This window comes from Mytilus trossulus, chromosome 9 (genome assembly GCF_036588685.1).
Source record: "Mytilus trossulus isolate FHL-02 chromosome 9, PNRI_Mtr1.1.1.hap1, whole genome shotgun sequence".
In the NCBI taxonomy this organism is placed as follows: Eukaryota; Metazoa; Mollusca; class Bivalvia; order Mytilida; family Mytilidae; genus Mytilus; species Mytilus trossulus.
This window is the reverse complement of record NC_086381.1, coordinates 7,094,971-7,153,805: the sequence shown is the minus strand read 5'-3', so window position 1 is coordinate 7,153,805 and position 58,835 is coordinate 7,094,971. Positions and strand designations below refer to the sequence as shown.

Sequence of the window (58,835 nt, the reverse complement as noted above, 5' to 3'; positions counted from 1 at the left end):
GGTTTAGTGAAACACTTAGAATTATCTTCAATATACCTTTCCTTAAAATGATTATTGTGTAGCTTAGGTATCCGATATAAGGATGAAATATCCTGGTATTCGTCCTTTGGATTAACACCAAAAGAGATTAGAACCGATTTGGGGTTTTCCAGGATCTCCTGCTTCGTAAACGTACTTCGTGTTAGGTTATAAATGTTTGATACTTCTTTATGTAGTTAAAGTATGTAAAACTATGTGATATACTGATAGTGTATGTAATTTCAAATATACTTTAAATGCACAATTATCTGTACTTGTGAAAATTGTATAAGAAAGAAAATACAATTGTCATGAGACATAAATACATCTTTTTTTTCAACCCACAACTAGAAACTATCCGTGCAAAAGTAATTTATCAATCATACAGAAGCGTGCGATTATCTACATAAAACAAATTAATATGCACGTGAATATACGGCAGGTTGTCTATAAACGTTGAACTAATTCTATTATTTGTTTCTGAAATATTTTACATTGACTTCTTAGTATTAAATTATCCAATGCTTATTCAAGGATGTAACATAGTAAAAAAAATCCTTTGTTGGTAACATGACAGATACTAGTTTCCCTGTTTTGAGGATAAATAGAGAAAGGCAGGTATGTTTAGGCTTGTATTCATTGCTCATTTGCAGTATCATTTACAAAAGCTAGCATAAAAGCACATTGAAACACATATATAAACATGCGTATACTTACATTCATAGTAGTATTCTAAAATGTATAAAAGAAAGAGTGCAGACATAAGTAAATATGCACAAATCTATATCTATGAAAAGTAAAATCACAAAAAAACTGTACTCCATGGAAAATGCAAAACAGGAAGTCCCTCAATAAATGACAAAAAAACAATTGACAAAACGCATAAAACTAGTGGACTACAACTGCTCGTGTCATATTCCTGACTTGGTGCAGGTACCGGTATTTTGTATTGTATAAAATGGTGAATACTATTACATGTATTTTCTTTTTAGGGACTTTCCTTTGTAAATTTTTCTCCGAGTTCCGTATTTTTGTAATTTTACTGTTTGCTGGAATCAACAAAGAAAATATATGAAATACATGCATATAATAGAAGAATCAATAAACTTCATCCAGTATTGACGGAATAACGAATGATCTGCACAAACAGACAACAACGCAATTCCTTGCAAAACAAAAACATATCTTGAACTTGCGCGTTTCGAGGATCTTAGTGATTCCTGAATGCGATTTTGTCAGTTCATTGCCACCTTCCGACCTGCATGAATATAATTATTCTGTCAATCAAAAAGGTAACATTTTTGCAAATTTAGTACGATGTTTTGCGTTTTGATTATTTATTAACATATGCAAAATCAAAGGTACTTTATTCAAATGATTTGCAGAACGTGACTTTGTCCCTTTTGATCAAATTACTTCCCTTAAGCCAGGGACATATATAGACGTCTATTTTAAGTCCTTGCTTAAGCTTAAGATTGAAAAATGATTTATTTTAGATTTGCGGATAGTCTTGTCATTTTCCGTCATGTATCCCAAACTAATGTATCTTTAAAAACTTCTTTTGGCGGAAATTTACAAAAATGATGAGTAATTTTTAGGGAAAATGCTTCTATACTATTAAACGAGAAGACCTCATTTTTGGTGTCGCTTCTCTTCCTTCCACAATAAATCAATCATCATGCCTCTGTGTCATAACGATAACATGTATAGTCGCATTTGTCATCCATTCTTATGACTATTCAGATTGAGTTATTTTGGGAGAAAAACGACAAAAAATGAGTCCGGATATGATTCCGTCAACAGACTGTCTTTTAGTCATAGATCATACTTCCGGTTTGAAACATGCACAACTACAACCAATCGTATGATAAATAACAAAAATGAAAAATAGATAAGCCAATCAGAGGGTTCTCCATATCATGGTGTTTAGATCGCAAGAACCACAACTACTATACCTCCTTAGAGAGGACAATTATTTTTCGCGTTTATCTACATGTAAACTACGATTATACTACTTTAATATATAGAGATTCTCTGTATTCTGTCTACTGTTTTTTTTTTAAATGTTTACTATTTAAGGGGTCATACCAATTGCATATATATTAAAATAAGTAAAACATGTGACACAAGTACAACCAATCGTAGAGCGTTCTCCATATCATGGTGTTTAGATCGCAAGAATCACAACTATTCTACCTCTTTAGAGAGGACAAATATTTTTCGCGTTTATCTACATGTAAACTACGATTATACTACTTTAATATATAGCGACTCTCTGTATTCTTTCAGGGAATTTTTATGTTAGTATAGAACGTCCCTGATTTGTCTACTGTTTTCTTTGAAATGTTTACTATTTAAGGGGTCATACCAGTTGCATATATATATTGAAATATGTAAAACATGCTCAACTTAATCTAAAACTACCTCGACCAAAAACTTTTACCTGAAGTGGGACAGACGGACGAGACGGACGACCTAACAAACGAACGCACGGATGCACAGACTAGAAAATATAATGCCAATAATTGGGGCATAAAAATTTATTGTTAAAAAGTGATTTGGCAAAAATGAAAGTAAGGTAGAGATTAGAGGTTAGCAGGAGTTTTTTGGGGCGTCGGGATCGGGTGTTTTTAAGCTCGGGATTTGGGGATTAATCCTTACGGGATCCGGAATATATTTTTCGATTTCGGGATATGAATTTCTTTAAATTCTGCATCTCGGGATTTCATGGTTCTAAGCCCGGGATTTCCCCTCCGACAACCCCTTAAATTAGCCTTAGTCGTTATTATTCATTTATACATGATTCAAATTCTACCATTGGCATGTTAATAAGGCTCTCAAAAAAAAGCACTGATGGATTGTCATAGAAGCATATTTTTTAGACTAATAATGGTCTATATATAAGCAGTTACATTTACTTCATGTTTGAAACGGTTCAAATTTTTAATTTGATTTGACTTTTACCAAACGAAAAATTGTAGCAAAGGAGAAGAATAATTGTGGTCGTAGGCCAGAAACAATAACAGATGGGAAACAAATATCGGACTTTGGATAAAGAGAGAGGGCTTTTGATACCTTTAATGTAATTCTCCATACATAATTATCTTTTACAAAAAATCATCCTACAACAGTTCACAAGCTGTATATGCCCGCGATTTCGCGGGTGTGTTCTAGTAAAATTAGATTTTTTTAGGAAATGGGAAGGTTGAAATCATCATGTTTTTAACTGAATATGGCCGAAAACTTAAGAAACCAGGTAAGTTTAAAGTTATTTAACTTTAAATTTCAGCCTACAAGGTGTTTCTTTATATGCGAACAAATCATGAACAATATCTTCTTGCAAATGTTTTTATTCTGTTTTGAATCTTGCTATTTTACGATTTTCCGTCATTTTGAATGATCTTAATAGGATTTAAAATCTAAATTTTAAATCAGTTATCGGTAGTGCTCATACCACTGTCCGTCGTTATACTACTTCGTCAAGTAATAGTATTTGGTTTCTAGTTGGATTATCGATCTTTGCAAGTGATTGATTTACCCGTAATCCTCCTTTTGACGTCGATATTTAGGAAAAACAGACGCATTTTTAGCCATGGATTTATGTTATACAAAAGTGTAGATTCCTATCTCCGGCTGAGGGGTTTACTTTTGGCTTAAGGTTATCATATGAAGGTTAAAAAAAAAAAAAGATTAAATTAAACTACCGCAAATAAATTTAATGTCTTAAGGTAGCACAATACAAAGATTTTTTTACTTCCAATCACTATCATTCGAAATGCTGTAACTTTCTTATGAATGCATAGAAAATAATAAAAGAGGTACATATAGATAGATATAAGATTAATCTTTTAAATGAATGTAATATTTTTATTATGCAATCATTATGTAATCAATTATTATGTAATTAGTGGCAAAATCTGGGTAAGGTCACTTGAATGAATTTAGCTCTTTCATCTCTTTAACTATATAGAAAATTTTAACGAAATCTTAATCAACACATCATGGGCTTCAAAAGGGTGTCTCAGATTGTCTCTATGGTATTCTATTATCTCATAAATCTCAAATTAGTTTAACATCCTAACCACATAAAAGAAGATAATGTTCAATTAGGTGTAAAATTTGTTCTATACATTCTATCTGAAATCTGAGACACTCTTTTGTAGATAATGGCCATAGGAACAACATATAATAAAATCAAGCCTCTAGGGATATCTATGCAGAAGCTAATTTCATTTGAAAGTGGAAATTTTATGAAAAATATTTTAGACACCGTTAACATTATAATTGGTTACATAATTGTTGCAAAATGCTAACATTGTATTAATTTGAAAGAGTAATCTGTTAGCTATCCAAAACTACCACTTTTATAAATTTTCAAGCATTATTAAGAAAGTTACAGCATTTTAAAACTTGGTAGTTGGAGTTATAAAATCTTTGTATTGTGCTACCTTACGGAAATTCGTATTATCATGTAAAATCAATCAAGTGCTGGGATTGGATACTTTTAATCTTATTAAATTTTTGTTAAATGTTAATTTGAACCTCTCAATTTAGCAACATTTTTTTTTTATTTATTAAGAATATATTAAAACCCAGCACTATATTTGATAAATAACAAGCAAATATCAAAATCAAATTTAATAATGATGTTGTTTCGTCCTGTAGTATTGACGTTATTAATGAGTAAATATTTTCAGATTCGAGCGTTGTATTTTCCAGGCTCAAGTAATGCAGGTGTGCATTCTCTGTCTCGTTTTCGGGTGATCCGTTCTCGTATATTGGGACCGGAAGCATTTATTATACCAGACATTCCTATGAACTTTCATATGGTCATTTCGAAACTTGAATAGACTTTCAAATAAACAATTCGATAGTTGATAGTACAGACAAGTTTACCCGGGCTTTAAATTCGTTAAACAGTTTCAGGAAAGATTTAGGTTTTGCCAAAGTATGGCTTTCGTCCTTGCTAGACTTTGTTGCTCTTACTGCATATATGTTAAATTAGTACACATCGATCAGGCTTGATCAGGCTTAAGCATTTACAATACGCTAATTGATTATGAAGACTTTACTTAAATTTATAGTAAGCGATGGTTTTGAGTGTTCAAGGTTGCTTCAGATGGACACTAGGCTGACTTTTTAAGAGAAATTGCATCGTATTTTGTCAATATTATCAGGTATATGAAGTTCTGCATACAAAGCTAGGCTATTACAGGCGTTTTTTTCCTAGGCTTGACATGGTCTTTTTATTCATGTTTGGGGAGTTGACAGTTCAAAATATGAGCAATACATGTTTTAAAAATTATGTTTAAATCAAGAATGATGTCAAAATTTACAAGAAATATGTAGAAATTCAATTGGTTTCATCTAAGACCGATCAGTTTGGTAGAGGGTTAACCATACACATTCCTGCGCAATTAGACAAAGGTATTTGTCCAGTGGCTTTTATTGCATTGCTATTTGCCAGATAGACTTGTAGTAGGTGGACCGCTATTTTGTCTTTTGATGGTTAGCTAGTTTGACTAAATACCAATTTTCTACAATACTCAAAATATCTATACATGCTTTAGGTATAAATATGCTCGTTGTTCGTCGAACTCATTCACCATAGGTATGGACCTATAATGGTTTAATTCTATAAATTGTGACTTGGTAGAGATTTGTCTCAATGGCACTCATACCACATCTTCCTATATCTATATATGGAGATAGCTTGTATCGTTACATATACGAATTCCCATTCAATTGTGTGTTTGTTGCTGATTCTCCTATAAGGGTTTGGATTGTTAGGTCTTCAATTATTAAGAATGTGATTATGGAACGACCGGGAGGAGCAAACTTGGCTTTGAAAAGGTCGGGAGTGAAAATTTTGTGGTAGGTTTGTTTTTACCGATGGATTAACTATCTCTAACTATCTCTAAGGTGAAGAATTATAAGATTTGAAGATCCTCCCAGGTATATTATAGTGCACATTGGGAAATGATATATATATATAATATCTAACTAGGTTACTTTCATCATTTAAGCTTGTTCAATTTATGTCAAGGTTATATATTGATTTGCCTGACACAACTTGATTTGGTCTCAAGTTTTATTGCCAAGACTGCAATGACGGTCTTCAAACAATGGGAATTGTAATGTATGGACAAGTGCAGGCATCGGTTAAACAGCTCCATTGTTGTCCGCATGACAAAGCATGGCTGTTACATTCGATATCCTTACATAAAAGCTAAACACGAGTGTCTTGCAGAAGATAGGGTGTATTTAACAAAGAGAAGAACATTTTTTTCTGAACTTAATACAGGGAGCCCTATAAACAATAATTTCTAGTAAGACGGGTAGCATTACTTTTCCAGACGACTATTCCATGCTTTGAATTTTTATAGTTAACTCGTTGTCAGTAACAAATGCCTATATATGATCTTAGTCAACAGTTAAACGAAACAACGGCGTTATTGGGCTGTTTTATGAATAATCCAAATATTTGCTTGTTAATTTACAATTTATACCATATAATGGCATATTCATTATCAGAAAATTATTTTAATCAAATTTTGCATGAAATGGCACAGCTATGCGCAGCTCCCCCCAATTTTATTGGCGGTTGACGGTTCTGTGAAAATTTTAACTGTAGGCTAAAATTGTCGCAGCACCGCCAATTTGGCAGATTTCGCTGCGCTTAGATAACATATTTGCAGTTTACAGACTTATTGTAATCGTATGATAGCATTAGCCTCTGATTTCCAGGGTTAATAGCTTATCTTGAACTTCCCCTTTTCATATATGGTCTGCGACCTCAAACATATTCGGCGATCATCATATAACATTTTCAAAGACACATATGCATTTTCATCAGTTAATTTTAGTTCATAGATCTACATGTATCACACATTGCATTTTATATAATAGTACATATATCATATCACAAATTGCATTACATATATTAGTACATATAGCATATCTGTTAATAAATGCTGTGGCCATTTCCTGCCAATAACAATCTTGTTATTTTTATGAGCATCTAAGATAAATAGCAATTATACTATGGTTTCGCTTCTGAGTTTTAAACTAAAAAAGGCTGAAAGATTTCAGATTCGACAACGTTCATTTTTACACGAACATCATTCTAAAAACATGCACAGTTCACCTATATGCGAACAAATGGTTCATTCGACATAGGTATTGTCATATTGGCATTTTTATTTAAGGAGCTTCTATAATCCTATTGCAATGGCTGTAGTCATGATAAGAAAAGATGGCCGCTATGCAAATTAGCAAATTACCAAAAATTTTGCCATATTACACTTTTTGGTTCTACGAAGATATAACTTTAGCATTCTATTCGCACATTCTAATGCGGTACTTCCAAGAGGTTCAAAAATCTATGGTGGTAGGCATGGTGCCTAGTGTTAAGCTTAGAAAAGAACCAATTGATCCTTCTATATTCAAGAGTCAGTTATTAAAATCCATCAGCCTCAAGGGACAATGCCTATTATAGTTTGTCTATACAAAGTTATAATTAGCAAATAACCCAAATTTTGCCATATGAAATACGTTTTCGTTTTACTTATTACGCTTTTTGGTTCTACGAAGATATAATTTTAGCATTCTATTCGACGTGGCATAATAAGTAAAATATCTGAATTATGACGTACTAATATTGTCATAAAAATACGGCCTAGCTACTAGTGAAAATTTATTTCTGAGCGGCAAGGTTTATGTATGTGACATTTTTTTCTGTGAGACTTTGTCAAGATTTATGAAACAGAACTTTAATGGAACACGTTGTTCCAGTATTTACGAAACATAAAGTTATAACTTGAGACGTTGTCCAAGTTCCAATGGAGTAGGTTCAGTGAGACCCCTTTTTGGCCCCAAAATAAAGCTATATTTAGGAAAGTAAAATGCTTCTGCCACATAAATATGAGCTGTTTTTGACAATACAATGCACACATATCGCGTTCTGGCATCATAAAGTCATGCTAAATTACTGAAATCTTCAAAATTTTAGCATTTTGGTTAATTTTAAGACGGTTTCCATCTAAAATGAAAGTGGCTGCATTCGTGTTCATTCCTAATATTGAAATGTAAGTTGTATTTGATGATAATACTAAAAATATATAAAGGTGGAGAATGAACACGGATGTGGCCACTTTCATTTTTAACAAAAAAAACATCTGAAAAGTGACAGTTTTGGCATTTTTGATATTTTTTTAAGCTTGAATTAGTTTCACATAAACTGATCGATTCAATTGAAATAGACACTCCAGTGTTTAAAAAGTGTCCAAACACGTAAGTTAGATGAACCTAACGAAATTTTAGGCCAAAATAGGCCCTTACCGGACCTACTCCTTTATTAAAATGACCATTTAATTAATATTTATATTAATTGTATAGTTAAATGACATAAACGTTACACTATTTATGTTTTTTTTTTCTCTGCTTACAGGTACAGCATATGAGTAAAATCTTAATTTCGATTTTTTCGATAGTTTGTTTTGTGATAATATACAAAAGGTAAAAACTAGGACATACTCTCAAAATATTATGAAACATAAAACAAAAAGCAGGGTTATCATTGGCAGTGCATTACCAACTAAACGGAAGTTGACTTCCATTTAAGACCCTAAACAAAAAGAAGAAAAAAAGTATGATGTGGTGGATTCAGCTAGGACCCCTTGACAATAATAATTTTCGTTCACACAGAAGAAACGTGTTTGGAAGTTTAGAGTCCAGAAATTCTTCGGCAGGAAGCGAACAGCACGACACACGACGTCAGTTCTATTTCTAAGATAAACAAAAATTTAAGAAACGTTTCGAGAAAACAATTACATCTAACCAATGGATACTGAATGTTGTTGAGGAATATAAGATAAATAAAAGCACAGAAAATAAGCTTGTAAAATTGTATCAACATCTTGTGTCACCTTTTGTCTTGTATCTCTGATGATTAAAAAGAAATCAAGGTTTATAGCTTGGCTTAAAAGAATAAATAAAAAGAAAGGTGAATAATATGGGAAAGGCTACTTTTTGAACGACGTTATCATAAGCATCTACGGAATAGACCAGTTTATAAGGGATAATTGCTACAATAAAGTGATATCACAATTATATTACAATAATACAAGATATAAAATGATTGTTTCTAAAATAAGTAAATGGAAATACCACAGTTTACATTATCACACATAGTTGGGACAATATTTAGATACTTTGTTTACGATTCTCTTTAACTTTGTGGATAATAAAAAAAAACTTGACTAGAAATGTTTTACTAATGTTAAAATTTTGTATGACGTTACAAGAATAAAGCAATACGATCCGTTGTAGTAATTTCAAGCCAACTGATTTTTTTAAGTTGATGTACTTTATAATGTTTGTAGCTCACAAAGTCTATAAACACATAATCATTTTTCATGCATTTTAACTACGCTTACTTTAACGCAATATAGTCAAGATATGTTTTTATTTTTATTTCACAATATATGGTCAAGTATGACAAAGAGAGGATTTGCGATTTCGACAAGGCATCTAGGCAAGTACAGGGCCACGTTAGACATGTACCTGTCTAAAAGTCAAAAGCCTGTAATTCAGTGATTGTCGTTTGTTGATGATTCAATATATTTGTTTTGGGTTATTATCTTGAACACAATCTAGACCTGTCTTTTCTCGTTTGACATAGCCATTTCTTCGTCGTTTATAGTTGACTATTCGAAATGAGCTTTGTATATTGTTGAAACCTATTAGTTTACAAACAGTTGTAAATTTCTGTGTTATTTTGTTTTTTGTGAAAAGTTGTCTCGTTTGCAATCACGCCACATCTTTTATCTTAATATCCGTATTTTTATTTTCTTTTGTTATTATTGCTCATTCTGTTTATCAGAAAAGTAGGTATACTATGCGTGTCCTTTTTTTTTAAGATGAATATATCCACATCATTGGTCTAAGTTGTATAACATGTATATGAACGCGGAGATGACACCAAGAGGAAAAACAAAATACGATTGGACTGAGATAATGACACAAGGGAATAACTTGAAAAAGGCACAATAAACCTCAACACAAACGGCAAAACGACAAACAATAATAAACCTCATAACAAAAATAGGAACAAAAAATGTTTACAAACAGACACTCAGTGATGTGCAGAAGCCACAATGAATAGAATTCAAAAATGTGATGAATGTTGACAGTGTTAACATTACACTTATGTTAAAAGTAACGTTATTCAAACTTAAAAAAAATACGATTCTTCAAAATTTGTTATGAGTGTGTTGAATATCTCAAATTCAGCTTGCATGCATATCATGCATATGTTTTGAAGAATTCTATAAAGTCTGTCAAATTACATCTGATCGACTAGACAGAATTTTGCTTTCGATATCATGCATTTTAATTTCGGTGAAGATTGTTGATCCTTTTCATTTTGACGATATTTACTAAAACAATTATGTAAATATAAGACCCTGTAAGCACGATATTGTTTGGAAAAGAACGATTTTTTATGAAGATTGCGATCGATTTTTCTAAAATTCAAAGCGTTATATGTATATAAATAAATTTGCGCATGATCAGGTTGATATATTCTTCCCGGCCGACACTCGGCTAACTGAGAGATAGTTCGGTTAATCTATATTAAGTATGCGGCTATATCGGCGGTGGGTCTGTTAATAGGGTTGGTTAATGTTAATCAGGTATTATCGAGAAAATCATTACTTTTTGAATATATGTTTATCATAAAAAATATTTTTGTCTAACAAAACAATTCAATGTACTGAATCCAGTGGTGTAATTATTATTTTTCTAGCTATGATGTACGATCAATAAAAATAAAAGAATGTATTACTCGATTTATTTCACTTGACTGGGCGGATTTTAACCGGTTCGCTCATAATAAACCAGTCCATCTATAGATAGGTGTATTAGGATAAACTCATCAATGAAGTGTCCAGTAATTCTTTTGTAAATTCCTTTGATGACACTGATAGGTGATTAGAAATCAGTAATAATTATAACGGCAATCATCCTTATCACACACATCTTCAAATAGACTGTCCTTATGCAAATTAAAACCTAGCTCCGCCCGATCAGTTGAAATAACATTGGTAAAAGAGAAAAGTAACATAAACATTTAAAGAATACAGAAATATTCACACAATCCGGACCTTCATGGTATATACGAGAATCTGGATGGAGACGCAGAATATAGAATAATGGATAAGGACAGTAGAGAGTGATACATTGCTAGAAAAATAATAATTGTTTAAGAATACAGACTTGAAACACCCCTGGGTGTTGAAACACAATGGATTGCGAAGCCCTCATATTGGTGACAAATGCTAGACGTTTACATGCGGACAACTGCAGTTCTCCTCTGCACTTATGCAGAAAGGAACTAATCGGAAAAAATGAATTAAAATTTAAGATAACCAAATGTAGCTGCATTTGCTCCTTTCCATCTACTTCTTTAGAATGATTTGTAAACAACATATGATTAAGTAATAGAAGAAGAACAAAACAATTGGGTGATGCTGACAAATAAGGGTTTAACGTCCAGTGACAAGTATCATGTGCATATGAGAAAGACAACACGTTATATATGTTCCATGTGTTGTATAAGAAAGACACGTTCAGTCGGATTCGAGAAAGTGCTACTTTAAACAGACACAACAATTAAGTCAGATTGAAAGGGTTATAATAGATTCATACCTATTCCAGCGGCCAATATATCACACTATATTGAAGTGACACACCCTTCAATTAAATGCAAAGAAAGTAAAAAAAACCAATGCTCTTACTAACAGGATACTGTTGCACAGTATTGTCATTTTTTTTTACTTAAGAACATCTAATTCTTAACTTTTTCAATGGGAAAATATAAAAGTAGCAACACTATTGTTGTGGCCAAATAACTTAACTGACACAATTTCAATTCTCCAACTCATTAACAGACTTTAGTCCCATAATTTTCACTAAAACATGGTACTATTCACGTTACATTCACAATTATGAAATATTTACTATTGTCAATCTATTTTTTAGAATCAAAGTGTCATTTTGTGTTCTCGAAATGCAATCTAAAATTGTTTGTTTCGCCTTTTATTTAAAACATTCTTATGCTTTTAAGCATAAATACTGCATACTTGCATGACGCCTTTTAGTTATACTGAACACTGCACATAGTAAGAAATGTTTTAACAGGTGAAAAATGTTCTATGATAGACATCATTTTGTCAGACACTTTTTTTATGTGGTTCTCATAATATGCCAAAAATCTGTTTCTGTTGTATAGTTTAACATTAAATTGTGAGTTTTACTCTTAACAGACGTATTATCAACCCGATTAACAGACTCATCGCCAATACAGCCGCATACTCAATATAGATTAACTGACCAGTCTCTCGGTTAGCCGAGTGTCGGCCGTGTTCTTATAAATAAAGGCAACAGTAGTATACCGGTGTTCAAAACTCATAAATCCATGGACAAAAAACAAAATCGGGGTAACAAACTAAAACCGAGAGAAACGCATTAAATATAAGAGAAGAACAACGACATAACACCGAAACGTAACGTAGTTTACTCATTCAATTGTCCTACCGTTATAATGAATCAACTCATATGTTAATTCATATTTTTTGTTCATATGCATTCCTAAATAATTTTTCATTTCGACAACTTTTAAACATAGACACGATTATTTTTTAGAAAAACATCGCACATATAATACCTAAATATATAGATTTTTCATTTCACAAGAGTTCAAACTGGAAAAATCGGAACAAAATGGTTAAATAAAAAAAACCTACACTGTTATACGCGCGTATGTTAATTTCTTAAGATGTACTTTATTCTTACACGAATGAGTCGTTATGTTACTGTACTGAAGTCCATACCGCATAAGCAGCCATAAAAGGCTCCAAATAACAATGTTAAACAATTCAAACGAGAAAACTTACTGCTTATTTATATATAAAAAGAATTAACGAAAAACAAATATGTAACACATGAACAAACGACCACTGAATAACAGGCTTTTGACTAGGGGCAGGCCCATAAATACATAATGCTGCGGGATTAAAGATGTTAGTAGGATCCCAACCTTCCACCTAACTTAATATGCTTATACATGTTAAACATTAAACGATGTTGTTTCGTAATGCAGATGCATGCACTAATTGCCATTGAACAAAGTATGAAGTGGTATTGCATGTATTCTATTTATTATCATATTATAAATATGATATTACCCTAGTCATTTTCGGGGCAGTTGTGGATTGCTGGTAAGTTTGAGCAAAGGCTCCGTCTTGAAATCCGTAATATGACCAATATTTGTTTACTTTTTACAAATTGTGACTCTGACGGAGAGACTTATTATTAGCATACTACCACATCTTCGTATATAATAGTCTTTTCCGCAAAGTAAACTGACGAACCATCTAAGTTTCGTTTGATTATGAGTTGAAGAACGTTGAATAATAGTGAACTCATTGAGTAGATCTTTTTTTTTTATGTTTGTTGGGATCTTATGTTCAGTCTTTACACGCGCATTTCTACTTTCATAAATACTCCATAAAAATTGAGAATGGAAATGGGTAATGTGTCAAAGAGACAACAACCCGACCAAAAAAAAAAAACAACAACAGCAGAAGGTCACCAAGAGGTCTTCATTGTAGCGAGAAATTCACGCACCCGGAGGCGTCCTTCGACTGGCCCCTTAACAAATATATACTAGCTCAGTGATAATCAACGCCATTCTTATTTCCAGTAGATATCATTTTTGTGAAACATCAAACATTATATTTTCTGAAGAAAATGACAAAAATCGCTTTCGAAAATTTAATGTTATATTCATTAACATAGTAGATAAGAGCTATAACAAATGCTTTCATTTACAGCAAAATAACAAAAAAGTACGTTGATGGGATGGATGACTTCTAAAAAGTAGCAAAGTTCTATACAAAAAAAATAACACTATAATTTATTGTTTAACAACTTCAAATTCGTTTGTTTGTCCTTTTTTCTCATTGGTCTATTTGAGTGGGAAATCAATTGTTATTCTGAAAATAAACAGAACAAATTTATGAAATTCAATACATTTAAACTATAATTTTTGCCAGTATTTTTTTATTCAATTTCAAATAATAGACTTAAATATAATTAGGACCAAACTGAGAATAAAGACAGACAAACTACCCGTAACCCCTTTATTTTAAATCATTAAATCCTAACTGTTGGTATTCCGATATTTCAAAGTCGTCATAAAGCGATTGAAGAAAACAAATATGGGTACCAAACCTTATACGAAGGAATCATTTCATATTAAGTGGATAGCAACGAAACAATAGACACTTAATAGCAAACAAAAACTAAAAAAAACCAACACCGCCAACATACGTAAAACGGACTATAGAATAACAACTGCTATATTCCTGACTTAGTACAGGACATTTAAGAAAGAAAATGGTAGGTTGAACCAGGTTTAATGGCTAGTCAAATATCCAACTTATATGATAATGTCATTTAAATACAGGGGAAAAACACAAGATCACTAAGCACAAATAAATGTAATTGTAAATTATCGTCAGCTACAAATGTAACAAGAACACATCACATCACAACACATTAAAGGAACCAAGATGCAAGCATTTTACAATTAGTAGTCCAACTAATTGATATGAGCAAGACGGTCTTCAAATTTCTTTTTTTATGGTACGTACCGACATTATAATTATTTGCACTAGCAATACACAATACTTTTTCTATGGAAAATGGATATCAATTCCATTATACTGACAAAAATACAAACATCTTTTTTTTTCTTCTAATATGTTATAGACCTGCATATGGTGAGCACCCAACGGGATCATCTAAAAATAATCTCCTGATTTTTTGTAAAAACAACCGCTTTCATGTCAATATTTATATTGTAATTGCTTGTGGGTAGTGTTTCAAATCAGAAATATGTGTGCACATATGCAATTATACAGTTTTACCATATAATCTTTATCATATGTTATGATATTTAAAACAAAAACTATTTTAACCTTGCTGACTCAAATATGTGTTTAGATCGCTCAAATATGGAAAACCTTAAAAGGGAATATTTTTACCACATATTTGTCTTGAAATACACATAAGGCTTAATTCAGCATTAGTAAAACTTACTCTACATGTTAATTTTATAAATAACACGATCTGCTTTTTAAACATTGATCTTACGATTTATATCAGAAGAAAACACTTGTTTTAATACAGATTTATATTAATTATTGAGTGTAATATATACCAAAACGAATTGGTCTTGATTTAAAATTTACATTGAACAAATAACTTTTTTTATTTATGTTGCTATTTTTTTTAAATTAATATTTACAGTGAAACTTACTTCTCTTATTGTAGATGCATAATGCAGCAGTTACTACTATCACAAGCCCTACAATTGTTATCAAAACAATTCCAGCAGTCTTCCATTCACCATCACGCATGTTCTCAAGTTCTACAAATTCAGATAGAGGTTATAAATCAAGACTTTTTCGGCTTGATCGATTAATTTCATACACAATATGAAAACCCCAAAAAGGCACTTTCAAATTTTATTTTAATGAAATTGTACACGAGTCATCACTAGTTTCGCAGATAAAATTTACTTCTTATGATATAACATGTATAGATGGTGTAAGTATGCTTTCTTTAACAGTATGATTTTCAAGTTATAGGAGAAACAACCGTCATATGTGAGTGTGCATTCGTATAAGGAATGTGAAACTAAGTTGAAGCTTTTACAGTAAATAAGCAAAAAAGTCCAAGAAAAAGCCACCACATCATTATTGAACTTTATATCATTCAAATTTTGCTATCTAGACTTTTCTGTTGAATTCAAATATTTACCTGTTGTCTGAACAAGCTCTACAGTTACAGATATGTTGCCGTATCTATTATGCACTTCACAGTTATATTTGGAGAAATCAATCACTTCGAGGTTTCTTATAAACAAAGAGATAATGTATCCATCAACATGAATTAACTGTCCATGGAATGAGTCCTCTATAATTGCAGGTGTAATTACTTTTGTGTATTTCTTCGAACTATTTATCAATATATCCCCTACATCATCGATCTTAAACCAAAAAATATGTGTTGGTGCCGGTTTACTAACGAATTTAACAATCAAAATTGTGTCATCTCCTAGTCTACCTTTGTTTGAATGTACATTTTCAGATGCGGCTGCTGGATTGCCTGCGAAGGAAAACATATACAATAAAACACATCTTTCAATGTTATATTCTTGCAGCAATGGTACGATTAAGAGTCAAAGGAATATCCATAAAACCAAACGGTATTGATACACACGTCCTTAAATAAAGCAAATATAAAATAAAAATACAAAGTATAATAATAAAAAAAAAAAAAATGTTCGAATTTAGATTCATGCATAGAAAAAATGAAATCAATTATTAAAATGTGGAGGATCAGAAACCTTTCCTTGATTGGTAAAATCGTAATTCCTAAATCACTTGCAATATCGAAGCTTGTTTATGTCATTTCTACACATGTACCAAGATCTTATGTACTTAAAATACAAAGGGACATTAATAACTTTGTATGGAAAAGTAATACTCCGAAAGGTAAATCGGAAGTTATTCAAAAGTCTCCTAGAGAGGGGGGACTGAAAGCACCAGATTTTGAAGTACAACTGTTAGCCTTTCGTATTATGTGGGTAAAAGATTTTTGTCAGAACATGACTCTAAATTGAAACATGTTTCAAAAACATTCTTCCCCCTTTTGATTTAGAGTATGTACTTATGAGCAGATGTGAATTTGAGTTTTTAAATCTAAAAGCACCTCTTTTTTATATAGAAGTGTTATCTGCTTAGAAACGTTTCAATGGTATGTTAAAAAAAATTATCAACAAAGAAAACTTGCCTTCACTGATAAAAGAAGCAAATCCATTTTGCAGTTTATTACCATATCTGTCTGCGATATCATTTTGTGCTCGACATATATAGATCCCACTGTCCTGATACCGTTCGAACGAATTGGTTACCGGTAGGATAACTTCGCTTGCTCCTGTGTCTGTTTTTCTGCCTTTTAACCGTCGAATGAATTGATTGTGCATAGAGAAATGTTCCCATTCATCATATTCATACACAGCGGGATTTCCATTTGGTTTGCAGGTAAATTTTCGTATCTCTTCATCTTCTGTTGTGTTCATGTATGTTATTTGAATTGACGGGTGATCTGTAAAAAAAAGTTTTGTTTAATGCTGTTACAGTCACGGTATTATTATGCGTTTATTTTTTTACATTGGCCAGCCAGAGGTTTAGGGGGAGGTTTTAGATCTCATAAAAATTGTTTGTTGTTCAAATAAGTTAAACTCCTCGAGGTATTTTGGTTCGTATACATACTTTGCTTTAAAAAATGCTTTGGGCATCCCTGAGGAGGATAAATGTAAAAGATCACTTCGGACGAATGAGATTGTTAACGTGTTGTTTTCAATTTGTTCTGCAAGAGCCTATTTAGTTGCTTTTCTTAGTGCCAAGCCCGACTATAATCATTTAAGATTTAGATAATGCAGATATTTATATTCGTTCGACTTAATTACCATATATATTAATTTTTCTTTCATATTCGTGCATTTTTATTTTCCGTTATTGTGAATTTGTTGCCAATGTTCGCTAATCGATTTGTGTCTATTGAACAGCATTATATTACTATTGCCTATAATGACAAATTTTATATCAATTTCATTTCACATATATAGACAATAACTGTTTAGTGTCTCTAAATATCAGTTGTACTTGTACGAGGCTAGTAAACAAGGTGTATGCGACCTTTAGCGAGCAATTACACATGTTTCGTTCCGGGTACAAATACATCTGATATTTAAAGACACTAAACATATATTGTCTTTATCCTGCAATTAATTCTGTATATAATTTTTGTTTTGAAAGACACATAAACACATGTTTTGCATTTATTTTCGATTTGAAATCCCTTGAAGCCCGTGTAGTAATCATACACAGTAATCACTCATTCAGCTAAACGAGTTCGCAAAAAAAAAAGAATCTTAAATGGTCAACAATAATACATCGCTCAAGGTGAATAACCATCAATTTTAACATAACAACCAATTTCAACAGTAAAAATAAATAATAAAACATTGTCCATATTGAAACAGGAGTGTACGAGTTGTCCTACGCCTCAGACTCGACATTTACTATGCATGCTGAAATTGAAATGGTTGTTTTTGTTACAGAATCATACATATTCATGTTTTAAATCGATAGTTGTCTTCTACACCCTAAAGAAATGTTTGAAAACAAACAGAACGTATAAAAGTAATCGTTAATTCGCAATTAATACGTCATTGGAATGCGACTGCAATACACATTCTGAGTTCAGGCAGGTGTCATACAATACTCCGGAATACTCATAGCTGGAAGTGGGCGGAGCTTTTAAGCGATATTTGTATAGTATACATATACAGCATAGCGATATATGTAGGGCTGTATCTGTATAGTAGAACACCCAATTGTATGATAAATGATAATTTTATTTAAAACCTATCAAAGATTGAACTTCTATGAGGGAAAATAATGACCTCACATAGATTATTACGTTTCGCCCTGAAGCATATTTCATTGAAACATGGTATCGCCCCAATTCTGAAGGAAAATAACTCAATATAGGTATATGAATAGTAATAAATTGTTAATATGTAGCAAGAGTTCAGTTAGACAACTTTTACCTGGAACAACATTTTTTTTATTAGGAGTAGAGAAGTAAAAGAGGATCAAAGAGTACAATAAGTATATCAAACTCATTAATAAAAAAACACATCGACAACACCATGGATAAAAGGGTAAATGACAAACGGACATACAATAGTCAACAAGCCATAACATAGAAAAAGCTTTTGCAACACCAGCCCCACCAAAAACGTGGAGGGATCTCATTTGCCACGGAAGAGTAAACAGATCCAGCTCCAACCGTGGCATTCATCATATTGTTCATTTTAGAACAAACCTGGCAAAAAGTATAATTTGGTAGTTTATATTCGCGAAAAGGTAACGGGATTGTAGTTTTGTCATAAAAGACACAGCCGATATCATCTGTGACACGGATATTCCTTAAAGGTCAACCAACTCGTGATGGTGTGCGTAAAATTTACGAAGGTATGATTTCAGCTTTACAATTTGGTTTGCTGGCGCCGCTGAAATGTTTGCTACAAAGAAATAGAAAGTTCATAATTGAGACGCTTTAATCCTCTCTTTTATCGTATAGTTATGACCCTCATGGTCAATTTCAACATCGAAGTAGAAATAGCAGGCAGACTTAATTGTATCAGTAATATGAGAGAGGGGCGAAAGATACCAATTGGGACAATCAATCGCATAGATACACAATAACACACAATGTCATAGCTAAAACAAAGACAAACAGAAAAAAAATAGTACACAAGACAAAACATAGAAAACTATGTACTAAGCAACACGAACCCCATCCAAAATCTCAGGTGTATTTTTCATCTCTAGTTCGATGGGAGAGATGTGTTCAACATAGTCACCAAATTAAGAATTATTTAGTAGGATAACCTCATTTACTCATATATATATAGCGGAAAAGTAAAGTTAAAAGGGTACTGCTTTCTTCTTTTTTTTCTTCCTACGAAGTTCCTGTGTGATATCAGCCTCATAACATGGAGGATTTAGTTGGCAAGAAGAGGGACTACGTTTGTTACTATGGACATGCAGCAAATAAACTTTTTTAGTTATAAAAAAAAGATACATTTATTGTTTAGACTACGAGTGCAGAAGTGAAAATATCGTCATTCTAGTTACTAAATACAGTATGCACTACATATTGTGTCAACCGGTTAATTGAATACAAAATACGATCGAGAGTACTTGCAGTTCCTGAAAGCTAGTTAAAAGCCAAAAGGAATTAGCAATAAAATCAAGTTAATCACATTACATAACACAATAGACATGATTTGAGCAATGCCAAAGTCAAAATATTGACAGGTAGTTGGATCTTTCAGATGTAACCATAATAAATTAACTCATCATAGATACCAGGACTAAATTTTGTACATACGCCAGACGCGCGTTTCGTCTACAAAAGACTCATCAGTGACGCTCAAATCCAAAAAAAGTAAAAAAGGCCAAACAAAGTACGAAATTGAAGAGCATTAAGGGTCAAAATTCCTAAAGATTTGCCAAATACAGATAAGGTAATATATGCCTGAGGTAGAAAAGCCTGAGTATTTAAAAAAATTCTATATTTGTAAACAGTTAATTTATAAATGTAACCATAAAATACACATGTACCATGTTTTATATAAATCAATCTCTAAAAAATACCTTATGTCGGGTTTGATATCAATAAAATTATCATTTATGACACTTTAACTGCTAGCTACAACATTGGGTTATATCAAACATTATTGTTTTCCTCCATTAAATAATGCTTGTATCATATCACGTATAATTCTCATCCGTTTGATGTGTATAAGTTTGTGATTCTGCCGTTTGAAAACATACTTGCATTTATTCATGGTCCTATTGATTTATATCTATGTAAAAGTTTTTTTAATTTGAAGCAGGCACAGTTTTTTTTTATGTAAACAAAATTACAATCATTGCATGTCATAGCAACATTTTATTGTATCTTGTTCTGACAAATTCAACACTACTTTGATTGCACACAAGAAAGGACTGTTTCCCGGAATTTTGGTTATACCAAACCAGGTAATTCAAATCTCTTTTAAGATTTGATGCAGGTTTTTTTTTAAATTGTTAATCATAAGTCAAAAATATTTCACAATAGTCATCTGTCATTAAGCCTACATTGGACACCAAACACTACCTCAATATTCTATATGTTTTGAAAGTTACACTTATGCGTACAATCATTGGGAGGGAAACAGGAATGGTAAACTATTTTGTGTTACATGTGTACTACTTTCTCGTATGTGATCTGTGACCAGGCCCGAATTAGCTATATCACATCTTTAACAGAACCAATCTTGCTATATTGACTTCATCATTACTTTATTTAATTTCATTTTCCATTTCGAGCAATAAAATAATAATTATTATTGCTCGAAATGGATAATGAAATTAAATAAATTATTTTACCAATTTAAAGCTCAAAGGAGTAGGTTCGGTAAGACCATTTTTTGGCCCCTAAATATAACAGTTTTACAAAATTGTTTAAATTTAAACGTTTAGTCATTTATTGGACAGTAATATGCTCCTGCTACATAAATATGGGCTGTTTTTGACGATATAATGCAAATATATTGGGTACTAGCACCACTAAGTCATGCTACATTACCTAAATTTTCATAATTCTAGCATTATAGTTAAATTTTAGACTGTTTTCGTGTAAAACGAAAGTGGCCGCATTCGTGTTCATCCTTAATATTGAAAAGTAAGCTGTATTTTATGATAATACAAAACATATGCAAAGGTTGAGGATGAACACGGATGCGGCCACTTTCATTTTTGACAAAAAACATCCGAAAAGTGACATTTTTCGGCATATTTGGTAGATTTTTCATATTTCAGCTTGAATCTGTACGTTTTTTATGACTATATAAGTTAAAATATTTCACATAAACTAATTGATTCAAATAAAATAGACACTAAAGTGTTAAAAAGTTGTCAAAATCTTTCGTCAGATGAACCTGAAATTTGAGGCCAAAATCGGCCCTTACCGGACCTACACCTTTGACTAGTAGAAACATGGGTTATTCATAAAAAAAAATGCACATGATTATTTCCGATCGCGAATATTCCTTTTTTTATTTTCAGTTCCATTGTTCTAAAAATTATGTTTGATTTGGAAAGTAATTTGCTGACCAATAGTAATGTTTCAACGAGAGACTGTTCATTTAATAAGAAAAACGTGTTAGTCTAAACTTGAGCTATACTTGCGAAAACCTCCACCCTTTTCCGTTGTTAACCATACTTCAGTGGTACAGCATATATTATTGAAAGCAATTTATATATCTTAAAGGTGGGTAACTTGCTTAACTGGCTTAAAATTGCATGTTTACGTAAGAGTGAAATTTTGAAATTCTTATATGAGTATATACCGATTGCCTAGACTGTAAAAGGTTTCCACGAAAAACCAATAACACCTGAAAAATCAAATCATTGTTTGACTAAGAGCTAATTGTACCCTCTTTTTAAATTTGATGCAATTGTTTTTAATATTCAACATCAAAATCGAAAATGTTCCACAATAATAGCCAGTAAGTCAGTTTACCAATTACTCTCATGCGTAGGAACTATTTTGTGTTAGATGTGGTATCATGTGTACTAATCTCTATGATATGTTTTCTTGCCAGGCCCGAATTATACGCCTTTATTAATTGTGTCATTTGTGTTTAAGGAAATCGTGTTCGTCGAGAATAGCTTTTCTGTATTCTCTAGGATTATTGGTAAAACTTACAATAAATTTCAAGCATTCGAGATTGACTGATTCCCTTTGTATCTGCTAAATTAAAACTTCGACATGACAGTTCCTTTCTATTTTGCAACCTATTGAATTCAACGCTTAATATAGAGGTAATTATGTATGTCTCCGTCGGTTTATTAATCTCACTTTGATCTTCTGAACTATTAGATATTACATTTCCATCTATTGACCATTCAGATGATGCTTGCGGTCTGCTGCCTAGAGATATGCACGAAATATTCACAGGTTTCGCTTCAAACAAAGTTGGCAACTCCATCATTGTAAGTTGAGTTGGTGGAACTAAAAATAACGAAAATATATAAGTTGATATGCAAAACATCACCAATTCATTCATTTATTTATTTTTATTTTGAGGCGTTTGAGATTTCTTTTTATTTTCAAGCGTTTGAAATCATAAATCATACAATTATATTAGAAATATACATTCAATTGATAATTATTCTAAATCAAAGTTATTCGAAAATTTCCCACAGATTTACAATATATAACTGATTTTATAAGCACTTATATTACATGTTATATCAACAGGGAATAATTAAAGAATGGAGCTGAGGTTTTTTTTCGCTCTTTTTTTTTTATATTATCTATTCTTTCGTTTATCTTACTTATATATAATCGCTTATTCATTTTATCTTATTCTATCTTCTGTTGATAAACGTACGACAGAAAAAGGTAACCAGTGGTAAGGATAATTGGTAAATATTCTTTACTTACGATTAAGATAGAACATGGCATGAATCTCTAACGGGTGATTTAATTCTGAATGGTTAGCAGTGCAGGTCACATTTGTGAAGTCATCTGTTCTTGTTAGGTTTATAGCGTATACAAGCGTTCTTGTTTTTGAGTTTGATAACAAAGTTTCATTCAACATTAGCGATAGTTCTGGAGGAGGAAATCCACCATCCGCTTTGCATGTGACATTGAACATTTTGTTTGCGTCAGCTGTAATTACATTTTCATCGGATGAGCTTGGAAATAAAATACTGGATGGCGCAACTGTATTAAAAAAAAAGATTTTTTATGATTAATATTAATATTCAAATACTATTTCTACAGTATGTTATTGTTGAATGAAGATTCAAAATGTAACAAAAAATAAATCTAATCGCGCAATTATAACGCTATTATCTGCCTTTATTTTCAACACTTTCCTTCAAAATAAAACAAGGTCTTCCTAAACAGATTACTATTTGCTGTTTGATATTGCATAGCATATAGTTTTTGCAGATAAATATCGAAGGAAATCGAAGAAAATTTGTTTAGGGTCTTTTAATTTATTCTAATGACAAAAAAAGTTTAGTATAATTTTGGTTTGTTTCAGTTCAACAAGCATTCTTCCAATCTCAACTTTTGTTCAAGGATAATTGTGACCCGCCATGACATTTGCAGGCTTATGGAGGTAGAACGTTATTGTTAGAAAAATTATAAACATGATAAATATCGAGATTCAATGAAATACGTGTGTGTGAAGAAAAGATAAACACTTTCGTTGGCTTCTTTTTTGGGGACGCCGAACTATACATCATATATAAGTTTTGAAGAAGTTTTACTTTATCGTGTGAAGTGAAAAATATTTGAATCTACATTTTAAATTGATACAAAAATAACAAATTTCTGCTTTATAGATTTCCTTTCATAAATGAAGTCTGAAATATATCCATAATAAATGCACCGTATCAAATGCATATAAGAGAACACCTACTTATAAACTGTTACGCGTCGCTTACTATGTATAGAGACATGCATAATAAATCTAAATTAAAAAAAAGGAATTCTTAAAGCTTACTTTGATAAATTTTTAACTAACTTCATTTCAACAAGTTTAAATTAAATGTTCTAAAATAGAGCTACAAACAAACAAATACTGCTCTGCTCTAAAGTGTTTCTTTCATAAATGAAGTCTGAAATATATCCATAATAAATGCACCGTATCAAATTAATATATAAGAACACCTACTTATAAACTGTTACGCGTCGCTCACTATGTATAGAGACATGCATAATAAATCTAAATTAAAAAAAAGGAATTCTTAAAGCTTACTTTGACAAATTTCAAACTAACTTCATTTCAACAAGTTTAAATTACATGTTCTAAAATAGAGCTAAGAATTGTAAGCATTGCAGTAAATTTAAGTCTTTGAAATTTTATTCAAATACGCTATTCAACATCACTAAAAGCCGATAAATACAATAATTTTGTGTTTTATAAATTAGTGGCTTCAATAAATAAAAGTCGTCATAGAACAGTCTCATTTTCATACCGGTATTCGAAATGACTCGTTTCATTGCTATTACAACAAATATGTCATAATAACGTGACAGAGAGTTTTGTTTCGGAATATTTTAGATAAATATACAAAAATCAAATTTTAGACAATGTACCCAACTAAGCCTGGAAATGGCTAGTCACATATAGTTAACGGCGATTTTCTCACAATGACGTTTTACCTCCATAAGCCTGGATATGTCGTGGCTGGTCACATATGTGCATTTTTTTCTGCAATACATTATAGCTTTTACAAATTAGTAACATTAACTGTATGTTTCATTATTTACATCTGTTTTATTAAGATGAAATATGTTCAGTGAATAATTCAAACAGTGAGAACCATAGCGTTTTAACGCAAACATTTGCATTAGTTCATATTTTATTTTTGCGTTGTACAAAGGAAAAGTTTGCACTATGTCGCAAAGGTTTCTGTTATTTAGCAAATGTGCATTATAAGGGAAATGTTTTGCATTTTTTTGCCTTTTAACGGAAATATTGGAAGAGATACTGAAAAACACATTATATGGCATTAATATACGTCCGTAATATCCTCATCTTGTTTGTGATGTTTTATTTGCTGATAAGGTACCAGCTGTAACAGTTATTCCACTTGAAATGTAAATGTACATGATTATGTTAATGTCACAAAATATGTGTATTTCAGTTTGTTATAACTACATTAGATGTATGTTTCATTATAATACTTTATTATGATTGGCTTACTTCACATCACGTGATATTTCCTACGCAATTGCATCACTCCGGCATAATTCGACATGCCACAAATCTAGACCATGTATCTTGGTGTTTATACAGATGTGCGGAAAAAATTGTTTTATGAACTACTATTAATACTTTTTTCTAAAACGTCAATCTCTCTACCTACATGTGGCATGTGGCACCCTTTTGTTTTTCATCAACACATTTCTGAATTAACCATAATATTTTTGTTTCTTTTCTATCTTTTTTTTTATCTAACTAAGTATTTGGAAATAATTGAGGATTGAATAAACAATTGTTGCTCTTTATGTGTCCTGTTAGTATAAATCATTTGTATAAACGCTATAGATAGGAAATAAGTAAACTGTATGAAGAATTAGTATGGCGTTCATTATCACTGAACTAGTATATATTTGTTTAGGGGCCAGCTGAAGGACGCCTCCGGGTGCGGGAATTTCTCGCTACATTGAAGACCTGTTGGTGACCTTCTGTTGTTGTTTTTTATTTGGTCGGGTTGTTGTCTCTTTGACACATTCCCCATTTCCATTCTCAATTTTATGTATCATACTCACCTATAAGATATAGATTATAATTGATAGTCCCATTATCACTAATGCACTTGTAGTTTCCCTCGTCATCTTTATGTATGTCACGTATACCTAAATTGAATCCATTATCGTTTATAATTCGCAGCCTCTGTCTCAGGGAGATAGGCAGACCTTGAAGAATACTTGTTCCAGTACTGTACTGATGGTCACCAATTCCATACCACCTTACAGAACTATCAGCCCATTCACACGGGAGGACTGCTTCAGATCTAATTTTAGCGTAGACATTTATAGCAGCAGCAAGCTCTTCAACAAGTCCTATCAACATATTGAAATTGACTTTAAAGACACAGCAACATTGATAAATTTTGAATAGTGTTGAAATACGCAAGCATAACGTATTAACTGAGTAATGTTAACACAACTGATACTGTCGAGTCCATCACTAAAGTAGTACTAGAAGCTCTCAATAGCCTGTGTCGCTCACCTGTATTTACTGATGCTTTGGAAATCATTTAAAACAAGGTTAAATGCCATGTTTGATTTTATTCCATTCAGTGGTTCTCTAACAGAAGTCATTTGTATGCATTTCCCATAGGGTCCTATGTTAAACTAACTCCCCCGCTGGCGGCCATCTTGGATAATGGATCGGCTACAAAGTAACAACACTTGGTCAGCACCACATTAGGAACATTTATGCCATGTTTGATTTCATTCCATTCAGTGGTTCTCTAAAAGAAATCATTTGTATGCATTTCCCATAGGGTCCTATGTTAAACTAAGTCTCCCGCTGGCGACCATCTTGTATGATGGATCGGCTACAAAGTAACAATACTTGGTCAGCACCTCATAAGTAACATTTATGCCATGTTTGATTTCATTCCATTCAGTGGTTCTCTAAAAGAAGTCATTTGTATGCATTTCCCATATGGTCCTATGTTAAACTAAGTCCCCCGCTGGCGGCCATCTTGGATGATGGATCGGCTATAAAGTAATAACACTTGGTCAACACCTCATAAGGAACATTCATGCCATGTTTGGTTTCATTCCATTCAGTGGTTCTCTAGGAGAAGTTCAAAATGTAAAAAGTTAACGACGACGACGACGGACGACGACGGACGACGACGGACGACGGACGCCAAGTGGTGAGAAAAGCTCACTTGGCCCTTCAGGCCAGGTGAGCTAAAAAGGAAATGACAAAGAGTGACATACTGATAAATTCACGGAAATTGATAGGTCATTAATCAAACCTCTGTGGGTTTATTTGTTGGGACATTACCATTGTCATACTCAAGTTGTTTTTGATAATTTATGCAACATTTATTATATTGATCCAGCGTTTAATGATATAAATATGATACAAAACAGTTTGGAATGATAAGTTAATTAGTCATGTCTGTGGAATGTCGAGCTTGACTTTTCAGAGTAATGGTTAAATTGGCGGATAAAATATTTAATAATATAATGAAATAAAATACACGTCAAGAAATACATTACTTTTCTTACGTCTTTTACGTCTCTTTGAATAAGATTGTTTGAAAGCGTTCGCGTGGTGACCGTGTATATTTCATATTAGGTTAGTTGGGAGGCGGAGTTTGTTTTCATACACGGTTAGTAGTGATGTTACTTCCCTTTATAAAATCAAAAGGGTACTGAAAAAACTCTTAAAGGTTTCAACAGATAGAGAAATTGTTGATTAAGATTTAAATGAATTCATAAAACACATTTAAACCAAACAAATTATTATTGTTGGCAACTGCTTGTGTAGGATCAATGGAAGACGTTTCTTAATGCTAACAGCACTTAAAGAAATGCTCGTTTTGATAGGTCACTAGTCTACATTTTACACGTTAAGATAGTCATAAAGATAAATTTGTTACATACATTTGTAGTGTGCTAGTGATTCAATATTGTATATTAAGGACATTGAAGATATATACTCATGAATAACAAAAATATTATAAAGCGTTTCAAAACATTATTTGCAAACAGACACAGGTATTTGCTGATATAACATAATATCATGAACATGATGAATATATCAAACAGAAAAACAAATATATAAGAACAAACCTGATGATAAAGACACTATAAAAAGAGAACCAATAACAATTTTCATCGTTGATTAAAAGGTGCTGTTTAGCGCTCTCTTTCTACTTATATCCAGATTTTGGTGGAAAACCTGTTCTATATAAATAACTTCGTTTCGGATTAATGTTTTTTTTCAATGATCAGTACACAGGTATTCCCCTTAATTTTACTTTGTGTATGACATTTAAAATCTATATAATAACATTTCAATAGGATGTATTATGACTGTCCACATTTTTATCTTTTGCGTCGTTACTTTGTTCATCTTTACAAAGAACTATTCTAAGTTGAAAATGAATTTAATACCGATAATATGTTTTTCTAGTATCGAGTATATATTTAAAACAATAATTTGCATACCGATTAGGCATCAGATAACGGATCTAAAGTGAGCTCAAATGTTTAATTGGCGTGTTTCTCATCCCTCGAGCGTTTGATTTCATTAGTGATATAACAAAAGGTACATACATTGAAGATTCAAATCGGCATTTAAAAGCTCTGAAAAGCAAGCATGTTAACAGTAATGGCTTCTCCTTTTCATGGTTTAAAATCATATTTAGGAATATGTATTTGCGATACTTGAGATTGTATATCCACAGCAAAAATGTTACTAATATTTCATACAGACTAATATGGTGTTAACAGTCATTTATATAAACTGCTGTAATACTACATAAATCTTAGCGCGTTGACAAACAAAGCCGTATGCTAATTTGAATCAAGTGGCGTTGGTTTTAAAAAAAAAAATATTTGTTGACAAATGATATAAATGTTTGATGTCAGAAAATATAACATCACAATTTGTATTCAATGCTTCTTAACGACTGCTCATTGTAAGGTAAAACATTTGATATGGAACCGGTTTATCAGGTACTTTATGATTATGAGGTGTTTTTTTATTATTTGACATCAATAGCGGAAATGGAGTTATACATCAATGAGACAGTTAGACAAAGCAAATAATAAAACTTTTCGTTCACAGTGCTTTAAGAGGTGCTCATGCATTCTCATACAAATGCCTACCCCGTATTAATAAAGAATAAAGTCAGAAGCAATACAGAACTGAAAAAAAGCTGTCTACCTATTTCAACGATTGGGTTACTTTTACTAGTTCTTTCATATACATTTGAATTTCCAATGCATGCTTTTGGGAATTTCTCGTTACATTGAAGACCTGTTGGTGACCTTCTGTTGTTGTTTTTTCTATGGTCGGGTTGTTTTCGTTTTGATACATTTCCCCTTTCCATTCTCAATTTTATTTTGATCAAATCTGATAATTTTTCACATTGTGTGTGTATATGTTGACTTTAAGTTGAAATCCCTGTGTTCCATAAATCTACCTTAGTTTTCTGAAAAGCATAATTTAAACCCTAAAAAGAAAATATTCAGAATCCCCTTAGAGAAGTAATCAACCAACTTGGCTGATATATTTGCAGACCTTTTTTACAACAAGTTATTTAAGGAATGACTACAATATTTTTTCTGTCTATGAAGAAATAACATAAGGAAAATTAGTGCACACTGGATGACGCGCGTAGCGGTTTTTTTTTATCAGTGTGCACCATATTTCTTACGTTATTTCGAATAGACAGAAAAAATATTACAGTCATTTCTTATAAATTAATTATAAATTCAATTTTAAACCGTAGAAAACCATGCAAAAACGCGGATGACGTCACGGTCACATAACTAAATTAAGTCTATGGGCTTATATCAAAATAACGTCAGCCAATCAGAAGACGCATTACATCCAAATTTAAATTATTGTTAAATGTTATTTTATGACATTAGGATAACTTTTAGAAACTCCTTTTTGATCAGTTTTAGGAAAATAATAATATTAGATACCTGGCACTATCTCATGCCACATAGGACTACTTTTACTAGTTGTACCCCGTAGGTATTAGTTCATAATTTGTTTTCAATCATTGCGGAAAGCTAAAGTTTCGATTTTTGTTTTGTCTGTACAAAAACATTTTGCCTGTTTTTTAAGTATCAGCATTATATATTTATATCTAACAGAAGCAAAATGTGTCGATCATAATAAAATCATGTATATATGGTGAAATCCATGTTGATGTACTGCATTACACCGCTAGACTAAAACTGACTAGGAAAGGCAATACCCGGCCAACGACAGCTTTATAATTATGACGCCAGTCAGTTGGTCTAGCGCGTTGGATATAGTGCAAGACGATTTGGTGCTACGATATCTCAGTAGCAGTAGCAGGAGATCGAATATCGACAAGGGAAGACAAAACAATTGCTTTGTGGATCTTATATTGGTGAGCTGATGTTTGTCAACATATATGAGAGAGAGAAAGAGAGTGGAATTGTGCAGCTAATAATACTTCCTATCAGTAATAAATACAATTTTGAGATTATCATATATGTTTTCATTCAATAAATAAGCAAAATATGTATTCTGAGACTCCGAGACTCTCCATAGTTTTCCAGTAACTCCTCGTATTTTTGTACATTGATCTAAATCTGCAGTTGCCCACACTACGTCTTTGTCTTTGAGTCGATTTTCATAATGTTTATGCTATGTTTACTTATCACAAAACCAGGTTCAACAACCATTTTATTTTACTTAAAAATGTCCTGTACCAAGTCAGGAAAATGGCACTTATATCGTATAGTTTGTTGCTGTGAGTGTTGTATTGTTGTTTTTATTTAGTATTTCTCTGTCCTGTATGTTCTTTCATTTAATGTCATTGTAGTCCTGTACAGTAATTTTGTCATTGTTTTGTAAGATTCAACATTACCATTAAAGCAGGAGGTTTGTCTTACCACACAACCAGGTTCAATCCATGATTCGTTTCTGTGTGTGATCTATTTGAGTGTTGTCTTTCTGTTGTGCCGTGGTTTTTGTCAGTTTTAGTTCTGTTACCCGGATTTGTTTTTATTTGTCAATCGATTTGTGAATTTCGAACAGCGGTATAATACTGTTGACTTTATTTATCTTCATTTTTACTTTTACAATATATGTTAACGTCAGGAAATGTAGTGATCCTAACCTGTTAAACTAAAATATGACAAAACAAATTGTAATCTAATCGTACTCTCTTCAACGTAGTATGTCTAATATTTCAAATTTAAAATGTTCACGACCTAAAAAAAATATAAGGAAGTGGGTTATGGTATTCATTTTTTGATTTCATCTGGAAATTTCATCCTTTTTGAAGCAAAAAAAAGAAAAAAAACTCTACAAAATGTAAAAATAGAACAAATGTAATTTGGTCATTTAAAGTCAAATAACCAAGAATATATATACATCAATGGAAAGCATACAGGCAACCTGTGAGTGAACTTTTTGGAAAATTTTAAATATCTATTTTAAGTGAAAAATGATACAAATGTATCTGTCAAAAATATTGTATCGAATTTGCATTAAATGATTTTACTTGCTAAATGTTAGGTGATCCTTTTTGCTACGGTACTAGTATAACATATATTCTATTACAAATACCCATGAGGTGTTCTTCTTAATTTGGCATGAATAATCGCAGATCAAAAAAGTCATCAAACAGACAGTAACCATGTTAGGCAGGGCAAAGAATATTACTTTCCTTTTAAAAAGCTTTTTTGTTTGGTGATCATGTATTCTCATGAACACTGTAACCGCGTTTACATAAAGAATACAGTCAAAAGCTAATAACTGTTTGAACGCTGTCTTCCGATATCAATGATTGGGTTTATTTTAGTTTCTTAATTATTTGTATATGCATTTCTTTGACAATGCATGAACTTTAAAACAATTGATAATGTGTACATCGTGCGTGTACATGTTAAAACCCCCGTGACATTGAGGTTACTCTTACAATGTTAACCTTTTCGTTTTGTTTTCGGAAAATAATTGCGCATGATACCTAGCACAATCTCATGTTTCGAAGGATCTATTTTCTTTACTCATTGTATCCCGTGCGTATTAGCAAATACATGTATGTTCTTCAATCATCGCAAGAAGCTGTAGTTTTGATCTTTATCTTGTTTTTCGTAGTTATTTATTTCTCTTTGTAGGTATCTGTTTGTCAATTTTAATAATATATTTTATGATGCTATATATGTTAAGGTGACGTAAACTTTGAATGTTTTCTAATAAAGCAGTGATCCGTGCCATTGTCTTTGTTATATCGAAGCAGCAATACTTTTTGAATAGAATTATATGGGATACAACAAATCCGGTCAAATGATTGTTATACAAGAAAGTGGTCACTTTACGAGAAATTTCGCTGTTAAACTTGAAACTAATGTACATATGTACAATGCGTAATAGTAGATATAACTTGTTAAACTACTTTTACATGGCAAAAAAAGTTGAATTGGGCAGCAAGTAAATAGTACATTTTGAAACTGAAAATTAAAATTAAGATTATCTTTTATATTTAACATTGAATCATTTGGCTAACTCTTTATCATGAGAGCCACGGTCACTCTATATATAGACTGATAACAGTATAGTAATTATCTGTATTTGTATGTCGTACTGAATACGTTATAGCCCACACAGCTTTTTGTTTTTTGATTCATTAGTCGGTTTTTCAAGGTTATGTGTATCTCATCAATCATTTAAATAATTACTATGCAAATATATGCTGACGTCAGAAAACTCTACTCGTACTCACTTTATTGTTACAAGTCATTTATTTCAAATTTTTAAATTTCTAAATTTAAAATGTTGATGACTTAAAAATAATATAAGGAAGTGGGTTATGATAATCAAATCTTGTTTTCATCTGGAAATTTTCGCTTGAACTATTTCTATTGCAAAAGTAGAACAAACAAAAAAACTTCAACATGTAAAAATAGAACAAATGTAATTCGGATATTATTTAATAGGTAATGCATATGTTAAGGGTTCTCTTGTCGTGAAACAGACCGAGGGGTATCAGGATTGTATAAATGAAAGGCCGACCATACGGTAGTCTTTCTTTGGACAATCCTGATTCCCCGAGGAGGGTTCTATGACCAGCATAACCTTGAATTATGCATTATCTGACTTATACATTTATATACCGTCAAAAAATATTTTTTTTTATAAAGATGTGCAAAATTTTTCATCCTTTTTTACAGACCAATTAAAGTAGGATACTCCTTTCTAATGCGTTTAGGTTTGATTACCTACAGAAATGTATGGATCATTAAGAATGTGAAATAAAACTCACTAACTAATCTAGATACATGTATAAACCTTATAAATTATTATCCACACACAACAAAAATAGTACTGTAACTGTAACAGGAAGACACATATGAATTGCTACCAACCGATAACAGAGTATAAAAAATACAAGACACTTTGTAGGTAATTAATTGTTTTTACTTAGTTTATGAAAAGGGGAGGGGGTTGGGTACTAAGGTGTTCTTCTTCTTCTATATGTTTTTACAATTATAAATTAACTACACTGTCATTGGCCTTAATGTGATGAAAACTGCCTATGCAATATAAGGTGTGAACTCGGCCAATACAGAATAACTTCCCAATATAGATTTTTTTCTGTATTTGCCGAGTTGACACACATACAGGATTTCGAAACGTCTCTAGTTTAACATTTTTACATCAAAAGTCACGATAAACACAAACAGAAAGTAAACCGGGTTGAGTTCAATATCGTAGCAGCTACGCAGACGTTCCTGCTACATAGCTGCTGTCAATATATATGTAACAACTAGTCTATAGCTACAAGTTCAATAGTCACAATCTGAACTACGTAGCTGCTACGATATTGAACGCAGCCCTGTTGTTTGAAAGACGAAGTTTTCATTTGGTCATCATAAACATGTTTAAAAGTTCAGTATGGCATATATTTCAGGTTAAAGACGGTCAGTTTCATTTCAAAAGCATTTTGAAACCAGACGATGAAATCATTTCAGGTTTAGGGAACGAGTAGATTATTACAAAGTTCATTTCTTGACTACCTCAAAATTTCACGATGGTACAAGTCGTTTAACTGTTTACTTTCGCTTTTTAGTAAATTGTTATTCATTTTTAAACCCGAACCAGGCATATGCATTATGTAATTAAGCAAATCTTCGTTCTTTGGTCATTAGGCTTATGGATAGTTACATCATTTTCAACTCCTACATTTTTTTTTTAAATATATTTGATTTGTTTCTGCATAACACATGCAATGGCAGTACATGCACCTTTCAAATGACTATTTATGTGTTGCGTCTAAATTTAAGTTTTAACACTTTATAGTGACTGGAAAGGTAGAAAAACTCATCAGATGAGAAAATGATGAAGACGCCTAGAAACAGCAAAAGATCATCATATATTGCATCTCTGGGAAACTGAGATTTGGATAGTTCCACTTCAAGGTAAATATATTTAACTCTTGTGAAATGAAATAAAAAAAATATTGTAACACTGTAGTTAATTAATAAAGATACTATTTAGTGTATTTCTATATTGGCCTTGTTGTTGGTTTTCTGTCGGCTGTATTGGACTCCGGCTTCACCTTAGGCCAACACGGCAAGCCTCGGACTAATAACAACACAGCCAATACAAAAATACTAACGCAATGATATCATATTTTATCGCTGAAAAGTGATTATGTTATCAACAATATTTTTGAATCGAATGATATTTTCAGAATAATTATCTTTTGAATAGAAATACAGTTTTTTTCATTGATATTCAAACCATATTCCAGACTAATACCCGACCCCATTGTAAGGTACGTGGATATTATTCAATAGGATATAAGAATATTATATTAGTTGTTCATCAGGAATAGTAAATATTCAAAAAAATATAAGAATATTTTATTAGTTGTTCATTTGAAAGAGTAAAAGGTAAACATCGATGTAAAAAATTAAGAACTGATACGCAAGGAGCGCGACATCTAGATACATGTACATGTAACACGAAAACGAATATCAATTCATGTAGGTCACGGTATGATTTTAAACGAATTGGTTTAATATGTTTTTTACAGTGTTATGAGAAGTTTTACATTTTACATGCATAAACTGTATGAAATCAGACAATCTAAAAAGGATCTCTTCAGTTTACTTATTGTATCTCGCTCGTATTAACCAAGCATGGTTTTGTGTACTTAAATAAATGGAAAGTGATTCCATTAAACTTGATCTTCTTGAATAAGGAGACCTTACTGTTAAAAGGCAAGTAAAATACCACACTATTAAAATTCATTGAAAAAAGTACACATTTTCATTATTGCTATGGTTCGACCAGTCAGCTTAAACAAGGGGATTTAGTTCAGAAAGAAATTAAGAATGAGGTGCTAATTTTGATACCAGTACAAATCCAAATGTGGTAAAAAACTGAAAATACAAATTATGTTCAGTTCAACCATGCATATGTCAAATAATGACTTAAATTAAGAAATAATCAGGTGTGATGTAATGATTTCCGTATTGTAGCAATTGATTACTCCAAATATAAAATTAGTTAGATTTAGATTTATACGTAGACTTTGAAATATCTCAGTCAGTTTGACAGCATCACATATCATTTTCAAATTAACTAACCATTAGCTATATAGACTACCAACAAATTGTAAGCAAGAATGAATTATGCTATTGACCTTTGTCACGTATAGTGATGTGGCATTGGTTTATTTGCAAAAAATAGATGAGTCTCAGAGGCTACGGGTACAAAAAAAAGCTGAACTGCATAATACCAATGACTTAAATCATGGCAACGTAAACTGTCTGTATATATCATTATAACGAACTAAATTTACGGCTCGAAATAACACTCTTCCCGTCTGATATCGATATTATTTAAATAATCCGTAGAACATGGACTATATAAATCCTAACGCTATTTGAATATGTACATGGATTGTTTACATTACTGGTCGTGATCATTGGACTTTTCCCAGTGGTGAGCGGACGTTAGGAACTTTTTTCTCCATCTTTGCTTAACAGCGATTACGATTGAAGATAATCAGACGGAAATTAGTATTCTCGGTTCTTCTCAAAATTAACGCAATGTCACATATTTTTGAATATCAGACGAAATTAAGCGTTTCTTTCTAACATTCCACCAAGCGCATCGATTTCACCTATCTATGAAGTGGCAACCTCAATATTTGATTCTGTCATCATAGTGTCTGGCTATATGCCTAACTATATATGTTTGGTAATGCAACTTATTTTTGTTCTGCGTCAACTTTTTGTCGTGTTAATCTCGAAATTGAATTTGCGTTATCCGACATTTTTTTTTATAAAAGTCACAGATGTTGCTTTTATTGACACAAGTGCTGTCCGTTTGGGGATTTGTTTTAAATCCAGCAGCTTTGATTCTAGGTTCGATACCCAATTTAATTGTATTGCATGCGTTGTTGTTTTTCTCGGCAGTCAATTGATTAGTATCTAGACATTTTTTTTCATAGTTCGTTATACAATTACCCAGGTTAGGGGTAGGGTTAGGATCCCGCTGACATATTTAACCCCGCGACATACTGTATGTATGTGCCTCTCCTTAAACAGGCTCCTGTAATTCAGTGGTGGTTGTTTGTTTATGTGTTACATATTTGTTTTACGGGCATTTTTGTACCTGAATTAGGCCGCTAGTTTTCTCGTTTGATTTGTCTTACATTTTCATTACGGGGCTTTTTTCATTACGGGGCCTTTTATAGCTAAATGGCTTTAGCTTATTGTATAATGCCGTACGGTCTCCTGTTTTTGTTTATTTTTGTGTGTCAAAAGGTCTTATTTAGAATCATACCACTTTTTCTTTTTTTAAAGGAGTAGGTCAGGTAAGACCCTTTTTTGGCCCCAAAATATAGCAGTTTACAAAATTGTTAAAATTATAGTTATCTATTGGAAAGAAGAACGGTTCTGCTACGAAAGTATGTGCTGTTTTTGACAAAACAATGCACATATATCGGGTACTAGCATCATAAAGTCATAGTAATTACTGCAATCTTCACAATTTAAGCATTTTAGTTAAATTTTTGACGGTTTTCGTCTTAAATGAAAGTGGCCGCATTCGTTTTCATTCATGATATGGAAAAAGTTGTATTTGAGGATAATACATTACATATAATATTGTGACCAGCCACGACATATCCAGGCTTATGGAGGTAGAAAGCCATTGTGAGAAAAACGCCGTTAAATATATGTGACTAGCCACTTTAAGGCTTAAGAGAGCACATTGTCTAAAATTTGCTTATTGTATATTTATCTAGCAGATCTAGTCATGTTATTATGACATATTTGTTGTAAAAGCAACGAGTCATTTCGAATACCGGTATGAAAATGACACTTTTATTTATTGAAGGCACTAATTTATAAAACACAAAATTATTGAATTTATTGGCTCTTAGTGATGTTTAGAAGCGTATTTGAATAAAATATCAAAAACTTAAAACTACAATACAAACAATTCTTATCTCTATTTTAGAACATGTACATGTAACTTAAACTTGTTGAAATGAAGTTAGTTTAAAATTTGTCAAAGTAAACTTTAAGAATTTCTTTTTTTATTTAGATTTATTATGCATGTCTCTAAACATAGTATGCGACGCATACAGTTTATGATTGGATACGGTGAATTTATCATGTTGATATTTCAGACTTTATTTATGAAAGAAAATGTTCTAAATTAGAACATGTAATTTAAACTTGTTGAAATATGTTTAAAATTTGTCAAAGTACATGTAAGCTTTAAGAATTCCTTTTTTCAATTTAGATTTATTATGCATCTCTCTTTACACAGTATACGACGCGTCATGGGTCACATTTAAGATTGAGGATGAACACGGATGCGGTCACTTGCATTTTTGACAAAAAAACGATCTTAAAATTGACATTTTTTGGCATATTTGATAGATTTTCCATATGTAAGCTAGAATTGGAGCCTTTTAATGACAAAATCAATTTAAATCTTTCACATTTAATAATTGATTCAATTGAAATAGACACTTAAGTGTTTAAAAAGTGTTCAAAATCTTTCTTCAGATTAACCTGAAATTTGAGGCCAAAATCGGCCCTCTCCGGACATACTCCTTTACAATTATGAGATATAAATGAATGACATTTAGAGAGACAAAATTGTAGTTTTACGGAAATCTTAATCTCATAAAAAAAGGGGCGACATTTATCAAGGGAATATTCAAATCATATTGCATGAGTCGATAAAAAATAGACAACTATATTGATTGAAAAAGAAGAAAAACAAACAAACAATAGATTCATTTCTTAATTTGGCGTATAAATATTCGCATACGCTTATATCCGCAGTAATTCGGTTTTCACACATATATATCTGGATTTCGCGCCTTTTCTCTTGTCGAGAAAAATTTACTGATCAGATCGACACGTATATTTTGCATTGATGATATGTAATTGCAGTTATTTCTGTTTCTGATGTAACATGTTTATACTTGTAGATTTCCTACCATTATTCGGAGATCCAGAGACCACGATTTACATGACCAGAGTTGTCACAATTTATTTCTATTATTTATTAAACTGATCAGTACAATTTCTCATCCCCAATTGCTTTTTGATTTATTTATATATAATTAAGACCATTTCTATGTTCGTATGAGTACAGCGAATAAGAACATAATACAATATACACATTATAGAAAACAAACAATGAGCAACGCGGACCCCCCTAAAACAAACAAAAAAACAAAAAAAAATCCAAACGAAACTAGATTTAAAAAACTGGATTTGATCGCAGGTGTTCCGGAAAGGTTGCAGCTTCTGTTCAACATGCGACACAAGTAGTGTTGCATATGTAAGGGGAAACTCAGTCATACATGTTAGTCTCATTCGGTAATTCATATTGCGGGAAAGGGGGACGGGATTGAAGTTCCGATATTTGTATCATATTTGTTACAGCTACTTTAAGAATAACAATGATACTGCAATCGCAGGAACGAAAACAATTAGACATAAGCAAACTATTGATAATAGTGGAGTGACAAAGAAAAAAAGTCGATTATTTAAAGAGTTTAATGGACCGAAATACCTCACGGCTTAAAATTCGCACGGAGGGAGAGTGAACATTATACTTTCATATTAGCCCTGTCGTTGAGTTTTCCCACAGTGCATTTTTTTTTTTGTAAAATCGCGTTTAAGTGTGATTTTCGGATTTTTTTCTTTTCCATTTTCAAATACGGGAACGCTTATAATAAATTCCAAAATAAAGATTATCATAAAAAAAAATGGAATCAGACGAAAGTGTGATGTATCAGCTTGTATTTGACAACAAAAAATATCATATGAACATATAAATTGAGTGAATTGGAAGAATTTCAAATGTATGTAGCATTTTTTTTCAATCTTACCGTCTGTCAAAGTTTATTATATTTCTTTTATGTATATATATCACCAATAGGTAATTCATACACAAAAAAGTGACACAACCAATACTTAAGAAGTTTTGATATATAAAAACTTGATAGAACGTACAAATCAACTTTTACAAGCATTTAAAACTCATCACATAGCACTATCTTGCAGCCACCATTTTATTTTCTGGGGAGGGCGGTGGGGGTGTGGGCTAATAAAAATTGATATTATAAAGTCTTGTTTAACATTTTAAAGCTGTTAAACTCATGTCCCGCGTTACACTTTTAGTATTTTGAAATTCTGAGTACTGTTAAAAAAAAACATATATTTGTTTTTACCAAAGGATATAAAAGTTTGCCTAGAACAAACAATTATTCATAATTGGTTGATGACGTAATGTCGATTTTTCTTTCGAAGAGACGGAAATATATATTAAAAAAAAGGGATCAAGATTATACAAATTATGTGTCCCATGCACGAAAGGTTACCGTATTTTTTTTTAAATTGTCCCAAAAAAGGGACTTCCAGAGCAATCCCCATGTCGAAAGTAAATAATTCTTATACTTAGTCTAGTATGTTGTACAAAGATCACACTTTCGTCTCGTGCAACCAGGTCCGTGTAACACTTATCAATTCAGAGTTTTAAAAAGTTTTGAAATTTTAGATTTTTGGAATTTTGATCAAAGTTTTAAAATATCAAAATTTCAAATTGTGTTTAAGTTTTGAAATTTTGAGATTTTAACCAAATTATTAAAATATCAAAATTCTAAATATCGTTTATAAATTGATAGTTTAGAAATTTGATCAAACTTTTAAAATACTAAACCTAACGCGCAATTTCGATTATTTCACTTTTTGGAAGTTTGATTTTTTAAATGTTTGCTTAAAATATCAAAATAGAAAAGGGGCAATAAGAGGGATACCTGTAAATAGCGAAACGAAATAAAAGCGGAACGAAACGAAACAATATGAATTAAAAACATACTGATACTTAAAAGTTTATGTATAAAATAAAACGGACATTTGTAAGCGGTAAAAAATGGGATGACAAAATTACTATTTCTTAAAAGAAGATAATCTTTTTAAAAACAAGACGTACGGCTCTGATTTTGACCATTTTACCTGCTGGTTTTATGATACTGAATGCATGGTGTCCTAATTTAGGTTGTGCTAGTCCACAGTGTGGGAGTTTTTTTAATATAATCTTATTTACACTGAAATTAAGACGGTACTAAGACCCAATATCAGCAAATTGGAACCAAGATACTGTTACAAGGTATCTACAAAAACTCATCATAGATGGATGCCAGAATATAAATTTTGCCGTTTTTTGCGCCAGACGCGCGTTTCGTCTACAAAAGACTTATCATTGACACTCGAACCAAATGAAGTTAAAATAAAGTCAAATAAAGTTGAAAAGGCCAAATAAAGTAAACTTTTAAATCCAACGTATAGCTCTGGTTTTGTAAAAGTTGAAACCTTTCATATCATATATAAACGTATACCATAAACATAATTTTCACGAGCATTCATATTTATGTAATAGTTACCGCTGTACTACATTAAGCACCCAACTTGCATTCATGTTTATGTAATAGTTGCCGCTGTACTACATTAAGCACCCATCTATCCAGTTGTAGGTGCCGGGATTTTGAAAGTTGAAAATTGTGTTCAAAAGTTTCTATCAGCGATAAATGGTAATCTTCTGGGGAACCAATATTTAGATAGTCCCTGTTTTTTTTACTTGATACTACCACTAGGGGCTTCGATAATGGTTCATTAAAATATTCTGATCCCTAATTTGATGATATAATATTCTGTGCCAGCAGAGGACGTAAGAAAAATTATTCATACCTTTTAGTGTTAAATTTTGAACCAGACAAGTTGATTAATAGCGATGAAAAACTTAAAAAAATTGTTAGTGCCTCGACAAAACAACCTCACCCCACTTTTAAATTTAAATGGTTGCTACCTCAAAAACAACGTTTGGACTGGTTATCATACACGTAGCTCCAGTATAGGTTCTAAATCAACCACTGTTTTATAATAGTAAACAAAAGGAATAGATTTTTTTGTATTAAAGGATATTATTGTCCCGTATTTGCATTTTGTTATTTGGGAATTTTTAAGTTATCGTACGACAATCGACTTTGAGCAAACTAAAAGTACACATTTACATCCAGTCAGAATGGGGCGTGCAAAGAGAAGCCACACTGTCAGCTGCATGATGGATTTTTTCCATTTTTGTCCGTACTCCAATGTTGCTCTCAAAAAACCAGTACAATGTAAAACGCTGAATTTTAAGTAAAGAATTCACCTACGGAACGCTCAATTTTAAGTAAAGAATTCACCTACGGAACGCTGAAACTGAAATTTGAAATTCAAGAAAAATAAGAACGAAACAATTAAAGAGGTGTTTGACCAATGTGAAGTTAAAACATATTTAAATTCATCTATAAGGGAAACTTTGTCCTCGGAAGTTGAATCTTACGTTTCTTCGTAATTTGTATGTAAACAACCTATTTTAAATTATCGATTTTTTTTGGTTGCCAGTGAGAAATATCTCATGAATGTTCCGGAACAAATTAGCAATAAATCCAACTGGGAGAGAGTGTGCATAATGAAGACATATACAACCTTTCAATTAGTTAAGATGAGGTCTGAAGCTGGCGTTTGATAGTAACTGCTAGCCTTATATATATAGTAGTCCTTTGTTATTTTATTATCATTGTCATGTTGATTAGTTTCTTAGTTTGTTTCCTATTTTGACATAGGACTTGTATTTCCTATTAAAGTGCGTTTTACTGTTCGTATTACTATATGTTTTTCATTCTTTATTGGCTAGAGGTATAGGGGGAGGGTTGTGTTCTCACGAAACATGTTAAACCCCGCCGCATTTATGCGCCTGTCCCAATCCAGGAGCCTCTGTCCTTCTAAGTCTTGTATGATTTTGATTTTAGTTCATTGTTATATTTCGGAGTTTAGTATTACGTCTATAATCACTGAACCAGTACACTTTTTTGTCTAGGGGCCAGCTATAGTTTTCTAATATAAAATTAATACGATGACACGTCACAATGCATGTAAAAAGAACCACAAACATAATTCACAAACTTAGTTCATGACCGGCTTAATGTTTGAGGACCAATATCACTAAAATTTCGTATCTGTAACAAAATTAACGCTTACACGATCTTATCATTTGAAAATGTTGCTTGATCCTATTTAAATTTGAAAGTGTTAACAACCTGTTCAGTCTATTGTTTCAATCACATGGTTTAACCGATTAATTCTGTTTGAAGTGATGATGCAATGGTGGAATTTAATTGCGGTTGTAAATAGACTACCAACCTATTAGATTCTGATGTAGGTCCAGTGGCCGATCAATGCATTTGAATTGGGACATATGGTTGGACCCCACCCCCTTATTCTAGGTTTGGAACCCCCTTTTGAAAACGGCTGGATCTGCCCTTGAGGTCACACTGCTATAGCCTATCCACATAGGTAATATCGAAACAGACAAAAACTAGATTTGTCAAAGCAACACGAATTGTCCCGTCTGAAAATGTTTAAAAATCTGCAATTTCAATAACAAATGTTGACACAAACATGATGGTAGTCTCACATGACAAAAATCAGCTCAAAATCTAGAGGCGTATAGAAAAAGAGTCAGTATAACTGTGATTTTCAACAATTTTCGAAGTTGTTAACCCTTAATTTTTGCCAAAATTAGCGGAGCAAAACAATTTTAAATTTCATCTGCAAATCATCATAGTAAGCTCACATACAAAAAAAATCAGTCCAATATCTGAAAGCATTTAGAAAAAAGTCTGTATAACTGAGATTTTCAACAATTTATCAAAGTCCATAGCCCGTAATTTCGACAAAAATTAGCAAAGCAGAACAAAACTTAAACTTGATCAGCAACTCATCATGGTTAACTCACATAACAAAAATCAGCCAAATATATGAAGGCGTTTAAAAAAAACACTCCGTACATTGTATCATGGTTTGATACGGAATGACGGAATTTCGAAATTACGAAATTTCAGAATTACGGAATTTCGAAATTACGGAATTTCGGAATTACGGAATTTCGAACAAGGATAAAGTAATATGGCACCGACAACTTCGTTGCGGACCATACATATCATTTCTTTAAAAAAAAAATTCTTTCAAACAGTCCAATCCAATACAGCTCAAAATAACAATAAATATTCAAATGGTAAAATATATATTCCAAACAAATTAAAATGTATAAATGTTGATGTCCCGAACTTACCAACTGAAGATACCAACTGAGTAGCCTCAGACTATAAATTAAACAACTTAGATACAACGAAAATCAAAAATCTTGTCAAACAGAAAATGTATTTATTATTAACATAGAAAAAAATTTGAGAAGAAAAACAGTTCTTTTTTATATCAAAGAAGATCCCTGTTGGTAAATCGATTTCACTATGAACATAATCAACTCGCCGCCTGGACGCTATATGACCGTGAGGGCATTCCGTTGCTTTGTAACCACAGAGATTTGACTTGCGTGTTTGACTAGTAATCGATCGTATAAATAACAATCCGTATCGCTTTTTATAAATTCATTTCTTCAATGATACTAAAAAAAAATGTTTTGAAAACGAATGAATGAGATGTAAATGTCTGTTGACGTTAGAAATGTGTATATATTGTTTCTATATTTATACATTTAGATCGTTCAGTGCTGTTTATTTGGTATTATTGACGTAATCGTTCTTGTACCATCATAACTGTCGTTACCTTTAAAGCTTTAGAAGTGTGTTTGTTCATATTGCACTTAACAAAAGATTCAGCACCCAAATGACGTTTTGAAGGACAGGAAAGCAGTTATTTATAAGGGGTTTATCTGATATGAGATTTATAAATATATTAAGAAGATGGTGCATGAGCTCGAATGAGATAACTTTCCATCAAAGTAATAGTTTGTTTTAAGTAAACCATGATAGATCAAAGTAGGGCCTTAAACACGGAGCCTTGACTATCAGCGAACACCACGATATAGAGGAACCAAAAAATTACTAGTGTTAAGCCACTCAAACAGGAAAACCAACAGTCTAATTTGTATGAAAAAAAGGAGATTCAAAAATGCACAGGCCAAATTTTGTCGAATCAATCTGAACGAGGACAGTATGATTCATCTTTGTCAAAAAGTACTTTCATTGTTTTCAATAAAGAAAGTCTTCCATGCATGCGTTGCGAGTATATCTGATAAATATTATTTCGGTGCGTTCATTATAAATTTGCTAAATGATATATACTAGTATATGTTAACAATGATTTCGACACTAAGCTATTTGATTACGACATTGTTTATTAAACCCCATCGGTACTGGCATTTTCAAATTTTGAAAATGGTGGATTGAACCTGGTTATATTGCGCTAAACCTGTCACGTGTATGACAGTATCATCAAATTCTGTCATATTTACAACGATGTATGAACAAAACAGACATAATAGGTAAACTTGTCAAAATATGGGTACAACAGTCAAATATTAATACTAATAATTACTAATATCGATATAACAAAAACACCGCTATGATATTTTAAAAGTATCACATTGATATTTTAAAAGCATCGCATTGTTTATTCATGTATATAAGAAAAACACAGCACTTTGTCTTCAAATTTTACACGCACATAAACTTAAGCTTCTAACTAACTTCTGAATGTATATTTAGACTCACTTGTTGTTTATATTTGAACAATAAGTTTTAAAGTTAGTATTTTCTTAATTTTTCGTTGCCGAAACAACATTTTCCGCATGAAATGTCTGCATATTTACAATTGATAGTAGACAATATTGCTCATTGATATAAGAAAAGTTTTATCGATACGCTTCTTCCATAGACTGTATATGGAATTCACAAACTTTTATTAATTTGAATTGGCTACGTCTTACAGTAACTGTTAGTAGAAACCTTAAAGATTAATTTGAACAGAATTGGCACTTACTGTTAGAAGAATCACCAAAAGCTGTAAATTACACAGTATTTAAAGATAATTTTAGTTCTGAAGCTTATTTAGATATTTTAGATAACAAAAACCTTGTAGAATTTTGTAGATTTAGAACGACGAATCATAAATTGACGGAAGCGTATTAGGGACATAGAAAAAATAAAATTGTCAGTGAACTTCTTTTTCAAAGTCGAAATTTTGACCTCTCAAATCTCGAAATTTTGACTTTAAGTTGAAATTTTGACTTTTTAAATCCCGAAATTTTTACTAAAACTTGAAATTTTGACTTTCTAAAATCTTGAAATTTCGACTTTGTGAAAAGTCGAAATTTTGACTTTTTTGAAACTCGAAATTTCAACTTATAAAAAGTCGAAATTTCCGCTTTAAACTCGAATTTTCGACTTTTTTAAAACTGGAAATTTCGACTTATTAAAAACTCGAAATTTCGACTTATTTTAAACTAAAAATTTCGATTTTTTTGTAAAATCAAAATTTCGACTGTTGAAATCTCTAAATTGTTACTCTTTCTAAGTACTTTTAAAACTTTGATGTTTCTATTTAAACACAGTTATTACAATTTTAGAAGGAGTACATGGGCCTGTTTATCGAAGCTCTCTTAGGATTAGGACGTGTCCTAAGACCAACTTAGGACACATCTTAGTCCTAAATGGGTTTATCAAACATGTCGCAACTTAGGAAAATCCTAGGAATTGTCCTAACTTTAGGATACCAATTTAGGTGTCTTAAGATGGTCTTAGGATGGTCCTTACTTTAGGATACATTCAAATTTTGTCTTATGTTAATTTTCACGCGTATTATTTTTAAAGCAGTAGTAAAAATAGTTGAAATTCTCCGAAATGATATGAATAATGCACGAGATTTGCCTTTGAACTGTTAAATAATGTGACACTTCGAATTCAACTCACTCAAAAAAATGTTATGATTTTTACGTATTATATATCTTGTTTACAGTTAGTTTGTTATTTTTTTATTTTTGTGTCATGTTTTGTTTCACACAGTTTAAATGTACAATTATTTTACCAAAAATATTTATTACCTTTAATTTAAAACTACATGATATTAGTTATTAGATTCTAATTAACCATATTTGAAATAAAATTATTGATAAAATACATCTATGATATCATAATTAGTTTTTTTTTCATATTTGGTTTGTATTTTCTTTTCCGCTAATACTTAGGACATCAGTTAGGACATCCTAGCTAAGATATTTCTAAGATAGCTTCGATGTGTATGCTGAGACGTGTCGTAAGTCGGTCCTAACTTTATCCTAACTTCTGTCCTAAGAAATTCTTAGGACCGATCTTAGGACAGTTTCGATAAACAGGCCCATGGACGCAAATTATTAAAGAGTCATCCACACATTTTGGCAATTTATATTCAGAAATTGGTTTTGTTCTTAAATTAAGATATGAATTAGCATTTAATATTGTGAAGAAATCATTCGTAAAGAGCAGGCATGTTGACATAATCCCCCCCACCCCCTTTCCAGGTTTTAGTTTCCACGACACTGTCATAGGATCGTCAGATCTAAGGACATTTAGCATCACAGTTTCAAAGGCCTGTTTTGTATCTCAATAGCAAGTCACTGACTTTGCCTTTGTTAAAAAAAAGGTAAATCAAGTAGCCAAATATGCCATGCATATTCAGGACGACCAATGAGCTGCTCAGTTTTCTAGTTTTGGAAGTTTGAATTCTTATAACACAACTATGAACACTTGTCTTTATATATTAGACTGTTGAATAAAAGTATGTCGTAATATAGGTGTGTCTATCTAAAATAACCTCTTTAAAATGGTTTAGTTTATGATGTATATGGCTCTCCGCCATGCTGATATAAATGACTGGGAATGTGGTAATGGCAAACGTATAAATACTGAGGAAATGTCGAAATTTTGAGTTTAAAAGAAGTCGAAATTTTGAGTTTAAAAGAATTTGAAATTTCGAGTATCGAAAAAGTCGAAATTTCCAGTTTAAAAAAAGGTCGAAATTTTGATTTTAGAAAAAGTCGAAATTTCGAGTTTAGATAAAGTCGAAATTTCGAGTTTAGAAAAAGTTGAAATTTCGAGTTTCAAAAAAGTCGAAATTTCAAGATAAGAACAGTTAAAATTTCGAGCTTAAGTCGAAATTTCGAGATTTGAAATGTCAAAATTTCGACTTTGAAAAAAAGTTCACTGCCAATTTTATTTTTTCTATGTCCCTAATACGCTTCCGTATAAATTGCCCAATGAAGCTGGTAGATGGTTTAACACAAGCAGACAAAATAGAAACTGTACTCTGTGTAAAAACAAAGAACTTGGGGATGAATTTCACTATATTTTGGAATGCCAATTTTTTGGACAGGAGAGGAAAAATTACAAAAAAAAAGTATGGCTACACAAAGCCAAATATTTTAAAGTATAAATTATTAGTGTCATAAAAAAAAAGGTAAAGTTAATTAAACTCTGCCAATTTATTAAAACTATAAATACATCTGTGTGAACTCCAGGGCCCAGTTTCACGAAGCTGTCTTCGGACTAAGACATGTCTTAGGATGGTCTTACGACATATCTTAGTCCTAAGTGGGTTTCACAAAGTGGTCCTAAATTAGGACATCTCTTAAAGTTGGTCATAAAGTTAGGACAACGCGAGAGGTGTCTTATGATGGTCTTAGGATAGTTATACGTTTATTTATATAAATTACACTCATTTTTTATATTAATTTTGAAAAAAAATATCTCATTATTATCTAACTATCTTTTCTCCTGTTCCTGCTTAAAACATATATACATCGACGGATTATCATGATTTGTCAACAATGAAAATTCGATGTACATGTATTGATATCAAAATTGCACGATTTTATCCCTTAACCTTTTATAACCAATAAAGTCGAAATTGAATTCAACTCACTTGTACCAAAATATGTCATTATATTCTGTTTTCTTAATTTTGCATTAAAAATTTCATATTTATATTGATGTATTGTTTTAAGATAATTTATATATAAATTACTTTTATCTTTTTATATTTATTTTGCAAATTATGTCATTGTATTAATCAATACGTTTAGAATAATTTATGGTAAGACATAACATTTACATGATTTTTTTCCGTAAATCATATTATATTTGAAAATTTTAAGAACTTGCGACAGGTTTAGGATGTCTTAGCTAAGATCATCCTAAGACAGCTTCAAGACGAGGTCTGAGATATGTCCTAGGATAGTGATAAGAGGATCATAAGACATGTCCTAAGATATATCTTATGACATGTCTTAGGATAGCTTCGTGAAACCGGCCCCTGGCTCTATCTAGTGTGACGCAATCCCTATTAATTATGTTTGTAACATGTTTTGTACTAATTGTATTTATTAAATATTGTATATATTGTAAATATTGTACATATGTATTTCTCTATACCTTGTCAAAATGATGGTTTATTGAGAATAAAGATATATAATGGGAAAGATATTTTCCTCTCGTGACTGGAGTGTTTTCCGGACTATAATAGTTGAATCCGCTATTATAATACAAAATAATTAAATAAATTAAATTAATAAAATAAAACTGCTATAATAATTCTTCCCGCTAATTCCCTTGCATATATCTGTGCAGAACTGTCATGCTAGATATGCCGTAGTCATTTCGCCTTAAAATTCTGGAGTGCAAAATTGAGTTGAGGTAAAAGAAATCGATTGCCTAAATAATTAAAATATTTATAAAAAAAATGGTTTTAATTCAAGTTACTTTTTTATTTTTAATTTGTTAATAAAACTGAAGCTTAACATCTTTTAAACAGAATCCTTACTTATGGGAAAAATCAACCTTTAAAATTTATTGTAAAAAGCCATTTGAACAAAATGCATTCCAACTTTTTTATTTTGGCTTACGTCTTTGAGTGTGTATATAGGGGTAAATTCAGTAAATAAATATATGTTATCAGGGACCGCCCATTTAGGGGAGAGCTTTCTGTATAACACTGAAGTTATATGGTCTTCTGATTGGCAGATAATGTTTGTAATAAATATTTTTTGGTAGATGGATCAAAACTAGAGTTGAAAAAAAACAACAAAAATAAATGCTGAATGTACTAATTGTTTTCCCTTCAGGGTTGAAAAGTAATGGGGGTCAGTATGGGAATTCAGTGCAAATCTACATTGTTTGTAAACAAGGCCAAGTGAATGCCCAAAAATGCTGCATGACCCTATGTTTTTATTGTTGCAAAAGATAGGGCTACATTTGTACTTTCATGAATGATATATGAAAGATTTTAATTTCTAAAGGTAAATCAGGTATAAATTTATTTCCACACATAGATTATAGCATTAAAGTCAATGGGAGATTTTTTACTGAATTTACCCCTATAACGTTAGGTGACACTAGTATCGTGCGACGTTTCACTGAATTCAATATGCATTTTCTTCAGTTTTATAAAAACAATTAGATATATTTGTATCAATAGTTGTGTCTATGTGCTTGAATATGTAAAGATGCTAATGTTTAATAACGTTTGAGGTACTTTTATTCTTGTTTTTCGAAAAGACTGATATTAAACAACATTGGAACCACTCCGAAAAAAAGGAAAGTTATTTTCAACTGGTGCTAATTTCAAATTTATAAGAACAAGTAAAGTTGTGTATATTAACGATCTTGCTGTTATTTTTTATTTTCATTTTGTTATGTTGCATCACATACTATAAATATGTAGTTTTATGGAAGATTTGAATTGAATTGAATTGAAAGTTAACGTAGCTTAGATCGTGCTATTAAGCGTTTACATGTCAAAGAAGAAAATATTTTCATACATTTGAATTAGTGAAAAACCAATGCGTGTAACGATGAATCAACTCTACGCGCTTCATGACATTATCATCCATACTATGACTGGTAAAAACATGTATATTCTGGAGGCAAAAGTCACACAAGCTAAGCAATTAAGGTATGTCGAGTCATTTGAGCGTGCAGATATTGTTTTAAATTACCAAAATTATCAGGCAGGCCATCCAGTGGAGTGTTTACTCTTCTCAAATAACTGCAAGGAAAAGACGCTTCATAATTCAGCATTCATTGTTAACTACTTGGTGAAACTACATTTAAAAATAATTTGCCTCTGATGCTTCAAATTAATCGAAGCATGATGTTGCTTTTCAAATACTTAAAGAACGTCTACATGATGATCTGTTTGCAGAATAAAGAGAAATAAACTTTCGTTGACGTATAGTTTGCCAGTTACATTTGTTTACAGATATTGTATAACGTGACTCTGTACTTTAAAAGATCCCGGAATTATGTTATAATTGTTCTATTTTATTTCATAATGTTATTTTTTTTATGTTTTAAAGTACAGAGTCACGTTATAATAATCAATAAATCCAAAAAAGATGTATATACAAGACACACAAGCAAAATTGAAAGATAATACAAACACATTGACGAGATGTATAAGTACCGAAGTAACGAACCATGTAAAAAAAAAAAACCTAAAAAAAACCCAACACGTTTAATATTTCTATGTGTCCGAAGCGCATTTCTGGATTTGCTTCATCAGGACCGCTCAAATTAAAACATTTGAAATCCGAAGATATGTATAAGTACCGAAACAGTTAAAGAGATAAATGGATATCACATAAAACAGACGAAACAGTAAATGTAATTTTAATAATTGAACAAAGACAAATAAAAAATACAATACGTAGTTAAGACTTTAAACAACGTCAGTACGCCAAAACTATAGACCAAGACCATCATGTATAATTTGTGAAGTTGATACGGAATATTTATCTTGGAACCTTCAGTTTAACTTTTTTTAGAAAAAGGACGAGACGTTCCTTGACATACCCCTGGTTCATCAACTTTCTTTTCAGACATTGGTGTGGTTTTACAAAGTCTGATTTATTTCAATAGGCATCCCTTGTCACATGATTTAATTACGTAAAGAATTTTTTTAAAAATTGTTAGGAAATTAAAGCTTGTACTAGTCAGGAATGGGACAGTTGATGTGTTATTTTCATGTGTCAGGACAAAGACTTAGTTTTAAACTATTTTTTTTAGATGGGTGGGTGGGTGGGTGGTGGGGGGCTTTATACGAAATGTAGCTTGCTGTTCGGTGTGAGCCAACGCTTCATGTTGAATACCGTGATTTGACCTATAATGGTTTACTTTCATAATTTTGAATGGGATGGAGAGTTGTCTCTTTGGCACTCATACCACATTTTCTTATATCTTTAGAATAGGTAAATATAACATCAATTATACAAGCAGGCTCCTACATGTGATAACTATAAAAACTAGCCCGTGTTGAAAATTGGTCAATCATGGAATTACAAAAATACTGAACTCCAAGGACAATTAAAAACGGAGAGTCCCTTATCCATTGGCAAAAACAATAGCTCATAACACATCAAACGATTTAGAATCAACTGTCATATTCCTGACTTTGTACAGGCATTTCCTCAAGTAGAAAATGGTAGATTGAACCTGGTTTTGTAGCTAGCTAATCCTCTCACTTGTTTGACAGTCACATACATGTGTACGTTCATTAAAGTTTGTCACTGGAGCAGGTTTGGATGAAAAACTTAACTTACGGTGTATCATTATTTATTTTCACCTACATGTATCTGTAAGCGTTCCAATATGGATTTCATTGAGGAATTAATTTCCATGTAAATTATTGTTTATGTAAGCACAGACAAGTTTTATTGACACGAACGAATGAGTGTTAATCGGCTTTTTTTGTTATCATGGAAATTAACATTAAATTGAAAAGTGTTAAATTTTATCAACGAAGGAACATGATTAAAATTAATTTGTGACTTATTAAGAATGTTGTCCTTCACTTAATTACAGTTATGCACCAGATTTAAGACTACTTTCCATATTCTCATTTTTTTTTTTTAAATACAAGGCCCTGTGTTACAAAACCAACCATGTTGCTCTCGAGAAAAATCAAAGTGATGGATATCACTCATGGAAAGATTAGAAGAGTAGTGTGAATAATTTCATATCAAGATATGGTGGGGAAAAAGAACATTAATAAAGCACTATTGCTGATAATTGCATTTACAGCAGGTCTTTAGAAGGAAACTTGCTTTTCCAGAATGAGGATAAAATGAGCTCAAATTAAATAACATTGGTCTCTCGTCTTAATTTGCAAATTTTATTTAAACTGCAGTTTATATTTTATCCAAATTATGTTGCCTGTTCTGAACAGGTTTAAAAAAAACCCAACAAAATGCAAATTAAAAATTCCTCAAGTAAATGTTAACAAATATCCCTTAGTTAAAACATAAAAACTAGACCAACAGCTAAGAACTTTAAAGTGTCAACAAAAATTATTTAAAAAGGTTGTTTTGTGGCATTTTGTAAGTTGAAACATATGTTATATGACATTGAAGATTAAAAGTTGTAGAGTGCTTTTTGATCAATTGTTAAAGTATTTTTCAATACAAAATGTACCTTTACGTAAACAAATTAAAAACCCTATTTCATTTAAATGTGGATCTTTCTTGATTGCAAAATTATATATTCACTTCTAATAAAAATTCAAATTACTAAAATGGACATAATGAGTGATGGGGAATAAACTAATAAACAAAGGTTTATTATAATTAAAAGCTTTGAAATTTCAAATCTGTTTCAAGCCAATTCCTGATTAAAAAAGTTAGTGAACTAATCTAAATTGTTAATTAATTGCAAATGTCCGATTATGGAAATTTGTCAAGTATATTATAGGCCTTACTTGAATACCTTTTATATTGTCATATTTATATTCATATTTCATTTTTTTTAAAGATCTTGTTAATTCTTTAATCATTTTAGATCTTTCAGTCTTTCTTCGATGAGGGTTTACAGTTAGATATCAACGACTTACTAATTAAGATGACAGAAACCAATCCATGCCGTACAGATAGACGTAGTGGTTGGCGTATCCGCGTTAACATGCACTCCAAAACCATTGTATCATGGGGAGTGTTATGCCGATTAACGTCCGAGGGCTGTATCCTAGGCTGTTGGATGATACGACCTTCATTTCACTGCCTCACGGCTTTGGTCCTGATAACGCCTCCTGTCATCTTTAGAACTACGTCCGAGATCATCTACCAGTACTCCATCATCGAGGCTAGCGGGCTGCCAAGCTGACCAAACTGGCCCTGAAAGCAGCCGTTGTGAAGTAACCAAACATCAAAATAGTCAACAAAAGAAAAAACAACCACCAAAAACAAGATGGCGGCCTCCATTTGGCGTCCTTTGTTACCTGTTCCTGACCCACTGCACAAAATATTCACATGCTAACCAATCGTCTTCGGGCACCGAGCCGACCGCGCGAGGGCTGAAAAGCCAGTCAAGGTCGTTAAACACTTCCATATATATGTCAATCATACAAGTATGATATCAATACCCAGTTACCTAATCAAAATGTTTTAAAAAAGCTTGCACATCACCCCACCTTAGTGACATACATTCTTGAATGAATTGCTTAACAAATATACCAATTTTTCAGTTTATGTGTGTATATTGTGCACATACATTAGAACTATAGGGAACTATTTTTCAGTGTGAATACATTTAGTGACAGTAGCTAACCTGTCGTGTTGTTAGGGAGGCCGGTGCCTATAAGTAAAGATGAAGAACAAGTTCTAATCTTTCAAAAAAAAAACGACAATATTAAACACAGTTTTAAGTGAAATACCGGACTATATTATGCATCATTTGTGTACAGTCACCAAAATAAGATATTCATGAATATAAGTGAAAACAATATTTTATTATGAAAAATACAAGTATAAATTATAAACACATTCACAACAAGGATCCAGAAACAAGCAACAAGTATTATGGACAAAGTAATAAAACATGTGAGCTAGTTTCTAAGTCACCACAACGACAATTAGGGGAAGAAGCTAAGTTTCTTGGAAACAAGTGGCAGTTTAAAGAACTACTATTCATTCTAAGTCGGGCGTGAAGAATTTGGCCTTTTCGACATCCAGCATAAAAGTATAAAGGAACGCGATCGTTCTGATTACAAATTTGTTTCTTACATACAGAGATTTACAATTTCTAACACTTAACGGAAAATGATTCCATAATTTGATGGATGACGGAAGATAATAAACAGAATAAAGTTTTGTACGTGATTTAACCTGCGATAGTTTATTACTTTGTCTTGTACTATGGTCTTGTCGGTCACTGACATAGCCAGGCAATTGCTCTTGCAAATAATTTTGAGTTTTATTATTTACAATTTTATGAAGCAGTATTAATTTGTGGTTACTTCTTCGATCTGAAAGTTTATCCCATTGTGTTTCTTTATATAACATCGACGTACTTGTGAGCTTAGACACCCCTGTAACTATACGAGAGGCGTCCAACTGGATGTTTTCAAGTTTATTCATTAAAGATTCATTTCCTGAATCCCAGATAGCATCAGCATATTCAATGATATTCAATGAATATTAGAACAGAATAGAAATGAGGAATGTGTGAAAGAGACAACAACCGTACCAAAAAGCAGCAAAATACAAAAGGCGACCAATGAGGCGGGCTTCAGCTGGGTTCTAACCAGTAATGTTAAGCTATTATACTTGAAAAATAGCAGAACATTTATTTGATCGCATGGTATATTACTCGAATAAAAAGGTCTACGTTTGAAAATAAAATGGACCAATTCAAGCGAAAAAAAAATCGACCACAGTTAGACTCTTTTCATTTTGTGTATCAGTGTTCATAATTTTACATGACAATTATTTGTTTAAAATACAGAATGAATTAGCATTTTTGGGGTTTAAATTTGTTCAGAAATGGTAACCATTCGATGTTCTATTGAATGAAAAATACATCTTTGTTGTTGTCTTGGAACAAGGATGACTGAGTGCCATCTATACAATCAGCTTTCAGTATACATACTTTTGTTTTTTTGTCATACTCTGCAGCAGAACAGGTTGTATTTTTAAAGCACATTACTGTACACTGAATGTTGCTGTTCGCCTTAGATGTTCCTATGACAGGACCTAAATATCCGTGCCCGATATGCCCACATGCATCGGCAGTCCTTGATAAACCTTAAATAGAAATGATTATCAATAATTTATTGTTAAATCTATTTGGAGATAGATTGAGACAGTACGCCAGCCTACATGCAAGACACCTACCTTAGATATCATGTCATATCAACCGATTTTATAGTTATTGACCCCTTCAACTTTCGAGGATACAACACGTCAGTCTATATATCAGACATCTGCAGGGTATGTCATATCCTCCGGTTATATATTCAGTGATCCCCTCTCGAGGAGACCAAACGTCTTCTAAATATCAGGCACCTGCAGGGTATGTCATATCCTCCGGTTATATAGTTAGTGATCCCTTCCCGAGGAGACCAAACGTCTGTCTAAATATCAGACACCTGCAGGAGATGTCATATTTTCCTGTAATATAGTTAGGGATCCCCTCCCGAGGAGAAAACACGCCTGTCTAAATATCAGACACGTGCAGGGTATGCCATATCTTCCTGCAGGGTATGTCATATCCTCCGGTTATATGGTTGGTGATCCCCTCCCGAGGAGACCAAACGTCTGTCTAAATATCAGACACCTGCAGGGGATGTCATATTTTCCTGTTATATAGTTAGTGATCCCCTTCCGAGGAGACAACACGTCTATTTTAATGGCAGGCATATGCAAGGGATGTCATATTCGTTGGTTATATAGTTACTAGTAGTTGTCCACTTTCCCGAGGAGACTAAACAGCTGTCTAAATATCATAACTTGCAGGGGATTCATATCCTCCAGTTATATATATATATAGAGAGAGAGAGATTCCCCCTGCTAGCCTGTCTTAATATCAGACAGCTGCAGCGTATGTCATATCATCCGGTCATATAGTTAGCATTGTTTGTGTCCCCCCTCCTGAGAAGAGAACACGCATGTCTAATTATCAAATACCGAGAGGAGATGTAATATTCTCCGGTTATTAAGTTAGTGAATACCCCCCTCCAAGATCAGGCAAAATGCCTGTCTTAATATCAGACACCTGCAGTGGATTGCATATCCTCTTGTAATATAGTTAGTGGTCCTCTCCTGATGAAACAAAACGCCTGTCTACATATCAGACACCTGCAGGGGAAGTCATATTCTACGATTATATAGTTAAACTCCCCTCTAGGGAGACATAACGCCTAAATCAGAAACCAACAAGGGACGTCATATCCTACGGTTATATAGTAATTAAGTGACCCCCTCGCACTGACGAGATTAAATACCTGTCTAAATATAAGACACCTGCAGGGGATGTCATATCCTCCGGTTAAATAGTTAGTGACCCCCTAAGGCTTCTAAAGGAGACAAAACGCCTGTATATATACAAGTCACCTGCAGGGATTGTCATATCATCCGGTTATATAGCTAGTGATCCCTCTCCCGAGCAAACAAAACGCCTGTCTAAAAAAATATGAAAGGTGAATTATTTGTTATATGCTTGACGTCTAGTGATTAATACTGCAAGCATGTTCGGAACAAAGAAATAAGGAGTTAACGTCTTATTGTTTAACTTGGATAAATTGGTGGATTTATGTTCACTACAGCTACAAAAGAAAGGGTAAATTTGAATGTATTTTGAACACTATAATGGCTTTTAACGTTTCAGCGCAGTATACTACACACCAACTAATTGAATGTTATTTTAACCGGATTAAATATTCGTTCTTCCAACCTATCATTCTTTGATATAACTCATGGATGCTGCATGATTATAATGTACACTTTTTTGTCTGATTACCTGATTCAGTCATTCTTTTTACTGGATCGCCGTGCACCTCTACTTCACAAATTACTAGAGCATCCATATCCTTACGTTTAATCCTGACAAACCTTCCTCTTGTGTTAGGTGGGCACGTTATAGTGACTATCTGGCTTGCTGTGGCCTGATAGTGACAGTGAAATACGTCTCCCTCATCTAAACTGTTCCATCTATTACATGTGCATGCTGGCATGATAACTTCAACATCAAAGTTTGTCAGTGAGTGAGCTGATAAAATGATCAATTATAAGAGCAAGTTATATATTTGTCTATGAAAGATTTATTACATTAGATGATTATTAATATAACAAGGATCAACTTAGTAGGGTCAGTAATTTATTGTCGAGAAAATACCAACTAAATAAGATTAGTATTTGAGTGTCGATAAAAGAACCAACTAAATGAGGCAAGTGTTTGATTGTAGTGAAAAGTACCAACTAAATGAGGTTATTATTTGTTTGTCGAGGAAATGACCAATTTAAATGAGTTAAATATTTGTTTGTCGAGAAAAGAACCAACTAAATAAGGTAACTATTTGATTGTCGAGAAAAAAAACCAACTGAATGAGCCTAGTATTTCATTGTCGAGAAAATTACCAACTTAATAAGGTAAGTATATGTTTGTCGTGAAAAGAACCAACTAAATGAGGTTAATGTTTGATTGTCGAAAAAAGAACCAATTAATGAGGTAAGTATTTTATTGTCAAGAAAAGAACCAACTAAATGAGTTTTGTATTTGATTGTCGAGAAAAGTACCAACTTAATGAAGTAAGTATTTGTTTGTCGGGAAAACTACCAATCTAATGAGGTTAGTATTGTATTGTCGAGAAAAGTATCAACTTAATGAGGTTAGTATTTGTTTGTCGGGAAAACTACCAATCTAATGAGGTTAGTATTGTATTGTCGAGAAAAGTATCAACTTAATGAGGTTAGTATTTGTTTGTCGGGAAAAGTACCAATTCAATGAAGTTAGTATTTGATTGTCGAGAAAAGTACCAACTTAATAAGATTAGTAATTGATTGTCGAGTAAAGTACCAACTTAATAAGATTAGTAATTGATTGTCGAGTAAAGTACCAACTTAATAAGATTAGTAATTGATTGTCGAGTAAAGTACCAACTTAATAAGATTAGTAATTGATTGTCGAGTAAAGTACCAACTTAATAAGATTAGTAATTGATTGTCGAGTAAAGTACCAATTTAATAAGATTAGTAATTGATTGTCGAGTAAAGTACCAACTTAATAAGATTAGTAATTGATTGTCGAGTAAAGTACCAATTGAATGAGCCTAGTATTTGTTTGTCGAGAAAATTACCGACTAAATGAGGTTAGTATTTGATTGTCGAGAAAAGTACCAATAAAATGAGGTTAGTATTTGTTTGTCGGGAAAAGTTACAATTTAATGAGGTTAGTATTTGATTGTGGAGAAAAGTACAAACTTAATGAAGTAAGAATTTCATTGTCGAGAAAAGTATCAACTTAATGGGGTTAGTATTTGTTTGTCGGGAAAAGTACCAACTCAATGAAGTAAGTATGTCATTGTCGAGAAAAGTACCAATTTAATAAGATTAGTAAATGATTGTCAAGAAAAGAATCAACTAAATGAGGTAAGTATGTGATTGTCGATAA

At 32.0% G+C, this 58,835-nt stretch overlaps 1 protein-coding gene across 1 annotated transcript; it reads right to left on the bottom strand.

Moving 5' to 3' along the window:
• Positions 1-14,070: 14,070 nt before the first annotated feature.
• LOC134683681 (kin of IRRE-like protein 2) lies at positions 14,071-28,214 on the bottom strand. Its single transcript, XM_063542992.1, has 8 exons — positions 28,117-28,214; positions 26,068-26,361; positions 23,221-23,502; positions 22,480-22,785; positions 16,942-17,256; positions 15,907-16,254; positions 15,404-15,514; positions 14,071-14,075 (listed from the first exon to the last, which is right to left on the bottom strand). Exons 1-8 carry the CDS (start codon positions 28,160-28,162, stop codon positions 14,071-14,073), a joined length of 1,707 nt encoding a protein of 568 aa, XP_063399062.1. The 5' UTR covers positions 28,163-28,214.
• Between the last annotated feature and the right edge of the window lie 30,621 nt (positions 28,215-58,835).

Coding starts and splice junctions, on each gene's coding strand:
- LOC134683681 (XM_063542992.1), bottom strand. CDS start 28,162: ATGAAAATTGTTATTGGTTCTCTTTTTATAGTGTCTTTATCATCAG. Junction 23,503..26,067: donor TTATAATCTATATCTTATAG/GTGAGTATGATA, acceptor TTTTTAATACAG/TTGCGCCATCCAGTATTTTA. Junction 22,786..23,220: donor TGCCATGTTCTATCTTAATC/GTAAGTAAAGAA, acceptor CGTTATTTTTAG/TTCCACCAACTCAACTTACA.